Raw genomic sequence first — 72,089 nt, 5'->3', positions numbered from 1 at the left:
ACAACCTAGTGTATCGCATAACTGGCATACCAGTACGAAACTCATCTCTGGAACTGTAAACCAAAGTACAAAATGTTTAAGAAACTTGTTTCAATTACTTGAGAATCATTTACTATCTTATATAGAAACACATTTTTATTACATTATAAATGAGCGCTAAGTGCATTTCTTTTAGCATTTTTACATAAAACCAACAATTTCATTTTATAATGATACTATTTTTATTAAGAGTAATAAATATTATAATTTATGAAAATTTACTATAATATTGATTGATTTACATTTGATTTTTTTGTTGAGCTAAAAAGGCATCCCAACATAAAAAAACCTTAAACTAATACATGTGGGAGATAAATGATTTGGAATCTACATATTAACTCTCTCTCTCTCTCTGTCTCTCTCTCTCTCTCTCTCTCTCTCTCTCTCTCTATATATATATATATATATATATATATATATATATATATATATATATATATATATATATACTAGCCACTAGAATATGAGAACTACACTGTAAAATAAGTATTTCTGATTTTTTTTTGTAAATCCAACCATGTGGTTGCTTTCAACATAGCCCATATCGGGAATCAATTGTTGGATCATGCTTTTTTGATAAAAAATATGATTTTTGGTTGCTTTGATATTTTAAAAAAATATGATCGGTTGACTTTCATGTCTTGAAAAATCCTACTTATGTATGACAGTCAGATGATTCAAGAGTCTGTTCCTTTAAAACCAAGCATGTAGATCACAGCTGTATGGGCAAATTTAAGAAAAAAAACAAAAAGCCATGAAAATTAGCATCACCAAATGGATTTGAATTTGTTCGAATAACCACAATTTCTGATTGGCATCACCAAATTAATTTGAATATTTCAAATAACCACAGGTGGTCTTCAATTTCTTGGCCATCATCATCCCAACTTGCCGTTTTTTTACATTACATATAACCTATATATCATTAATTTATTGGTAATTTACTATGAAATAAAAAAAAATCAAATTCAAGTACAAAATAAATACATTTGCTACAATCTTCAACTAATTCTAAAATAAAAATTAAAATGACAAAATAATTGTACATGGAGATTCTTCAAAGCTATAACTTATCAAAAGGATCTGCCATGTGAATGCAACAGGACCTTATAAACGAGAAACAAAGATGGAAAGATGAGAGGGCAGGAAAATAAATAAAAGGAAAACAAAAATATAAGCAAATTTTGGAAGAACTTGCTATAGAAGAAATTAAAATTGATTTTGGGGTTATACTCTGTTACCTTTCTAAAGCCAATCCCCCAAAAATAAGTAGTTGTGACATTTAAAAGTCTAAGGCGCTGTTTGGTTGATGCCTAAAATGATGTTTTGTTAACCATTTTATCCTAAAACACGGTTTCCAAGGCATTTGGCTGCCAACTTTTTGAGAACGACATTTTGAAAATGTCATTTTGTCTACCAGACGAAGATGGGTGTCTTCGTTTTTAAAGTAGACCTTGTAATGGTTTTTTATTCTGTGAGTTGGGATTACATATATATTGTCATTCCTACTCAAGTTGGGATTTGAAAGTAGATGGATTTTCTGGATCAAGTGCCTATTGTCATCCTCCTCTACTACCAATTCCATGAATGGGTGCAAAGGCGTGCCCTTTCATGCTATGGCAGGGCCTGAAACAGGGGGACCCATTTTTTCCTCTACTTTTTGACAATGCTTTGCAGGGCCTTTGCTTTATGTTTGATGTCGATCATGAGAATGTGGCTTTCATTGGGGTCCCTTGCCTGGGAACCCTGATATAGCCACCTCTTTTATGTGGATGACATCTTAATTTTTAGGGAGATGAATTTGTCGTATATGTAGTCATTATGCTTGATCTTGCAGTATTTTTCTGCTATCTCTGGCTTGCAGATAAATGAGAACAAGAGCCAGATATTCCTTTTTAATGTGAAGGAGGATGTGTCTACTACTTCATTGATCATCTTTGGTTGCAACTTGGCCTCCCTGCCATCGCACTACCTTGGGGTTCCATTGCATGTGTGCGTTCTTCTGTACAAGTCCTATTTAAACCGTATTATGCATCAGTTAAATTCTGTGTCGAAGCACAGTAGGTACTGTTTGCTCGTCCAACAAATGAATGAGGTGTGGCCATCTGTACAATCTGCATGGAATAGCAATGCAAAAACCATGTGAATTTTGTTCTCAATTGCATAAAAATATGAAGACTATGATTAGGTGGGAAGGTGTGACCTGAAACCCAATCTTTTCATACAGTTGCTGAGCAGCTTTATTGTTTCTATGTACATGTATGAACACTTGCCGAAAGCCTATCACATTCGGGCAACATAAAAGCAATTCAAATTTAAACAAGTGGATAAAAAACTGAAGATGGATGCCTCCACAACTCTTCAAAAGTTAATTGGTATTTTTATTGGCAAGAATAGGACGACGTGCAAAATTTGGCAACACATACGTTTGCCACGTAACCGTATTTCTTCGTGTCTCTTCGATAGGTGTTTTGTTTTCCAGGGGTTCTTTTGTGTATTCCTTTGCAACAGGGGGACCAGTATCTCAGGTATGCAGACATAATTTGAGAAGTTTGTAATGGTAAAGACACATTATATATATAACTCACCCCTGAAAACTTTCTCCATGGAGTAGATGCCGAAAACTTATATCAAGAGTTCCAACTACACTATTCAATATTGTACGCTTCACACCAGTTTCTTCTATGTAGCCTACGTTTACAGTTAGTTCACGAGTACTCCCTTACCACCGATTTTTTTAAATCTTTGTACATCTCTCATTTCATAGGGAAGCAAGAAGCAACAAAGGATGCCACAACCTATTGCTGAGATTGAGTATCATGCTATGGCATACACCACTGCAAAGATTGTATGGTTATGTTGGCCGCTTAAAGACCGTTGTGTGGAGATATCTTAACCTACATCATTACATTGTGATAATTAAAGTGTCATTCATTTTTGTCAAAATCCAAATTTCCATCAGCATATTGATAATAATAATTTTTGTCGTCAATATGCTGATCATTTAGAATCTATTGACAGCATATTGGCGATGATAATTATGCATATTGGCGATGATAATTATTGCCGTCAATAGATTACAAATACTTAGGATATTGATGATGATAATTATTATCGTCAAGTTGATCATTTGTAATATATTGACAATATATTGATGATGATAATTATTGTCGTTAATAGATTTAAATAATTAACATATTGATAATGATAATTATTATCATCAATATATCGATTATTTATAATCTATTAACGATGATAAGTATCATCGTAATAGATTAAAAAAATTAGAATATTGATGACGATACTTATCATCACTATATTCAAATAATTAGCATGATGACGTTGATAATTATCATCGTTAATAGATTGTAAATAATCGGTATATTGATGATGATAATTATCATCATCAATATATCGATTATTTACAATCTATTAACGATGCCAATTATCGTTGCTAATAGATTTAAATAATCAACATAATGATGACCATAATTATCCTCGTCAATAATTATTATCGTCAAGAGATTACAAATAATCAGCAAATTGATGATGATAATTATCGTTGGAAATAAGAATTATATGTGACGATAATTATCATTGTCTATACTACAAAAGTATAAAAGATAATAGGCAATGATTAATTATCATCATATTTAAAAGGCGACGATAGTCTTGACCATCTTTTGCATGTTTCTATTCATATTATCGACAGGATAGAAGCGACGATATTATATTGTTAGCTATAGTAATTTTTACTATAATTTTTTTTATCGTCAAGATCAATTTTTTATTGACGACGATAATTTATCATTGCTATTTTTATTATCGATAATAACGTATTTTCTTATAGTGCTACCAAAACCCCACGATGGGTATAGAAAGCATTGCCCACCTTTACCTAAACCTCTCTCTCTCTCTTTATATATATATATACAGTCACTCGATTATGAGAACTGGAAATATGGGCATTTTCAACATTTTTTGCTTATCCAACCATGTAGATGTATTCGACAATGTGAATTTGTTAGGAATCAACCGTTGGATAGTGTATTTTCCATAAAAATATACAAATTTTGAATACTTGATATTATATATCACTAAAATACGAGAACTGAAAATATAAGAACTATCGTGTGAACTGTGATTTTCATAGTTTTTTAGTTTTTTTCTCTTAAATATAACCATAAGGATGTGATTTATATGTTTGGTTTCATAAGGACCAGCTCTTGAATCATCCAATTATGATGCATAAACAATATTTTTTAAGCACAAAAAAATCATATTTTATCATTGAAAGAACATGATCTATCAATCGATTCCTAGCAAGTTTAACATGTTGAATGCATCTACATGGTTGGATTTACAAAAAAATAGTGTTTGAAAATGCCCTATTTACACGATAATTGTCATATTCTAGTGATTATATATATATATATATATAGGAAAACCTATATCTTCGAATGGGTTTTCTTTCAAACAAGTTCGAACGCGCGGTGTAATGCTGCACTTTCTTTTTTTGAAAAAAAGACATTTAGAGGTGGTCAAGACCGTCGCTAAATCTTTAGAGTGCACAAAAAAAATGAGAAATCATCATTGTTTGATCATGCATGATCAACGATGATAGTATATGCGTTAATATATATGGAAAGAGAGAGAATGTGGTGTAACATCAAACTCACAAAATTGTTCAACATTAAGTATGTCGGATGTGCGTATAATCAGCATCATGCATGCAACAGAAGGACCAAGAGAGGAAAACTTTGATCGATGTAAGGATCAGTGCCGACAATGCAGTATGGAGAAGAGCTTGAATGAGTACAAGGACAAGATTCCTGCAGAAGTTGCATCTAAGATCTGAGATAGAGTATGCAGTAGCTGATCTAAGGACATCCATGGCTGGCGAGAATATTGATGAGATAAAGGCAATAAACAAAGAAAAGGAAGAGACATAGTGGGTCGCCCCTCCGTAGTGGGTCTCACCTAAATTAAAAGTGAACACACATTTTGTGGGAGAATTAATGAGGGGAAGGGGAACAACTGAATCGAAAAGGGTAGTGTGTGTTCTCCCTGAAACATAAATTCACGTGTTCCTGTGTGTACGGAGGAATATCTTGGGACCCACGATAATTCATATGCCAATGTTGCCCACGATGACTTTATAATAAAATAACATATAAAAAAGGTAGATATGCTTTTGACGGAAATGTCCTCCCATAAGATAGATATGCGTTGGATGAAAATGTCCTCCCACTCCTCGTAAATAGATTTGCATGTTTTGCCTTTGTTTTTAGCTTGTGTTAAAACACATGGCCGCCTTCTCGTTCCTGCCTGATGATTTGTAGAGCCTGATTCATAGTTTTTTTCCTTACCGAAAGGGAGTCCGAGGGTTCCCCCCAGCGCGGGTCCGGCTGCACGGTTAGCGTGTAGGGGTTCAGGGGAGGTTGTGAGGGGCAGCGCCCCCCCAGAAGAATTTTTTTTGGGCTTATGTTTGAGACTCAGTTTCTTATGGACCAAACCCAACTTGTTTAGGTTTAGGGTTGTCGCATTTGCCTTGTATAAATTCTTTCTTTTCTTTCTCTCTTGTAATTGTTGAAAAGAGCAATAAGATTTCTCTTTGAGCGGTCGTGGGTTTTTTTTATACTCTCTGTTGAAAAGAGTGATTTACAGTAGAAATCAAATTAGAGAGTAGCGATTTACAGTAGAAATCAAATCAGAGAGTAGCAATTTACAGTAAAAATCATATCAGAGAGTAGCAATTTATAGTAGAAATCAAATCAGAGAGTAGCGATTTACAATAGAAATCATATCGGAGAGTAGCGATTTACAGTGGAAATCAGATCAGAAAGTAGCGATTTACAATAGAAATCAGATCAAAGAGTAGCGATTTATAGTAGAAATTAGATCAGAGAGTAGCGATTTACAGTAGAAATCATATCAGAGAGTAGTGATTTACAATATAAATCAAATCAAAGAGTAGTGATTTACAATAAAAATCATATCGTCATTCGATTTGCAACATCCTTCAGCAAATCATTGTTCGATTTGTAGTGTCCTTCAGCAAATCGTCATTCAACTTGCTACTTTCTTTAGCAAATCACTATTTTGATTTGTGGTATTCTTCGATAAATCAACAATATAATTTGTAGTCCTATTTAGCAAATCGTCATTCGATTTATGACATTCTTCAATAAATCGCAATTGCGATTTATAATTTTCTTTTGTAAATCGCAATTGTGATTTACAATGTCTCTTAGTAAATCGTAGTGTGATTTACAATTGTCTTTAGTAAATCATTATTGTGATTTACAGTGTCTTCGGTAAATTGGTATTGTGATTTACAGTATCTTCAATAAATCGCTATTGCAATTTACAGTGTCTTCAGCAAATCGCTATTGCAATTTATGATGTTATTCAGCAAATCACTATTCAAATCAGGGCCAACTTGCCAAAGGCGTATCTCCCTAACCAAAGATCGTATTTCTGATCTGTAAAAAGTGGTGTCTTTGTGACTGAATTTAATTTATTTTTGCCTATTTGCAGAGATTTCTATGGTCATTTTATGCCCCATTTTGATTAAAAACCAGACCCCTATCATTCTGCATTATTTATATTGCACAGATTTTAGTCTATTTTTTCAGAGTCATGTCTCCCCAACGGGAGATCATTTTTCAAATCTGTAAAAAGGGTTGTCTTCTTTTTTGTGTCTAGTTTATTATTGCAAATTTTTATTAATTTTTATATCTATTTGTTATTTTAATTTTGTTAAAAATCAGAACTGGTTACAAAACTTCAGGTTCTGTAATAGGTTCATTTCCTGAAACAAAACGATGACTTTCCGAAGTCACCATTTCTAAACTAGAACTAATTTTCCCATTCTGTAACTTGAGAAAGTTTTCTAATCATGTTAGGAAACTTCTCCCATAAATTTGGTATAATTTGAATTCGTATGACTTCTGAAACATCTAAATTACAGAAGTTTGTTCACTTTTTCTCAAATTCCTGTTTTTGACAAAAGGCCTTCAATTTCGATTTTTCCTTCCACGATTTCTCAAAAATCTTCAATCTTAAATGGTTTTAAGATAAGTCTAGAGTCTTCATAATGATTATGAGCATTTTGATACATCATTTATTTCATTTTTCATAATTTTCCTTATTTTGGAGCTTGAAAGGCCTATTTTGGATGATTTTCTTTAATTTTCCAATATTGAAGGAAAATTCGACTAAGCCTATATTTATTACTAATATGTTTGCTCAATTTTGCAGGTATTTTATTTTCTTTGTAATTTATTTTTTCAGTTGTTGTATTCAATTCGAGGGTTGTAATTAAATACTAAATAAATTTTTTTACTTTATGCTTAGTTTAGGAATGAATGAACATTTAGTTTAAGCTTAATTTCATGATTACCTTGTTCCATTTTTTTATTTTATTTCAAATACACAATAGAAAAACATTGTGTATTCATCAATTAAGATAAAATTGCATTATTATTTTTCATCTTTTTCAAATCATTTCAAGTTATTTTCAAATTTTCAAGTGATTTTCGAAATAAGTTTTCAAAAACAATTTTCATTTCTAAATTCAAAGTCATTTTTTATTTCCAATTATAAATTAAAATTTATTTTTTTATTTCATTTTTCAATGTCATTTTCAATTTCATTCAATTTTAAGTATTGTCTCTCAATTTAGGACTTAGAATAATCACTTAGATAAATTTAGGCAAAGCAAAGGCATGAATTTGATCTTTGGTTCAATTACCTGTCGTCCTCGTTTTCAGCAACATAAAACTCTGAGGCTAGGACCCATGCCCCCCCCAGCTCACTACAAGAAAAATGCTAATTAGCGACGGATTTTTTCCGTCGCAAATTTGCGATGGATTAGCAAGCAAAAACTATTTGTCGCTAACATTTGAAATATTTGCAAAATTAGCGACGGAAATATCTTCGTCGCTAATTAGCGATGAATTAGCGACAACATTTTTCTGTCGCCAAAACACTACAAAAAATGCTAATTAGCGACAGATTTTTTCTGTCCCTAATCTGTCGCTAATTAGCGATAGAAAATTTTCCTCGCTAATTCCGTCGCTAATTTTTTATTTAAATCGTCCCATCTGAGGCGCGAAATTTTCCCTCCCCCGTTCAAAATTTTTCCTCCTTCTGTTTTTCCCTCCCCCCGTTCGATTTAAATCATTCCCACCTGAGGCGCTTCTCAGGACGCCAAAAGCTCCGCCCTTCCTCTGACGATGCACAACGACCTCTCGCACCACGGAGGGCAATTGGAAGAGGGCGTTGAGCCGGCTGAACCACGGCGTGGGCAGGAGCAGGGTGGGCCGCTACTTCAAGCTCGAGGAGCGCAGGTCCAGCTTCACCACCGAGATCAGGGCGGGGACGACCACGTTCCTCACCATGGCCTACATCATCGTCGTTAATGCCAACATCCTTACCGACTTCGACGGGTCCTGCTCTGTCTCAGATTGTGTGCTGCTCTGCAGCGATCCCTCCGTCCCCGTCTCCTCCTGCTCGGGCACCAACGGCACCTCCATCCTCCACGTTGTCGTCCAACCCGATGCCTCATGCAAGTTCTTCCCCGTCAACCCTGGCTACATCGCCTGCCTTGACCGCTCCTCCCGACGGTGCCCCTCGCCAGTCTCCACCGCCCGTCCCGCCTCTCCCTTGCCGGATCCCGTCTCCACTATGACCCCTTCTCCTGCCGTGACTGGCTCACTGCGGAAGAGCGTCCCGATGCTGGAACACGTTGGTTCTGTGCAAAAAAATTGCTCCCTGCCGGAGAACGTGCCGGCAGCGAGCAATTTTTTTTTAATTTTTTTTAAATTTAACGATGGATTAGCGACGAATATTATCCATCGCTAATTTAAAATAGTGAAGGACTCACGATGGATCATATCTGTCACAAATTAGCGACGAAATTAGCGGTGGATAAGTTCTGGCACTACTTAGCGTCGAAAAATTCACAATGAAAGTTATTCATCGCTAATTCGACGTTAATCCATCGCTAAACAATTTAGCGACGGATTAGCGTCGGATTAGCGACGAATTTAGGTCGTCGCTAATCCACAGGTTTCTTGTAGTGGCTCCGCCTATGGTGGCAGATGGATGACGATCATTGTGGCCATGCAGAGGATAGAAGAGAGAGAACATAGTGGCCAAGAAAAGGAGGGGAGCTCGATAAGAAAACTCTTTTAAAAAAGCAAGTTATGAAAAAATGGCTCCACATCAAAAGATGACATTTTATGAGAAAAAGATAGTGTATTATATAGTGGCGGAGCCAGGGGTGGCAATGGGTGGGCTGTCGTCCACCCCAAAAAAAAATTTGTATCGGACACGGGTCGGGTTCGGATCCAAAAACCCAATAAGGTTAAGTGAGTAGGGTCGCGGGGAAGGGCTCGCAACGCCTTTCCTTGCGCCGCCGTCCCCCTTCCTCCTCACCTCCTGTCTTCTCTATTTCATCAGAGGGAACTCAGGGAAGGGGCAGAGCTCTGCACCTGCTCCCTCTTCCCTCCCCTCTCGTTCCCTTTCCTCGCAACTCTCGTCTCTCTCTGTCTCGTTGCGGATTCTAACAGTCCCAACGCCGTCGGCTCCCTCTCGTCCTCTATGTTTTCCCCTCTGGCATCTGCGATTTTCAGTGAGCCGATCGGCCTGATCCCTTTGGTGTCATTGCTGTTGTTGTTGCATGGAATAGTCTATGGCAAGGTAAGCTGTCAGAGCTTCCTGGAAAGCACCAGAAGGATGCATTTCTTACACTGATCAATGGTGAGTCCTCTTTTATTTATGTTTTTATCAGCATTTTTTTTTGTGGGACTGGACTTAAAGTTGTTTTCATGGCCTTGAATAGGTTTTAAATTTTGGATTCCAGCCAGCGTGCTAAATTTTGGGTACCAATTCTTTTGCCCATGTTATCATGTTTTATTTGCCCTCTTTTAACAATATGATATTGGATTTTGGAAATGCAAGTAATTTCCATGATTATTGTATGTGAGCAGTAGACTTTTGATATTCAAAATTCTTTATGTTAGCTTCTCTTAGGCTGCATTTGGATTTGGGTATCTGATTGAATACAAACACCTATGAATTAGTAGTTTCAATTCCTTTTATGGGAGAAATCTGGATTTCCACCTAGGAATTGAGGGGTGCCATGCCTGATGTATGATGTGGTTCAGTGAAGTAATGATGGTCATAATGTGATGACATGAAATTGGGTGGGGGAACTGAAAATGGAGGGCCCCGTTGTAGAATTTCCAATTAGATGGGGAAGGAAATTGGGAGCACCCAATAGCCAACTCATTTTGTTTCACTGTTGCACGTTGAATCCAAACACAACCTTGGAGGAAGCAAAAAAAAAAATTCAAGAATAAGACAATAGTAAAGCTATGGAGATGCATTCATATTGGTTGGTAACAGTAAAAATTTTTGTTAGCAATTGATATTTCCACAAACTAATTTTGTTCTTGTTATCCTTTTCTACTCTTCATTATTCTTTTGTGCCAAAAAAAACAAAAATTGTGTTCCTGTCCATTCATGCCACAATAATTCCAATTGATGATAAGATGTCAAATTTCATACAATCTCTTAGTGGAAGAACTAGCCAATGGACCAAGGATTATCCTGCACAGAGTAATTGATCATCCCTGAAAATGAATGCTAAACCTAAGTCCATGATTATGCAAAGCCCATATAGAGGTAAACTTATTCTACAGTATACTCAGCAGAGTTGATATTGTTGGAATAAACTTACAACGCAACCACCAATTACGTCTTAAATCAGTTTTGATGGCCCATCAACAAATCAACATCCATGAATGAACTGGGAAATACATTAAATTGGTTATCCTTATCAGATGCTTTTTGTTCTAAAATTAATTTTTCTCCTGGATTTTGGACTAGATCTGAAGAATGTTGAGTTGGCAGATTTTTGACATTCTCAAGGAGAAACAGTAGTTCATATGCACATGAGATAAAAAAAAGGCTGGCTTCCTCTATAAGGTTCCAGAAATTATTCTCGTATTGGAACTCCGTATATTTGTTTTAGCTTTGAAATTTTAGTATTCTCATTTGCTCCTAAGGTTTCGGAGACTATTTTCTTATTGAAACACCATATATTTGTTTTAGCTTTGAAATTTTAGTGTTCTCATCTGCTCCTTGAGAATGAGGTTTTTGAAGAATCAAATGTATTATATGTTATGTTTAATTCTGAAAGTTCAAGTTAATTCACATTAAATACATTTGCATGATAGTTTGTACTGTCGGAGCCTTCCCCTTCCCCTGTGACCGTTGGAGGTCCGGTGGCTTACTTGAAATTTGGTATGAAGATAGAAGAGGTTTCTTACTTAAAATTTCTTTATGTAGGCTTTGACATTGGGACAAGACGCTGACCATTCTTCTTGATAGAGGTAAATTGATTATTTCATGTAAGAGGAAGATTCAGAGATCACATTGGGTTTGGACTTTGGAGAATTTTACGGTACTTGCTGCCACCTTCTCTAGAGTTTTATTTTCACTTGATGATTATGAGCTTTAGATTCAGTTCATATCATGTTGTTGATACTCATTGCTTAGTTACAAAACATAGTTTGATACCTAGCTGCATAGAAGATTATCATTTTCATTTCACTCGATTCTTTTTTGAAATGATATTTTGCTCATAGAACATTGTCTTATTTTTTTCGTTGCATAGGAATGAATAAGTTTATAATGAAAAGACCAATCTTTGATAAATCTTCTGTAACTCGAGGAGAACCAAGTCAAAAAATAAGCAAAACGAAAATTGATGAATCAGAGTTACCTACAGACCTTGCACTTTGTCCTTCTATTTCTAGTTATCATCCTAATATCCAAGATAATGTTTGTAGAGCATATATGATCTAAGGTCCTTGTCAACCTCGAGATTGTATGTTTCAACTAAACCACTAAAAATACAGGTTCATTCCAGCTTGGTATGATGAGTATAAGGATTGGTTGGAGTATAGTATAAGTAAGCATAAAGCATATTGTTTTCAGTGTTATCTTTTCAGGCCAAAAAGCACAGAGAAGATTAGTGCAGAAGCATTCGTATCTGAAAGATTTGATAACTGGAAAGACAAGAAGAGGTTTGATAAACATGTTGGAAGCTCTAGCAGTTTTCATAATTCAACACGAATGAAGTGTCAAAATTTGATGCAACAAAAACAACATATTGATGCTATACCTTATAAACAAAGTGTTCGACAGAAAGATGAATATAGACTTTACCTTTGGGCAACTGTTAATGCAATCATATACTTGTTAAGTCAAGGATTGACATTTTGCGGGCATGATGAAGCTGAAGAATCTCTTAATAGAGGAAATTTTATTGATTTGTTGAAGATATTTGCAAAGATCAATGATGACATAAATAAAGTTGTATTAAAAAGTGCTCCAAAAAATAACAAATTGATATCTTCTGATATACAAAGGATATTATTAAGGCTGCTTCTATACAAACCACAAATGCTATTATTATGAAACTTGGAGATACTTTTTTTTCTATTTTACTTGATGATTATCGTGATGTATCAACTAAAGAACAAATGGCTATTGTTTTATGGTTTGTTAATGAAAAAGGTCGAGTGGTTGAGTGATTTCTTACTCTTGTGCATGTTCTTGAAACAAGTTCTATGTCACTCAAACAAGCAATTGAAGAAGCATTTTGTAAGAATAAATTAAGCATATCAAGTTTGCATGGACAGGGTTATGATGGAGCAAGTAATATGAGAGGGGAGTTTAATGGATTGAAAAGTCTTACATTACATGAAAATGCATCTGCATATTATATTCATTGTTGTGCACATCAACTTCAATTGGCATTAGTTGGTGTTGCTAAAAAAAATTCATTGCTTGATGTGTTTTTCAATATCTTAGGCAGGTTGTCAACTTTTTTCTCCACTTCATGCAAGAGATCTAAGCTTATTCGAGAAGCAGAATTTATGCGAATTGCTGAAACACTTGCATTGGGTGAACTTGAAACAGGACAAGGATTAAATCAAGAAATTAGTTTCAAACAACTTGGTGATACTTGGTGGGGTTCTCATTATGATGTTTTGGTTAATTTACTCAGTATGTATTCTTTTGTTATTCAAGTGTTAGATTTCATTGCAGAAGATACATATTCAGGAAAAGTTCAGATGCAATTATTTTATATCATCAGTTGCAAGATTTTGAATTCATTTTTTGCTTACATTTGATGTGTAAAGTTTTAGGAATAACTGATGACCTTTCACAAGCACTTTAATAAAAAGATCAAGACATTGTGAATGCTTTGAGTTTAGTCACTACATCAAAACAGTGCCTTCAAGGTCTAAGAGACAATGGATGAAACTCTCTCATAAACAAAGTATCCATATTTTGTAAGAGATTTGATATTCTGATTCCTGATCTAGGGGACTCATATACACCTCAAGGACGACCAAGACATAAGGTTGAAAAGATCACCACATTGCATCATTATCGTATTGATGTGTTTTATGCTATTATTGATTTGCAGCTTTAAGAGTTGAATGATGGTTTCACTAAAGCAAATACAGAGCTCCTCCTTTCAATGGCATGCTTGAGTCCAAAGAATTCTTTTTCTGCTTTTGATAAAGATAAGTTGTTTCGTCTTGCTGAGCTTTACCCTAAGGACTTTTCTAGAGTAAACATAATTAGACTTGAAAATCAATTGGATATATATATTACAGAAATGCGAAACAGTGATCAGTTTTCAAGTTTAAAATCTTTAGCAGAGCTTGCAAAGATGATGTTAGCAACTCAAAAGCACATTGTATTTTCTCATGTGTATCTATTGATTAAGTTGGCATTAACTTTGCCAATTGCAACAAGTGTTGAAAGAGCATTTTCAGCTATAAACAATATCAAAAGTCGTCTACGTAATAGAATGAGAGATGAATGGATCAATGATGCTTTGGTTACTTACATAGAGAAGGAGACATTTGATACCATCAGTGATGATGCAATTATGAATTGTTTTCAAAATATGAAAATAAAAGATGCCCGTTGTAAAATTTTCATGAATTTAGTTGTTTGTATTTCTTAAGTGAATAATCTTTATTTTAGTTTAAAAGTACAATTTAAGGTGTTATCTTATTATGTTCATAAATTTAGTTGTTTGTGTTTGTAACAATTGTTATTTTAATTCAAAGGCTTATTTAAGTTTTATCTTGCCACGAACGACTGTTCCTCCAGCAATTTTTTTTTGGCTCCGCCACTAGTCCAAATAAATGGATCGTCCTTCAAGACCATAGCATTGTCCCCGAGACCCGAAGTTTGCCCACCCAACGAAAAACTTTTGGCTCTGCCACTAGTATTATATTAAAGGAACCGAATTTTCAGATAACATCATGGAAGAGTCTGGAAAAGCATAAACATAACAAAAACTAAAAATTAACTGCAATGATACTCCAACATCGAACCAATTTGGCGGTCCCCAACCCAACAAACATCTAAACCAGGCCACTTAAGCAATATACGTTCACGTAATGAGGATCCGATGGATTGTAACATGCAGTTTGAGAGATGTAAGAACCATAAAATATTTGTCTTTCCTTTCCACCCAAACAATCTGCCACATTAGAAGGATCCAGCAGCTTCAGACGAACAACCATTTGGATCCCAATAAGCAAATTGCCCTGGAAACAATAAGAAAATGCAGTGGTGTGCTAGGTCCTCAAGAAAGGTTCTTGTCTTTCCATGAGCTTTTGAACAGGAACTATACCTAAGGGCAGCCACAAAACAAGTGGGTTGTATCTTCTTATCCAACAAGATAAAGGGAGCAGCGAGTGAAAAGGTGAAAACCCCACCTTTTCAAGTTTTCATCAGTAATGATTTTGTCCAATAACACTAACCAACCTGTGAAGGACGCCCTCAATGTCAATCCCTTGCCGCACATTTCATTTGAAGGCATCCACTGCACTGTGGGATCAGAAATAAACTCGTAAGCGTGTCGCATGGCAACTTAGGCTCTCTCATTGCATTCCAACAAAGGCGATCAGCATCCGCATTGGGCACTATTAGAAACAATTCCATGAGCTGCAACCATTTTCAAAGGTTGTTTGAGGTGAAGGGCTTGAACATAGAACCACGTCCCATCCTGCATTTAAAAGACCAACAGCTCTCCAGCGAGCAACCCTTATGCCTAGCTACACGATAAAGAGAGAGAAAAGCAATCATGAGCGATGAGTCTATGAGCCAAGAATCTTTCCAAAATAAAGTGGTGGAACTATTGCCAATCTTAACGAAAGACAACTCTGCAACAAGATCTATCACCTTGCACCAAGCCTTTTAAATACCAGACCCTGATTTTCATTTGCCACAAGATGCTCACCACGAAGGTCAACCATGCCACTCATACTTGGCCCTCATGACAATACATAAGGATTAAACCCATTTAATCTTAAAGCCAAACTCAACTTCCACAAATTCTTTAAAGTCAAGCCACCATGATCAAGAGAAAGAAGCATAGGTGTTGAGAAAAAGAAGCGCAAACTGAATGCAACCACTTTTCAAACGGAGGCGATGACAACAAAGTACCTAGAAAACGAACACTTCTATGTCTTGCACATAACACATAGAATAACTCCTTCCACCCAAGCTCCAAAATAAAACCCTTACCATCCAAGGGATACCACAAAATATATATACTTTGATTCACAAGAGCAAGAGCTAATAAAGAAAATAAAGAACACAATAAGAGAGAGAGCTACACACCAATTTTAACATCGAAAACCCTCTCAAAATAAGAGGTAAAAACCATGGGGTTGAGAGCAACCCAACAACAACTCTACTATGTGATATAAAGAATGGATACAAAGGGTCATACACAATGCCTACCTACAATAAGCCCACAAATCACCATAATAGAGAAACATCAAAGCAAATAAAGAGGTGAAAGTGGAAGAATATCACCTAATCAATATTGATAACCTTCCCATAACAAAAGCCTTCTTTCTCTTGCCCTAATCTTTACAAAACAAGAAGTGAATAAAAAGAAGATAAGAACACCAACCAAAGCTTTTCTTCTTACTTTCTCCTTCTCTCCCACTCTCTTTCTCACAATCTTATGGAAGCCCCACACAAAACAAAAGGAAGAAACCCTCTTCCCTCTCTTTCTTTCTCTCTTTTCTTCAAAGAGCAAAAAACCCAAAGGGACTTCCCAAGCATACCATCATGCCCTCTTTTCACCTTTTTCTTTCTTTTTCACTTTTTCAATTTTAGTCCCACTTCTTGCTATTTTCCTCCTTTTTCAAGCCTTAAAAAAAACACGCATGGTGAAGTGTCTCTTCACCTTCCTTGGACCGGGTCTTCCACATGGAGGGAACCCAAATCCAACAATAGGATCCCATGGAACCAAATGGGGTGATTTTCTAGCGTTGGCCCACACATTTCTTTTTTCAACGCTCGCCGGCATATTAAATATTTGCATAAGGTGAGAGGGAATAAAAAAAACCCATGCATGAGCAAGATGAGCCTCCTAGGGAATGACCAAACCAACTATCAATCCTCTTTGAGACCAATCCTCCACTCTAGCCTAGTGTGTGTCCCTAATAACATACACGTGCAATGGAACCCCCAGGTAGTGCAATGGCAGGGAGACCAGTGCAGTATTAGACACATCCTTCTTCACATTAAAAAGGAATATCTGACTCTTGTTCTCATTTATCTGTAAGCCAGAGATAGCTGAAAAACATTGCAAAACCAAGCATAATGACCACATACACGACAAATTCGTCTCTCCAAAAATTAAGATGTCATCCCCATAAAGGAGGTGGCTATATCAGGGTTCTCAGGTAAGGGACACCAATGAAAGCCACATTCTCATGAGCGACATCAAACATAAAGGAGGCCCTGCAAAGCATTGTCAAAAAGTAGAGGAAAAATTGGGCCCCCCTATTTGAGGCCATGCCATAGCGTGAAAAGCACACCTTTGCACCCATTCATGGAAATAGTAGTAGTGGAGGATGCCAATAGGCACTTGATCTTGAAAATCCATCTACTTTCAAATCCCATCTTGCGTAGTAGCTCACAGAATAAAAAACCATTACAAGGTCTACTTTAATAACGAAGGCACTCATCTTCGTCTGGTGGACAAAATGACATTTTTAAAATGCCGTTCTCAAAAAGTTGGCAGCCAAATGCCTTGGAAACCATGTTTTAGGATAAAATGGTTAACAAAACATCATTTTAGGCATCAACCAAACAGCCCCTTAGACTTTTAAATGTCACAACTACTTATTTTTTGGGGATTGGCTTTAGAAAGGTAAAAGAGTATAACCCCAAAATCAATTTTAATTTCTTATATAGCAAGTTCTTCCAAAATTTGCTTATATTTCTGTTTTCCATTTATTTATTTTCCTGCTCTCTCATCTTTCCATCTTTGTTTCTCGTTTATAAGGTCTTGTTGCATTCACATGGCAGATCCTCTGGATAAGTTATAGCTTTGAAGAATCCCCATGTATAATTATTTTGTCATTTTAAATTTTATTTTTAGAATTAGTTGAAGATTATAGCTACTGTATTTATTTTGTACTTGAATTTGATTTTTTTATTTCATAGTAAATTACCAATAAATTAATGATATATAGGTTATATATAGCCGATATGTAATGTAAACAAATGGCAAGTTGGGATGAAGGTGGCCAACAAATTGAAGGTGCAGACCACCTGTGGTTATTTGAAAGATTTAAATCTATTTGGTGATGCCAATCAGAAATTGTGGTTATTCGAACAAATTCAAATTCATTTGGTGATGCTAATTTTCATAGATTTTTGTTTTTTTTTCTTAAATTTTCCCATACAACTGTGATCTACATGCTTGATTTTAAATTGACAGACTCTTGAATAATTTGACTGTCATATATAAGTAGGATTTTTTAAGACATGAAAATGAACAGATCAATTTTTTTTAAATATTAAAGCATCCAAAAATCATATTTTTTTTATCAGAAAAACATGATCCAACAGTTGATTCCCGATATGGGTCATGTTGAACGCATCCGCATGGTTGGATTTACAAAAAAAAGTCAGAAATACTTATTTTACAGTGTAGTTCTCATATTCTAGTGGCTCGTGTGTATATATATATATATATATATATATATATATATATATATATATACATATATATATATATAGAGAGAGAGAGAGAGAGAGTAATATGTAGATTACAAACCATTTATCTCCTACATGTATTAGTTTAAGTATTTTTTATGTTCAGATGCATTTTTAGCTTAACAATAAATCAAATGTAAATCAATCAATATTATAGTAAATTTTCATAAATTATAATATTTATTACTCTTAATAAAAATGAAATTGTTGTTTTTATGCAAAAATGCTAATAGAATGAACTTAATGCTCATTTATAAGGTAATAAAAATGTGTTTCTCTATAAGATAGTACACGATTCTCAAGTAATTGAAACGTGTTTCTTAAACATTTGGTACTTTGGTTTATAGTTTCAAAGATGAGTTTCGTACTAGTATCTAGTACTGGTATGCCAGTTATGCGATACACTAGAGTGTATTTAGTATCAATGCCTGTTCGACGATTGGGCGTTCAAACATACGAGTTTTTCTATATATATATATATATATATATATATATATATATATATATATATTAAATGCAATGACATGATCTTATGATCCAGTCATTAGCCAATTCTCATAGAGAGTTTTCAAATATTTGCCTAATCATTGTCTCATCAAGTGCAATCAAATTGCATAAAAAATGTGAGCAGGGGGCCAACTCACATCTCCATCAAGTGAGATGTGCAGTGGGGATCCACTTTCTCCCTTTCTTTTTATATTGGCAATGAAAGTTCTTGGTTATCTCTTGAAGTAGGCCCGTATGAGTGAAAGGTATCGGGTGTGGAACCTTCAAGTATGACTCTTTTTCGCTTTTTTTTGTAGACGATGTCCTTGTTTTTTATGAAATAAGTGAAGATAATATGATATGTTTAGGAAACATTTTCAAGATCTTTTTTGGAATCTCTAGATTGTGAGTGATTTCTGCCAAAAGTAGCTTTGTATTGTTTAATGATGACAATAGGAGCTTAGAAATCACTAAATAGTGCTTTCAATATGCAAAGCAAAACTTACCCATGAATTACTTGAGGATCCCGCTGCACAAGGGGATCACGAGAGCCAATCTTTGGGCGTTAGTGGAGGACAAGATAAGAAGCAAGGCTATTGCATGGAAGGCCAAAGTACTTTCGAAAGCAAGAAGATTCACCTTAGACGAATATACCCTTGCCATGGTTGCTCAACACTTTATGGGGATCTTTTCTATCCCGAAATCAGTATTAAAGAAGATTAAAAAGCTATTGAGCAACTTCCTTTGAGGTGGAGATGGGAAAAAGAAGGTTGTTGGACCCATTAGTTAGAAGGTTGTTACCCAGCCGTTATCTCAAGGGGCTTTGGAGATTAAGGATCTAAGGTGATATAATAACACACTATTGGCAAAGTTAAGTGGTGGTGGTGGTTGATAGTAAACAAGGAGGAGGAGGTAGAGGGTTATCAGAAAAAAAGTATGGCCTTGAAGAATAGCTATGGAACTGGGTTGAGAACACAAAGTGGTAGCTTTTGGAAGGGGATCTTGAAGGTGTTGGGCCTTTTTATATCAAGTGTTAAGGCAATGATAGGTGATGAAAAAAAACATCATTTTAGAGAGATGTTTGTGCAACAGAAGAACCACTTAGGCTTAGATATTTGAACCTTTTTCGTATTAGCAGAGACACGGGAAGGAGGGTCAACGATAGTTGGTCGGTTCAGGGCCTCCAGTAGATTAATGTAGCTAGACAACATAGTCTAGTTACCACAATCATTGGCAAGGGTGAGGCTCTTAAACAATCATGACAAATTAAGGTGAAAACATGGGGACGATGGAGAGTATGACCTCTTGTTACCGAGTGCAAGGCACCCTTTTCGTGACCTGGCTGCCTGATCACTGCCTTTGGGGGGATGACCTACCTCTAAGGGCGAGTTTGTTTGGTTGGCTCGTTCCTCAGGCCATTGCAAGAATGGATGACATTCTTCAAATGATGGGGTTTCAACTAGTTAGTTGGTGCCGATTATATGAGCATGTCCCGGAAATCAATGAGCATATATTCATTAAATGCACATGGTTTAGGAAGTTGCAGGAGTTGTTTTGGAACAAGATTCTGCCTGATAGCTCTTGCAGTCTGTGCGATGTGTTCCTCTCTCGTCAGCAACAAAGTGCACCGCGTAAAGGAGACTACAAGTGGAAAAGCTGGGTTTTGATCTCATGAAGGTTGATATGGTTGCACAGGAATGAGATTGTTTTTTAGGGGGCAGCCCCAAGTATGAAGTTATTACAGGTCATAATCACCCGAGAGTAGAGAGAATAAAAGATGTTGAAGATAGCAAATAGCGAGGGTCAGCATCACACTTTCGGGCATGTCGGCTAAGCATACTAACATTCGACGGTTTGTTCTTCGAGGGTATTCTAATGACAGTCCATCGTTCAACATCAGCTGCCTTAAATAGCCGCATTGTAATTGTTCCCTTGCGACTTACATTGTATAGTTGCACTTAGAATCTGTTTTGCCTGCCCGGTTCAGGTGAATCAATACCCCGAAGAGGCAGCCCGTATACTTGAACTGTAATTGCCTGCGGGCAAAATTATGAATGAAGTAAATGCGTTGAGCTTTCTTTTGTTCACCCTCATTGTGATTGCTTCTTGTGATTGCAATTTCTCTCCCTCTATTCTCTCTTGCTCGCTTGCACTCTGATTACAAGCTTTCGCGACCGGCAAGCGAGCTGACAAGTGGGCTTGCGGCGGTGAGAAGGGATTGTCGCATCGCGCTGGCCCATTGAAGGAAATAGACCCATAAAAAGTGGTACCAGAACCCGTTCTCGTGCTAGGGAAAGGACTTCGGAGTCGGTGTCGACAGACACGCCAACAAACTGCGATTTGTGAGCAAGACATCGTGGTGCCTTATCAAAACTTCCGCAACACCAAAGGCAAGGCAGTTGTCAAAGCTGAGAAGATGGGTTCACCTCGGGGCCAAGAAGAATTGGCTGCAACTGTTAACAAGCTGGTGGAAGATGTGACTTCGCATGAGGAAGCGATTTCACGCGCATGTGAATCGTTCAATGGACTGAATGACGTGGTGGCAAACCTGCAAGAGCAGATAAACTTACTAATAGGGCAGGTCACTTCGTTGACGACTACAGTGGCCGACTTGCAGACTAAAGTAGGGGAGCTTCAGTTGAAGAACCGTACGTTACAGCGGACGGTGACCCTAAATGGCAGAAATAGTGAGAGGCCATCAAGGATTGATGTGCCAAGACCAGTGAAATTCAATGGTTCTTGTGATAGCAAGGCCATTGAGAACTTCTTGTTCAAAGTAGAAGACTACTTGGATATCCAGAATGTGATCATTGAGGATCTGAGGATTAAGGCCGCAGTAGCCTTACTTGATGGAGATGCTATCGCTTGGCGGAGACAAAAGTGCACTGACATGAAGAGGGTTCAATGCATGATAGACACCTTTGACGACTTCAAAATAGAGTTGCACAACTATTTTATGCCAAGAAACGCGCAAAGGCAGGAGTACCTGATGGTTTGTGAGCTCAAACACTCTGGTTCGCTGCAAGACTATGTCAGAACGCTCCAGAAGCTTATGCTGGAGATACCTAATATGCTAGAAGATGACAAGCTCAACTGGTTCATTATGTGACTTCAGCCATGGGCATAATCTGAAGTGGAAAGAAGTAACCCCTGTATTTTGGAAGATGTATATGTGGTGGCCGAGCATTTAGTTGACACTCAACGCAAGTCTTTCACTCCATCAACCAAAGTCGGAAAGAAGCTTGACCACGGAGGCAAGAAAGATGAGCGACGCGATGATAAAGGTGAGGCATCGACATGCCATCAATCCAAAAAGAAATTGAACTTCACAAAGCATAACAACAACAACAAGAGTGCGGTTGTGACTTGCTGGTTCTGTGGCGATAGACATATTGCTAGGCAGTGCCCAAAGCGCCTCGTGAAGGACGACGGGCAAGCCAATGCTGCACAGAAAAAATACAATGATACTGAATATAGTGACACTGAAATAATGCAACCAAGGATGGTGGTCATGCGATCGATTAATACAGCTAGAAGTTGCACAGCTAAGAACATGCAGGTCAGTAAGAAACTTATGTACTTGAAAGTCATTATGAATGAAAAGTCTACTTCAGCAATGATAGACTCTAGGATCACACACAACTTTGTCTCGCGGGAAGAGGCAGAGCGGTTGGGCTTTAAGTCTGGGCCAAAGCAGAGGACCATCAAAATGGTAAACTCTGAAGCCAAACCCATCCTTGGTGAAGCAAGAGATGTGGCTATTCAAGTGGGGAGTTGCGTAGGTAAAGCCAACATCTCTGTAGTGCCCCTGGACAATTTTAAGGTGATTTTGGGTATGGAGTTTCTGCGAAGTCAGAATATTTTGATGTTGCCAAAGTTTAACACGTTGACTATCATGGGGTCAGACCTGTCCCACACAGTGCAGTGCTTTATGCAGAAAGGCAAGTCTTCAGTGTTATCGGCAATGCAGCTGAAGAAGGGTGTCAAGCATGGAGAGCAAACATTCTTAGTTGCACTGCGTGCAGAAGAAGGGAAGGTAGAAGCAATAGTGCCACTGACCCTAGCCCCACTATTGGAGGAGTTTTGGGGGGTGATGCCTCCGAAATTGCTGAAGCGTCTTCTGCCAAGACATGAGGTCGACCACAAGATTGAGTTGACCTCGGAAGCGAAGCCTCCTGCAATGGTTTCATACCGTATGGGGCCAACTGAGCTGAAGGAACTACGTAGGTAGCTAGACGAGATGTTGGACGCAGGCATTGTTCGTCCATCGAAAGCCCCATTTGACACCTCAGTCCTTTTTCAGATGAAACATGATGGATTCAAACGGTTATGTGTGGATTATCGTGCTTTGAACAAGGTCATGGTAAAGAACAAGTGCCCATTGCCTCTAATAGCAGACTTGTTCGATCAGTTGGGCAGTGCTCGAGTCTTTTCAAAGCTAGACTTGAGATCGGGTTATTGGCATGTGAGGATTGGAGATGACGATGAGTCGAAGACAATTTGTGTCACCTGTTATGGTGCATACGAGTTCTTAGTAATGCCATTCGGGTTGACGAATGCTTTAGCTACATTCACGACCCTAATGAATCAGATTTTTTACCCGTACTTAGACAAGTTCCTGGTAGTCTACTTGGATGACATCGTGATCTACAGCAGCAACATGGATGAACATGTCGGGCACTTGCGAACAGTGTTTTAGGTGCTGAAGGAGAATGACCTCTATGTTAAGAGAGAGAAGTGTCTCTTCGGGCAGGAGGAGATCAGTTTCCTTGGCCACGTTGTGGGGCGTGGTGTGCACATGGATGGGCAAAAGATAAGAGCCATTCAGAAATGGGTCCTGCCTTGCAAAGTGTCAGAGTTGCGGTCATTTCTTACTATCGGCCTTTCATCTAAGGCTAATTCTTCATTATTGCGCCCCTCACCGATTTGTTAAAGAAGAATCATATATGACTCTCGACAATAGCGTGCCAAGATGCTTTCGATGGCTTGAAGAAAGCCTTAGTGAGGGAGCCAATGTTGCGACTGCCTGATCATTCGAGACCCTTCAAAGTCCACAAGGATGCCTCAGACTTTGCCATTTGCGGAGTTATTATGCAAGATGGCCATCTGATTGCATATGAGAGTCATAAGCTAAAGGATGCAGAGAGGCGTTACATGGTGCATGAACGTGAGATTATAGACATCGTGTATTGCCTCAGGACTTGGCAGCACTATCTTTTGGGTGCCGAGTTCGTCGTCAAGACGGACAATGTGGTCATGAGCTATTTTCAGATATAAAAGAAGTTGACACTTAAACAAGCTTGGTGGCAGATGTTTTTGGCTGAGTTCGACTTTGCCCTAGAGTACAAGGTTGGAAAGATCAATGTTGTGGCGAATGCCTTAAGCCGCAAGGCTGAATTGACAGTTGCACGTGCGGAGCCTTCTGAAGTGCATTTAGAGGATGCATTGTTGAGTCACATACACGAAGGTATGCAGCAGGATCCGACAGCACAACACCTTGTTTATCTGGCGCAAGCAGGGAAGACTCGACGATTTTGGCTACAGGATGGCCTCCTCGTGACAAAATGAGAACGCATCTTCGTGCCATGGTGGGGAAGCCTCTGCCAAGAATTGCTTAAGGAGTGCCATGATACACTATGGGTTGGCTATTCTGGTCAGGAGCGGACCTTAGTACTCCTTGAGCACGGTTACCATTGGCCGCAGATGAGGGACGACGTGAAGGGGTATGTGCGAACATGCCTCATCTGTCAACAAGATAAGGCTAGGGACAAACCAGCAGGCTGCAGGTCTCCTTGAGCCTCTACCAATTCTAGAATTTCCTTGGGATAGCATCTCCATGGACTTTATTATTAGTCTTCCAAAGGTAGAGGGCCTCAGTTCCATCCTAGTTGTGGTGGATCGTTTTTCAAAATATGTCACCTTCATTCCAGCTTCAAAGGAGTGCCCTATAGAGAAGACTGCAGAGTTTTTCGTAAAGCATATGGTGAAGTACTAGGGCATACCAAAGAGCATTATGAGCGATCGTGATCCTCGCTTCACGGGCAAGTTTTGACATGAAGTATTTTGGTTGCTTGACTCTAATTTGCTATTTTCAACAAGCTTTCATCCACAGACAGATGGGTAGACAGAGCGCATCAACGGGCTACTTGAGCAGTACCTTAGGAACTTTGTTAGTGCCAATCAGAAAAATTGGGTGAAGCTCCTTGACGTGATACAATTTTGTTATAATCTGCAGAAGAGTGAGTCTTCAGGCCACAATCCGTTTGAGATAGCCACGGGGTAACAGTCACTGACTCCACACACTTTTGCAATACAAGAAAAGGGAAGGCCATCTTTCGCCTATCAGTTTGTTTGCAACTGGCACAAGCATAATGAGTTGGTGAAGGCATTCTTACACAAGGCGGAAAAGAGAATGAAGAAGTGGGCAGACAAGCATCGTCGGCCCGCAGGGTTCCAAGTTGGGGACCAAGTGTTGGTGAAGCTATATCCTGGTCACACAGGAATCTTCTGCGGGCAGCACCGCGGACTGCTCAGAAAGTATGAAGGACTCTTCACCATCACAAAAAAGGTGGGAAAACTGACATACAAGCTGGAGTTGCCCCCAGACTTCAAGGTGCACCCAGTGTTTCACGTGTGCAACCTCAAGCAGTTTCATCCAGATGATGGAGACCCAGAACGCAGTGTGCCACAGCGCGCTTCTATCATGCGGAAGGCCCTGGCAGCACAACGGGCCGAAAAGCACTTCAGCCAGAACCTTCGCCACAAGGTCAACTACTTGGGTGAAGCGAAGAAATACTTGGTGCAGTGGGAGGAAACAACGAAACCAACATGGGAGCCTGCATTCCGAATGAACAGCCGCTACCCAACTGAAGTCAGGGCTTACCATGAAACAGATGGCGTCGAGGACAGTGCATGATTTGAAGGGGGGAGCATGTTTCCTTGTGACTTACATTGTACAATTGCACTTAGAGTCTGATTTGTTTTTGTTGAGTCTGATATAAGTTGCCCGATTCAGGTGAATCAATACCCTGAAGGGGCAACCCGTATACTTGAACTGTAATCGCCTTGTGGGCAAAATTGTGAATGAAGTAAATGTGTTGAGCTTTCTTTTGTTCACCCTCGTGGTGATTGCTTCTTGTGATTGCAATTTCTCTCCCTCAATTCTCTCTTGCTCTCTTGCACTCTAATTACAAGCTTTCGCGACCGGCGAGCGAGCTGACAAGTAGGCTTGCGGCGGTGAGGAGGGACCGTCGCGTCATGCTGGCCCATTGAAGGAAATAGGCCCGTGACAATAACTATTATTTGTATATGTCATGGAAAATTTTTATAAAATGAAAATGAGAATGCCTTCTCAAAAAAGAAAAAGAGATGTGCGGTGGGGACCGAATATAAGTGAAGAATCGTTCATCCATGACACCCATTTCTGACCAGCACTCACTAGGCACCACCTGCCACCTCTCTCTCTCTCTCTCTCTCACGCACGTGCTTTGTGTGTGTGCACGTGTATGTTCATTTGTGCTTGCATACTACAATGATATTAGTATATTACAGATAGCACAAATTTACAAGAGGTGGTTTTTCAAGTATACAAAGGTAGCCAATCAATCGTTTTTCAAGAAGAAAACAATTTCATGACTTATTTAAGGTAGTGCTGAAATACATCACTGAACACCGTGTCCGACTCCAAGGAAGCCTTGAGAATATCTATCCCCTGCAAATCACAGATCCAAACATTTAAACAAACTTATAGAAATATGTGCATACTCTCAAGGGGGGTCATGAACAAATCGCATACCGGATCCTAATAGACTGGAAATTGAAAATGTGAAATAATTATTCTCGTACATGACTCATGCTAATGTAATAGTAAGAGTACTAAGCCCTTTAAGTTATCCCTATGGTCCACCAACCATTCACATGGCAGCATTCCATGGCCCCGCAGCAACAGAATGTGGGCTCCATTCAAAATACTGCCATGTGATTGGAGCCTTGGGGGGTCTACCATAGGATGAGCTATAGCTGATAAGTTTTATGATCAAACTTAATGAGCATAAATTGTGTGTGTGTAGGGGGAGCAGATCCAGTGATCTGGCGCCCAGTACTTTACAAAATACTCGAGCCACACAAAACACCGAAAATGGTTGTGTTGTAGCGATTTTGTGTTTTGTGTGTCCTGACTACTTTGTAAAATACTTAGATCCCAATCACCTAACCACGCTGAGAGAGAGAGAGAGAGCATACCTCCTTCATTCCCACATTAATTTCCTTCTGTTGGAAGTTGCTTGCATCAGCTGCCTCCAACTTCTTGGCAAGAGACAGAGTAGTTACAGGCAAGACAAAGAGATCATCGGTTATCAAGTAACGGACGAAATCTTTAATGGTCCTCCCGGTCCCACTTGCCATCTTTGGACCACGAAGATTTAAATCGATGTACATGCGATTCCCGCAACCTTGACAAGTATTGGTTGGATCGACGGTGATGGTGTTGCGGCAATGGTACCAAGAGTAGCCACTGCTACATCTGTAGTACCTGACAGGAGTTGGTGACGCTACTGAAGGAAGGATGGTGAGCAATTGCTTGCGCAGCAGAGGATTAATTTCAGGGGAGAGCAATACGTCCTTAGTCACGGGTTGTTCCATGTAAATGTCATCTAGACGCTCTATGCTTCCATACAGATTGGCCATGCATCCAGGCATGGCCTCTTTTGCTAAGAGTTTGGTTATTGTTTTCAGGGGCAGAGCGAGCAAGCTAAACAGGAACTCTACAAAGTCCTTGTCTGCTTCTGCATATAAAATCTTATTCTCCCTGGTATTGATGACAAGTTTAATAGAGAGAGTATTCTTTGCAGTGGTGGACATTGCTACTTGGGACAACGCTCTTGATGGAAGAATGTCTGTGTATGTATGTGCATTTAGGATTTAGGGGGGTGGGTTTATATAGACCCAGAGAGAGAGAGAGAGAGAGAGAGAGAGAGAGAGAGAGAGAGGCATGCCCATCTTCAAAGTAATAGATACTTTGGAAGGGATCAAGTCCTAGATTCCTTGGACAAAGTGCCTTGCAAGGAATGAAATGAATTATATTCTTCTGGAAACAGTAAGCTGTAGCACGAACATGGTTGGAATTGCCTGAGATTAGGAGTTGCATCTTCTTGGTTCATGCGTTTTCTGTGAGGATCTTGGGTTCAGCTTAGTTAACGCTCTTCTCTAGCTCATTTATTTAGTAAATGAACCAAGCTTGTGCCACTGTAAGCGCCTTTTACTTAAACGGGCTCTAGCTCAAACATAAAGTTTGAGTTTGTTAAAGGTTCATTTAAGCTCAAATAAATAGTTTACAGATATGTACAATATGAGTTATGATATAAAACGGAGAACACGAATAGCAGTTCTTGGTTGTGGGCATCATTGGAAGGATAAGCCGCCTGACTGACACCCCAAGCAAAGTAAAATGATGCAAATATGAAGCCAATTTGAATGCGTTATTTTCAAGATCTGCATCTGAAAAAAAGGAAAGAGCTTCACGTTTGAATCAAATGTCAGACAGAACCCAGTCCAAGTGTTTATGATGAATTTCTTCATTGTTGGTCCCAAAAGGCCGTTATATGAATTGTCTATTATGACGGTCTAGTGTGGGTTTTGATCACTTCAGATCAAGTCATTGGTTCGAGCATACTCAACAACCTGACTGCCAATTAGAGCAGTGGCCAAATACTCTGTTTGCGGCCCACAAACTGTGAGCATGCGTGTGTTTCCCACTTTCCCTATTGTATCAACTCACAAGTGTTGAAACGTGCTCGCACCCATCATCCAATCCCACTTTCCCCTTTGATTGTGCCCAATTAGTTTTGAAGAGACAAATGCTGCCCAAATGTTGGGATGCACACGAGTAGGGCTCGATCCTGATCTGTTTGAGTTCGGCTCGGTACAGTAAGCACAGGCTCGTGCTCAAGCATGCTGCTTAGCTGAGTTGGGCTCTAGCCCCAAGCCTCTATAATAGAAATTTTTCATATTTTCATTAAACTTAAGAAAAAAATATATAGGGGATGAAAGGATTTGATCATGTCGCCTTTTTTTTCAAAGAAAACCCAATAACCATTGCACGGTAAATGTTTGGCACTAATGAAGCTAGAGAACTGTTGATTAGAAATTACCTTGATCCTTTTCATTGCTTTTGATTTTTTTTGTAAATTGGGGCCTCCCGATGCAACAACCTAGCTACACAGTTTATTTAGTAGAAAATAGGTTTTGAATCATGTTATCACATGTATTGGGTTTTTCAAGGGCTTCAAAAATTATTGGCTCATAATGTGCCAAAACTTCACAGCTCAAAACATCATATTCTTATGCTGGGAAAACACGTTCAAAGCTTGGCTCATTTGATCCTTATTAATCCACACCGTAGAGCAGATCTCGAGGAACTCATCTAGATGATGATAGGGGTCTTCATTGTTCAGGCCATAGAAAGATGGTAGCATTTGTATAATGTTGGCCTTTATCTCGAACTACGGTGCTTCTACAACGGGTCTCGCGATGCAGGAGGCAAGAGTGTAAGCATTGAGAGTAAAGTACTTCTGAAGAGGATGGGTCAACTGTTGATCATGAGCCATGGGTTTGGATCGATGGGCTTTCCTAATAAGGGAATCGGGGTCCTCGACTATCTTCGCAAGCTCATGGTCAAGTGAGCGTCGCCCTTGCATGCACCTCAGAGTAGACCGGTGTAACAACCATCCTAAGTAAAAGGTTTTCTACCTACCTAACGTGTAGTGCAACCAAACCACAATAAACCACAAAGTAGGTAAAAGAAAAATAACTAAAAAATAGGAAATAAACAAGCACCACACACTTGCACCCATAGATATTTTAATGAAAAGTAAGCTATGAACACAATACCAATCATGCACAGTCATCGCTAAGGGTATCCAAATAGGTGGGTCGTGCAAGAAAGGTAAGCTGGTATATAAGGTGTGCAAACGCGTGGTTCTAAACATAAGTACAGAAAAGAAACTAAACAATCCTAAATAATTAATAGGGAAAGTAAACTAAGCAATCCTAAGTAAAGAATAGAAAGTAAACTAACAACCTAAGTAAAACGAGAACAAACAATGACAATAAAGTGAATACTCGTATTAATCGCTGTTCTCTGGCAACAGTGCCAAAATTTGGTGTGAGTTTTGGAAAACCCTTTTTAAAATAATATTTTTAAATAAAATCAAGTGAAAGTCAGACACCAAAAATATAAAAACCGGCTCGCACGAGCGGTGGAGTCTAGGTCAAACTGAGGGAACGAGAAATACTTTGTATTCAAGCACATAATCTAAACTATGTTTTATTGCCTTAACAAATAAAATATTAATTAACTAAAAAAATAAGAGAGTGTTGCCCCTGCAGAGGGCTTAAACAAATAATTAAAGAAAACCCAATAACCATTGCACGGTAAATGTTTGGCACTAATGAAGCTAGAGAACTGTTGATTAGAAATTACCTTGATCCTTTTTATTGCTTTTGATTTTTTTTGTAAATTGGGGCCTCCCGATGCAACAACCTAGCTACACAGTTTATTTAGTAGAAAATAGGTTTTGAATCATGTTATCACATGTATTGGGTTTTTCAAGGGCTTCAAAAATTATTGGCCCATAATGTGCCAAAACTTCGCAGCTCAAAACATCATATTCTTACGCTGGGAAAACACGTTCAAAGCTTGGCTCATTTGATCCTTATCAAACTATCTTGAAAACGTCTATGTGATCAATTTGAGTTGATACAGCTTACACACATGTATGCATTCCAACTCAATAGCTACATACCTTCATTAGTATCAAATATTTACCCCATTTTTTTATAACTATGAACTCATTTTTTAGAAAGGCCTTTTTTTTTCCAAAGGCAACTATGAACTCATTTTGTATATGCATATGGAGTGTAATTATGTGTGTTTAAATGAGCCTTTAACAAGCTCAAGAGTTTGAGCTCGCTTAAATTGATGGGCTCGTACAGTGAAGCTCAAGCTTGGCTCATTTACTAAGCAAATATCTCGAGCAGAGCTTTAACCTAGCTGAGTCCAAGATCCTAAAGGCATCAGATCAAGCGAGAAAATGCAATTTGTAATAGGATTTTTTGCAAAATGATCCTTGCCTTATTTAAATTTGCAAATCGGTCCCTGCCTTTTCATTAACCCTTGCAAATAATTAGTCCCTGAGGTTAACATCCATTATATTTGCTGACAGTAACTGTTAATGATAGTCAAATTAATGGTTTTGCCCTTGCAGAAGGATCATTTCACAAAATACAAATAAGGTAGGGACTGATATGCAAAATATAAGAAAAATGGTTCTTGTACACTCATCCAAGGAACAGTTTCTAAGGAACAGTTACAATGGATATTCCACACTTCCCACTGTGACTATCTCCGATCGACTCTTAGATTCCAAACAGGGCCTAAATGGGATTTTGAGATGGTATGAAAATAGAACCCGAATTGCATGTCCTAGACAAAATGCAAGTTTCCTCATGAAATTATGTTTACTCAGGCTACCAAACCCAGAGATTCGCCCAATGGGTATACCAAACCTGAACAAATGGACCAAGGCCAAGCACACCCTTACCGCGTTTGTGGTACACCTGACTGTTCCATCCGAATAATTCGTTTCTTTTGATGTAAGATACTTGTCTGTCCAAAGTCAAAGTCTCTCTCTCTCTCTCTCTCTCTCTCTCTCTCTCTCTCTCTCTCTCTCTCTCTCTCTCGGGTCTATATATACCCACTCACCAATCACCCCAAATTCACACACATTCTTTCATCAATAGCGTTGTTTCAATAGGAGCAATGTCCACCACTACGGAGAACAAGCTCTCTATCAAAGTTGTCATCGACGTTAGGGAGAAGTGTAGAGAAATTAAGATAACAAAAAATATGCGGAAGCAATATAGGATCTAACAAAAGCACAATCAAATCACAACAGAAGGGTTTACGTGGTTCGGTCAACACGACCTACATCCACGGGGCACAGAGAGAATAATCCACTATAATGAAAGTAGAGAGTACAATGTAGAGAGTACAACGTCCAATAGTTTGCCCAATGTTAAAGATAATAACAACAAAGAAATCACAAGAAGAAATGGATACAAGATTACCTCTCGGGTGCACAACCCGAGTCAAAGCCTACACCACAACCAACACCTCTCTCTGAGGATCAATGCGTGGTGACGAACCTTCTTCCTTCATTTTCTTCTTTCTACTCCCTCTCTCTTACTTCTTCGCTCTTTGCACACTGCACACTGTCACTCTACCCTTCTCCTTCCAGCACACAGCCTCTGCACCCCTATTTATAGATGGCATAGAGTCTTCTAGATATGAACCTTCTAGAAGTGAGCCTTCTAGACTCATTCCAGAAATCGAAGGGCTTTTAACCCTTCAACTTCCTGCATTAATGGGAGTTAGGTGGCTATTCCACTTTCCCACATCATTAATGAGGGGATAGAGCTGACCCTTCAACTTCTCCTGCATTAATGAGAAGTGGGTGGCTATTTCACTTCCCCACACCATTAATTAGGGATTTTTTTTTTATGATAAGTTACCCTCTCCAAGAACCAGGTCATTTATAGGGTTCATCCCACCTGAAAGGGTCAACACCCAAGCCTTTATGGGGCCATCAGTTAAAGGCACTCACACTCACGGTGAGAATAAAACCTGGGACGAAGGGATCAGCACCTTCATTCCAGGCTACCCAGGCAGGTGTGACCGTCACTACAATTAAGTACATGGTCAAATTGGTGATTAATTTGGCTCATGAGGCCATGCATAGAAACCCAATTATAGTGTTTGGTTGGGATAACTCATGGAGGTTGGAAAACAATGGAATCAGTACACAAATAACTCGGTACTGAAGTCCCAAAACACAATTGATAAAATAACTTTTTAGACCTTTTAAAGAAGGCGCAATATTTGGTCATGGAGACCTACAGAAAAAATACTAGTGCAACTTCACATATGACAACAAAAAAATCATAGGAATGTTTTTATCTTTCCCTTTTGAGCCTGGCTTCAATGTGGTACTTTTTTTCTTTTTTGAATGCTTTAAATACTTGGAGGGAGCCATGCATGGGGCAGGGGCGGAGCCACGTTGGGGCCAGGGTGGGCCATGATCCGAAATTTTCTGCAATACAGGGATTCGGATCAGAGTGGGCAGTGCCCACCCTGACCCATCTAGGTTGCTAGCTAGTGCTCTCCCTGACTCTATGTACGGTCACCAACCCACGTCCTGTCATGTCCCCTCCACATCCCCAACCCCTTCTCTCTCTTCCTCTCTCACCTTATTCTTACGGCGCCAGAAGCGGTGCAAACACTCCCTTGAGGCTTTCTCTCTCTCAACTTTGTCAGAATAGATCCGGCCGGTGACCTTTATGGCATATGGCCCTAGCCCTGGTGCTTGAGACGATGCATCTCCTTTTTTTTTCCAAACTTTTCTTTTTCAAAAGGCTTGATAGGGTTTTGATTTCTTAGTTCTTTTTTTCAATTAGCGTGATGTATAGGTTTAAGTTTTTTTATATACTATGAATGTTTAATTAGGGTTTTAAGGTTTTTTGTGTTTTATTTTTCAATTAGCATTAGGCATTAGTAATAAATACTTGTGATTTTGGTTAGAATATTTGGGATTTTTTCGACTAGCTTAAATCTATGATTTTTTTTAAGACTTTGGGTATTGATTTGGGTTTTTTCAAATTGTATGAATATGTATGTAATTAAGGATTTAGGGTCTTTTGTATTATTTTATTTGCAATTATCATTAACTATGATTCCATTAATGAATGCTTGATTTTGGTTATCAAACCCCTAATTCTTTGATTTTTGTTAGAATTTAAATTTTTTATTTTGGTTTATCGAATGGTTTAAATATTTAATTTGGAGTTTTTCTTTTCTTTTTAATTAGCATATCTATGAATGATATTTGTTAGGATTTAGGGTTTTGATTTTGTGTTTTTATAATGACATAAATGGTTAGTTTATGGGTACTAGGTTTTTTTGTGTGTTTTCTAATTACCATTAAGAATGAATCACTGAATATTGTGTGATTTGATATTGGTTAGGATATTAGGTTTTTTATTAATTAACATAAGTGCATAATTTTTTATGTTTGATGGAATTGGGGTTTTGATTTGGTTCTTTTAGAATGGCATAATATTTGGTTATAGTTTTAAGGGTTTTCTATGCCTTTTTTTTTAATTACCATTAGGCATGAAGCATGAATATTTCTCAATTTGATTTTATTAGAATATTAGGGTTTTCCTAGAAATTAGAAAAAATATGTATAATTTATGATGTTTGTAGTTATTAGCATTTTTTTTGTTTTTTTAGAATGACATAAATGTTTAGTTTATGGATTTAGGGCTTTTTTGTATTTTTTAAATCATCATTAGGCATCAATTCATAAATATTATGTGAATTTATTTTGATAAAAATATTAGGAGCTTTTTTGTATTAACTATCATAAATGCATAATTATGATGTTTATGGGAATTCGGGTTTTGATTTGATTTTTCTAGAATAACATAAATGTTTACTTATGGTTTTAGAGGTTTTTTTTAATTACTATTAATCATGAATTCATGAATATTGCATGATTTGATTTTGGTTAAAATAGTAGTATTTTTTATCAATTAACATAAATGCATAATCTATGATGCTTGTAGGAATTAGGATTTTGATTTGGTTTTTTTTAGAATGACATAAATGTTTAGTTATGGTTTTAGGTTTTTTGTGTTTTTTCTAATTACCAGAGTTGTGAAAATCATGCCCTCCCCTCAAGGTGCAACCATATGTCATAGCGAAGTTCACCTCAGGGTGAGGCACATGCTTCATTTTCTAATTATAAAAAAATATGGAAAGTCACCCCCCATCCCTTTCATCTCTTCCCTTTTGCTCCCCAACCCTTACCCTCTTCACCACTGGTGACAATCTCTCTCTCTCTCTCTCTCTCTCTCTCTCTCTCTCTCTCTCTCTCTCTCTCTCTCTGTGTGTGTGTACCTGGGAAACATCCAACCCCAATTGAACTGTTTAGCTGGCATCTGCACTGTCGAGTGGGGTACAAGTAGGGGTGTCAACAGGTAGAACCAGACATGTACCAGATTTTTGGGTATGGTATCGGATCTGAACCCAGGTCTAATCGGGTCTACTATAAGAGAAACCATACCAGACCCGATACAAACTACATGAACCAAACCCGGACCATACTCAGTAAAATAATATTTTTTTATCATTTTTACATTGAAAAATTGTGAGTCTTAATCGAGTTTGGTATAAAATTTCACAAACTATATCTGAGTCCATGTATTAATCAGACCTTTGTGTCTGAAACCAGGTCTTTTTATTTGTCACATTCCCAGACCCTATAGGGTTTAAGTCTGGGCCTGGTCCAAGTAAAATCGAGTCGTTGACACCCCTAACATGAGTGTAGAATGTGTTTGCCCTATTGCACAGGGAGGGTTCTTTCTGGTTTTTCACGTACAAAACGCCATTGTCTTAGGGTGGGATATATCATTCATCACCAACCCAATCAAAATAGTTGACATTTTCATGGAAGTCAGATTAGGTATATGTCAAGACACAAAAAAACGCGTTCTGAAATCACCACCGTGAGTGGCCTTCATCGGTGCCATTCACTGTATAAATAGTGTGGGCCCACCAAAAGTGTTGATGGCACGGATGGTGATGATTTCAAAATACAAAAATTGTGTTTTGACATATCACCTGATTTGACCTCTTCATGTGGCTCTATAAATCATAGTGACAAATATCGCGAGATATATTAAAATCTATTTTTGCAAAAAATACTTTAGAAGTTAAAAACGGCTTTTTCCCGAGATTTACAAAATCTTGCAAGAATATCGTTTATGACTAAATCTCGTGAAAATATTGCAAGATTTAGTAATTATTGATATATATCGCCACATATTTTGCCTCATTTTTTTCGGTTTTTAGTTTGCCTCGGTTTCTGGTTTTTGTTTGCCCCTTTTTTCCTTTTCTCGTATCGAATTGCAGGCTGCAAAAGAAGACGACGAAAGAAGCAGGGTTTCGGCCACCAGCTCTCTCTCTCTCTCGTCTTCTCGCACAGTTGCAACCAGCCTGCAGCCAAATCAAGATCGTTTTCCATTGTGCTGCTTCTTGCTTTTTGATCATCTACATATCACCCCTAAGCCCTTTCTTCTCAGAATCGCAACCTGCAAAAGGGCATCACTTTAGAGAAAGGGGTTTCTACCGGTTCTCTCTCTCTCTCTCATCTTATCCATATGCACAACCCTCCTTTTCATTTGCATGTTTTCTTCTTCTTCTTTCTCCTCTGATGCGGAGCATCCTGAAGATTCGAGCTTTGAAGACGAATTGGATCTAAATTCAATTCCAAAGATCCAATCCATGATGTGATTCAGGGCAGATCCAATCGTGTAGGACTATCAGGGTCCAATTGGATCTATGTCAACCCAAACCCATTTTGATTATCATGTGTCAATTTCTGAGATGTTTTGCATCTTTTTCAGAGATTGTATCTTTATCGTTTCAATTCCATTTTGGCATATGAGGAATCGCATTAAACTTGTTTTTTATTTTTAATTTTTATTTTATTTTTTTATTTTTTTAGGAGCTGGATTCTACGGATCCAAATAGTTCTGGTACCTTGTTGTGGTACTAGAGGGTGTATGGGGTCCAAAGGTAGGTTTTTATTTTTCGTATTATCGCTTCTCTAATGTGTTGGTACAGGATCCATTTAACTGCTTGATCCGAATCTGGATCGAGATCCGCTTTCAAGGAGGGGTTCTAGTTGGTGCCACAAGGGTGTGGTTCATCTTGAACCTCATTCAAATCTTGTTGATCAGTCCAAAGTCAAGATATGGTTGTTGCACCATTTAATATTCATTAGCTGATTATAGCCTATTCAAGCTCATTTTTGGCGCAAGGCTTGGGAAGGCCCATTGCCTCTTTAATGTGGCTCTTCCCAAGCACCAAGGTCCTTAATTAGGGAAGGTCAACCAAGGCAATGAGGGGCTTCTTCTTCATATTTAAAAAATTGTGAGTTTTGGTGTGGCTCGAATTTTTCTTGAGTGTGCATATTTGGTGGAAGATTGCTTGGAGAAGAAGGTGAAACCGTGTATCACCTTGTGAGGAGGAGAGTGAGCTTTTGAGAAGTCATTCTCGTGGTAGTTGTGATAACTTGTTCGTGGTGGCTGAAATCCATTCCTAAGATTCATGGTTCATTTGTGGCATCGGTTGCTTCCCAACGACGGCCATTATCATCTATTCGGATACTATCCTTGGTTTGTTCGTTCTAGTCCTTTGCTACTCTTATCCGCATTTGTTTTGCCGTTGTTCTAGATTTATCGTTGCTAAACTGTATTGAATCATTAGAGAGTTGTGAATACATGCTTAGAAGAGTTTCATGTTAGAAGTTGTCTCATTTGATCTTAAGTTATTTCAAATTATTGATATATGTGAATGAACTCGGATTCTTTCAAAAAGACCAAAATGTTGTTACGTGATAATAGAAATGTCTCTAATAAAACATCCATGTCAGACTCATTTCTGAATAGATTTTTACGTTCTTTATCTTCCTAGAAAGCTAAGATGATTTTCTCCAACTTTGTAGTTGAAACCTTTTTGAGATTCGTTCATTTAAACCTCTGAAATTGACTATCAAGATGTCGTACTCACATAAGTCCACTATCATTTTTCTGTTACAGAACCGTTGTAGTTATGTTCGGTATTTTCTTGTTATCGGAAGATTCCCTGCATGAAATTTAGATTTTTTTTATTCTGTAAAAAGCTAAGATCTAAACCTACATCTTTCATGTTTGAAGATTTCGTTGATTCATTGTCTTTGTTCTCTAAAAATATCATTTTATGCTACTATTGTTTCGCTTGGAGATTTTGTTTCATGCTCGTTAGATATTAACATTTTAAAACTTTAAAAAATCATAGCAGGTTGTAGGAATATCAGAAAATTACGATCTTTAGTGTTCTGAAAAGGTATGGATTTGAACTTCATTTTGTCAGTTGTGAATTTTTGCAAAATTCAAAGTTTGTGGGGTCAAAAATCCTTTCGAACAGTCTGTCTATAGAATCTGATAGTCTGTGTTAGACTTGTTTAGCAGTCTCGGATTCGAGTCCATGGAACAAACATTCCTTCTCTGAATCTAGTGTTTCTGGATTCATTAGAAATTTGTGCAAGTCATGCACAACTTTTATTTAGATCATTTCTGTCGAAGTAAAGTGCTCAGGTCCCAAAAATCTGTTTCTCAGAGTTCTGTCGAGATTCTCTATCATTTAAGCTTTCGCGTGCATTTGGATCCTGGATCGTGGATCGGTCTGTACCGAGTCCATACCATACCATTGCTTCATTTTGGTATCAGAGTGAGGATTGCTAGATTTTTCAATCCAATACAATTCTCGGTGTTGTGGGAAGTCCAAAAAAAAAAATTAGGTACCATTCACCATGGCGGGTCAAATGGGCAGGCGAGGTCAAAATAATTTTAATAGGGGAAACGATGAACGTGGTCATCGATATGAGGTGCGGGATTTGCAAAGATAATTCACCGAGGCTAATCGCCTAGTTAAAGATTTAACTCGTCAAATGGCCAAAAATGCTAGAGTTAACGATCGGTGAGATGAGCGAAGTTTGCACAGTTCTCGAGGAACTCATGAAACTCATTCATATGATTCTGATGATGACTTCGAGTCACACCGACAAAGTCCAGAGAATAGAGATAACCTACAGCCTAGGAGATCCCATTGGGGTTCTGGCTTGCGATTTGATATCTCATAATTCAAGGGGACTGGAACTCTTAAAGAATTTCTGGATTGGATTAGCGAAGTTCGCAAAATCCTTGAGTTTAAGAAGGTTCCTGAAGATCGTCGTGTGAGATTGATATCCCTCAAATTAAAGGGTCGAGCAACAGTCAGGTGGCGACAACTCAAGCAAACGCGTAAACATCAGGGTCATGCCCCGATTGAGCGTTGGGAGCACATGGAGCAGAAACTCCGTGCTCAATTCCTTTCGTTAAACTATCATCGTGAACTATATCAAAAATATCAAAGTCTTAAACAAGGAACCCGTTCGGTGGACCAATACACCAAAAAATTTCATGATCTCGTTGCACGGAATGACATCCGTGAGAGTGAAAAACAATTAGTTTCAAAGTATATTGGAGGATTGAACTTCCAATTACAAGATATGCTAAATTTTGTAGAGTGTTGGACTGAGTCAGAGGCACGCCAAAAAGCACGTCAATGGGAGAGGTCCACCCAGAGAAAGACCTTAGCTAGGCCTAGTCCTGTGACTAAACCCTCAGTGCGGGCCTCAGTAGTCCCAAGTGGAAAAGTTGATCCACCCTACTGACACCCCAATGTGAATAACCCGTCTAGGGTTACAAGTCAGAATGCTCAGGTAGGAACCCAAGCTCGAACTTCTAGTTCCAATAACCCCATCAAGTGCTATACATGTGGGAAACCCGGTCATAAATCCACAGAGTGTCGTGGCAAGGCCCTCTTCATCGAAGGATCACCAATTGAGGATGATTCGAGATTCGATCTAGAGTTCAATCCTATTTATGATCAAGAACAAAAAGATTTTGAGGAAGATCTTGAAGAAGAGTATGTTGAAGAAGTGTTACTATCTGATAGAGGTGAAGCACTCATTTCTAGGCGGATTTGTTTAGCCCCGCAGCAAGAAACAAATGACCGATGGCCTAGAACTCACATCTTTGAGTCTACTTGTACCATCAATGGAAAAGTATGCAGATTCATTATAGATTCTGGTTGTTGTGAAAACATGATTTCGATCGAAGCCATGACCAAGTTAGGTTTGAGTTGTAAGACTCATCCCCATCCGTATCAGATGTCTTGGTTCCAAAAGAGCATCGATGTTTGTGTCCACCGACAATGCTTGGTCAAGTTTTCTATTAAAAATACCTACTTCGATCAAGTCTGGTGCGATGTGCTCCCTATGGATGCGGTCCATCTTATTCTCGGAAGACCTTGGCAATATGACCGAAATGTCATACATCATGGTAAGTCCAATGTCTATTCCTTCACTTTTGAGAGTAGAAAGATCAAGTTGCTTCCTTCAAAAGATTTGTCTCCTTTGTCTTTCACTTCATCATCTGTAGTCCAATCCACCATTCCTGTTATGGTTCCTCCATCTCATGTTGTTACCCCCATTTTGCCTCATGAGTCCCTTAAGAATGTTGTATCTCAAATCAAGGGACCCAGTGTGTTCATCGTCAGGCATGAACCTCAAAATTTATTGAAATCTCATGTTGTCGCAAAGGATTCTCTAGCGGATCCTTCTCCCAAAGTTGGTAGTGATCCTATCGTTGAAGTTAATGAGGAATCCATGAATGAACCCTCACCTATATTTGAGGAAGTTTCGAAGAGTGCGTTCATTTCTAATTTAGTTTGTGAAAAGATGAATGAAGGACCCATCCTTGTTAGAGAGTCTGAAGAATTGTCTAACCTTTCTTCACTTTCTGACATAAAAGAACATGAAGAGTTGTCTCACATCATTTTTTATAACCCTTTATTCATGGAGAATACTGAAGGTTGTCCAAGATGGTTCGGGGACAACTTCATCTTTGATAATCCACTCTATGGCGATACTGAAGAAGACATCAAAGATGAAGAAGTGTTTGCGTGTGAGGATGTCATCTATGACTTCACACTTGTCATTAATAATTCCATTTGTGAGGCTGATGTCGAAATTGAAAAGCTCAATCCAAGCCTTGATTAGTTTATAGACATCCTTGTCAATGGACCCAACATTTTTTAAAACTCTCGTGGTGAACCAATGGATGTCACAGTTTACCCCCATGTTGCATCTGACATGATTGTCGACATTGTTCCGACAAGTATCATTAGTATATCCATTGTCGAGTCAACTGTCAAAAAGGTGGATTTTATTGATAAGAATCAACACGAAATGGGTGTCAATGAGCGCTTAGATGTTGAAACTTCTTCTGCGGAGTTGAATTTAGAGTCTCATTTTAGTCATGACACAATAGGTCTAGTTGGCATTAAAACCCCAAATCTTGTTTATGACCACCAGGGTTTAGTAGATAATGTTGATTTTGTCTCTTTGACAAATCTCGATAGTAAATTTGGTCTTTTGTTACATTGTATTGCTTGCGACTTCTCTTGTGATTATCAAAAGCTTAGTGAAAAAATTGACATTTTGAATTGCATAATAAATAGTCAATTGTTATCCATTGTTGACCCAAATTTTGTAATTATCTGCAGCACGTTGATGCAAGGTAAGATTATTAAATATAATGTCTTAAATGCTTTTGAGATTCAATTCCATTGTTCTGCTTTGAATTCATCTAAATTGCATTTTATAAAGCATATTGCATTGCATTGCATTGCATCAAATATTTTTGTCATTCCAATATTGAATCTCTTGCCATGTTTACTTCTCTTCTATTTGCCTTGAACAGTGTCTACGTTGATTATATTTTGAGCTTGTGCAGGGATTATGGAGTGGCATTTGAGCAAAATCAGGCTCTGAGGATGAAGCCTTTCGACCCAAGAGGGAATGATGCAGAGCATCCTGAAGATCCAAGCTTTGAAGACGAATTGAATCCAAATCCAATTCCAAAGATCCAATCCAGGATGCGATCCAGGGCAGATCCAATCGTGTAGGACTATCAAGGTCCAATTGGATCTATGCCAACCCAGACCCATTTTGATTATCATGTGTCAATTTTTGAGATATTTTACATCTTCCTTAAAGATTGTATCTTTATTGTTTCTATTCCATTTTGGCATATGAGGAATATTATTAAACATGTTTTTTATTTTTTATTTTTATTTTATTTTTTTAGGAGCCGGATTCTACGGATCCGGATAGTTCTGGTACCCTGTAGGATTTTTTTTGTGGTACTAGAGGGTGTATGGGATCCAAGGGTAGTTTTTTGTTTTTTGCATTATAGTTTCTCTAATGTGTTGGTGCAGGATTCATTTAACTGCTCAATCCGGATCTAGATCGAGATCCGCTTTCAAGGAGGGGTCCTAGTTGGCGCCACATGGGTGTGGTCCATCTTGGACCTTATTCAAATCTTGTTGACCAGTCCAAAGTCAAGATATGGTTGTTGGACCATTTAATATTGATTGGCTAATTATAGACTATTCAAGCTCATTTTTGGCGCAAGGCTTGGGAAGGCTCATTGCCTCTTTAATGTGGCTCTTCCCAAGCACCAAGGTCCTTAATTAGGGGAGGTCGACCAAGGCAATGAGGGGCTTCTTCTTCATTTTAAAAAAATTATGAGTTTTGGTGTGGCTGGAATTTTTCTTGGGTGTGGATATTTGGTAGAAGATTGCTTAGAGAAGAAGGTGAATCCGTGTATCACCTTGTGAGGAGGAGAGTGAGCTTTTGAGAAGTCATTCTCGTGGTGGTTGTGATAACTTGTTCGTGGTGGCTGAAATCCATTTCTACGGTTCGTGGTTCATTTGTGGCGTCGGTTACTTCTCAACGACGGTCATTATCATCTCCAATCCGGATATTATCCTTGGTTTCTTCGTTCTAGTCCTTTGCTACTCTTATCCACATTTGTTTTGCGATTGTTCTAGATTTATCGTTGTTAAACTGTATTGAATCATTAGAGAGTTGCGAATACATGCTTAGAAGAGTTTTATGTTAGAAGTTGTCTCATTTGATCTTAAGTTATTTTGGGTTATTGATGTGTGTGAATGAACTCGGATTCTTTCAAAAAGACCAAAATGTTGTTACGTGATAATAGAGACATCTCTGATAAAACATCTGTGTTGGACTCATTTCTGAACAGATGTTTATGTTCTTTATCTTCCCAAAAAGCTAAGACGATTTTCTCCAACTTTGTAGTTGAGGCCTTTTTGAGATTCATCTGTTTGAACCTCTGAAATTGACTGTCAAGACGTCGGACTGACAGAAGTCCACTCATTTTTCTGTTATAGAACCGTTGTAGTTGTGTTCAGTATTTTCTCGTTATCGGAAGATTCCCTGCATAAAATTTAGATTTTTTTTATTCTGTAAAAATCTAAGATCTAAACCTACATCTTTCATGTTTGAAGATTTCGTTGAATCATTGTCTTTGTTCTCTAAAAATATTGTTTTCTGCTACTGTTGTTTCGTTTGGAGATTTTGTTTCATGCTCGTTAGATATTAACATTTTATAACTTCAAAAAAATCATAGCGGGTTGTAGAAATATCAAAAAATTGTGATCTTTAGTGTTTTGGAAAGGTCTGAATTTGACCTTCATTTCGTCAGTTGTGAGTTTTCACAAACTTCAACATTTGCAGGGTCAAAAATCCTTTCGAACAGTCTGTTTGTAGAATCTGATAGTCTGTGTTGGACTTGTTTAGCAGTCCCGGTTCGGAGTCTGTGGAACGGACATTCCTTCTCTGAATCTGGTGTTTCTGGATTCGTTGAAAAGTTGTGCGAGTCGCGCACAACTTTCATTTGGATCATTTCTGTCGAAGTACAGTGTTCGGGTCTCAAAAACTCATTTCTCAGAGTTCTGTCCAGATTCTCTATCATTTAAGCTTCAGCGTGCGTCTGGATACGTTTGGATCGTGGATCGGTGTGTACCGAGTCCACACTGTACCATTGCATCATCCTCCTTCTCCTCTTCTTCGTTTTCTTCTTCCTCCTCCTCCGCTTCTTCGTTTTCTTCTTCCTGCAGGGGATTAGGATATCTTGTTATGCTGAAATCTCGACTACGCAATAAATTGTTTTTTTCAAAATTCACTCTTTTGCTTAGGTTTGTTCCTATTCAAAGACAGTTCAGTAGTAATGAAATGGATGGTGTTTTTGGTTTTTGGGGATCAATTAAACGAGAGGACGTTTTTTACTTAAACAAATTGGTTTGCTTGATTTTGTAAAAATGCTCGCATCAGATTAACCTCAATATATCTCGTCGGTAGTCATCAAGAAATATGAGGAATATGAGAACATAATTTTATTGCTTCTGCAAGAGGAACAAGGAGAAGTTTTTATATGAATAATGCTAAAAATGAAAATAGTTTCAGTTAAGGATTGTTGGTATATAATAGAATTGTTAAACCTGTGATAGCAATGAGTGCACGACATAAAATAGATATAGTTAGTGGGATTGAAAATATTATATATATATATATATATTGCATGTAAAAATAATTGTGTAATTAGTTTGTTTTTATTTGAATTTTTTTAAAAAAAAATAGATTTTTTGAGAATTTATTTGATTTTTTAATATTTTCCTGAGAATTTGCCGACGAAAAATATTTAGGAAGTTGAAAATCTCCCGAGAAATTCACAACCGAAAATTTGCCGTTTTAAGTCTTTTGTCACTATGAGAACGGATCAAGTGCAATCACAGTGCACGCTTTGAGTGTGCTGCTGCACGTGATCGCCCTCCATTTTTGTTGACAGCCTATCAGTTGTGAGGCCCAACAGCAGATAAAGGGCATCCAAGCACGGCCGTACACTCAAAGTGTGCAATGAGATTGCACCTGATCTGCCGTCCTTATTATAGAGAGTGTCCAAAGTAAGGTTTGTCCGAGTGCAGTAGTGGGTTCCAGGTTTGAGTGGTTAAATCTAGACAAGGCTAAACCAGGTAAAATCTTCTGTTCTTAGTTGGATCTAATGCTGGAATCAGGCCTCGGGCTGTAAAGACCAAAACCAGATCTAGATCCAATTACTACATATGCCCAAACCTAATTTGCCAATAGGAACTACTTTAGTTGGTTTCAGACCCAATTATTATTGCCTCTGCCTCGGTCTGGGTTGGACAAGGACCGAGACCTTGAGGCTGTTTGTGATAGGTAAATTAATGGACCCGGACCACCACTAAAACCAAGTGTTCTAGTGGGGTCCAGCTGAAGATTTTTTTCAGGCGAGGAATCGGGTTTCACTATCCACCCCGCGATTTTATGTGGACCTTATCCAGCTAAGCTTTTGGATGAAGCTTGGCGGGCATTCCAACCAGCCCGACCTTCTGCCCCGACACCACCACCAGACTCATAATTAATAACCCCCCCCCCCCCCATTCTCTCTCTTCTTCTTCTTCTTCTTCTTCTTCTTCTTCTTCTTGATCGTCTTCTTGTTTTTGCATGGACTGAATCTCTTTGGCAACAACGGTTTTATTATCTCAACGATGCCGACGATCAGACTTCACGGATCGGATTTTGTCCATGGTGGACCTAAATTTTACCAAGCTGGGGGCTCTAATATGGACAGAAGAGTTAGCCGTAGTAGCGTCATTCATGTCTTCTCTGTCTCTGCTAAAACGTAAGTTTTCTTTTAGCGTTATTTTCTTTCATGGTGTTCTTTTTTTCTTTTGGCCTCATGCCCTCATTTGCATGTCACGAAAAAAAAAAAAGATATTTCTGCATTGTGGTGCGAAACCGGGTCCAATGCCACATTCCAACAAGGCACCCAGTTTTCACGAAGAAACCGGACGGCAAAATCAATACAAACCTCCCTTTACAGCAGTAACTTTTTTCGTCCGAGGGAGGGGGCGATTCATTTACCGTGGAAGGACATTGCAACGCACCCTTTGTTCTTCCGTGATCTTTTTACTTATCATTTTATACCTTCTTTTGGTAATATCCCCCTCCCCCTCATTTCTTTTTTTTTTAGAGTCGAAGGAGATTAGATTAGGATGTAATAAGATTCTGTGAGGAGTATGAATGAGAAAAAGAGAGTTGGTTCGATCCGATCAACTAAACCTGTGGCCATGAGACTAAGAAAAAGAGAGGACATTGCAACGCACCCTACCTTCTCTTTTTAGCGTTATTTTTCTTTCATGGTGTTCAACTAAACCTGTCGCCATTTGATAAGAATTGATGCAATCTTTAGAAGGTTTCTTGTCGGTGGAATTCAATAAGGCCCGCAGACAGACACCCTTTTCTTTTTTTTTATGACAAAGAATCTTCATCGAGAACCCGGTCACTGGGCACGCCTCCCTCCAAGGTAAACTGTGGGTAAGGTCACTGTCACCCAAACCCTTAAGACGCCCACCAGTTGAAGGCCACCCCCGCACACTAGCCGGACGAAGGGTCAGCAATTTCTCCCCAGGCCTGCTGCTACTACATAAACCATGTTTTTTATCCACAGGAGAGCCCCAAATGCACTTCCTACAGTAGAAAAGTCCTTTCCTAGTGAACAGATATCCAGCAACTGAGACATTCTTGGCATCCAGAAGCCAAGAAATTGACAATCTTGGATTGAATTAAATCCATCAAAGAATGGTAACAAACAGCAAAATCACACAGTTTTGCTTGGTTTAACCCTCCCAACTGTTGCTGTAAACAACAAGATTTAATTATCTTATGGCTTCCATTAATATACTCTGTGGGGTTTCTTACCAAACTCACACATTTGCAGGCAAAATGGGTCATCTTCTCACCAAACGCAGAGGAAGGCCAATGCTGAAATCGAAGATAGTCCTAAGCATTTCCACATTCCATCAGGTCCTGAAATCACCATTGAGAGATCCACAGAGCTTCAATTCGACAAGCTACAGGAAGCAGATCAGCAACATGACAGCAGGCTTAAGAGGGTGTTTGGCCAGTTTGTCGCTCTCGAGGCCATCCTCGACGAAGAGTATTGGGTGAGCAAAAGCAGAAAATTGGCAACTAATGAAATTTTTCATTACTGTAACTATCACCTATGTGTTTGGTTAAAATTGTTTTCTTTGGATCCTTTATCCACGCTAGACGGCTGCTTGGTTGAGGGCAGAAAGCCAGTATGAAGGCCAATCACATGTTCGGTTAGACCACACTCACATTACCTATCCGTTTTAGTGTCTATCCTTCTTGTTTTGCTTGATGTAGTTGTTAAACCTCTAACTATACAATTCATCTGCTCTCTGTCTATCAGCTATGTTGATAGTTACAAACGGAAATTCGCTGAGCAGGTATCTCTCCAAGCTTCTTTTTTACCTAGGCACCTTCATTTTCTGATGTCAATTACGTTTCTAATTGTTCATGAAGAAGAACCGATAGTTGTAATTTTCCGTGAAGGAGTTCAATGACTTGAAGCGGCGATGTGCTCCACAACTTACGCAAAAATGTACATGCATTGTCGCGGTATGCCACAATTCATGTTCCTTAGTTCCCTATGTATTTCTTGATCCTGTTCCATCTTAACGATATCTCGATGATTTAATTCTGAATGCAGCACTGCTGTTTGCAGCAGCTGTGGGAAAAACTTTCATCTCATGATAGCATGGTCGAAAAAATGACCAACTGCCACGCCCATGCATATTGAGATGGATGGTTACTACCATGTGAGCCAGTAAACATCTTTGCTGCTTACAAAATGGCCCAATGAAACACAATCTAGACTATCTACAACATTTGAACTTAGCAAATGTTCATCCACAACTTATCACAAGTCGGTTTGCATTTCAGCAATATCTTGCACTCACCATTTCTTACACTAGAACCTCAGCACTGCATACATTTCAGAATAGCAAAAGGGCTCTGGTATCTTGCTAAAGATTGCACGCAACTTCAAGTCACACTCTATTTTACAATTTCAATTTCAGGTAAAGGAAGAAACTGGTGTGAAGCGTACAATATTGAATAGTGTAGTTGGAACTCTTGATATAAGTTTTCGGCATCTGCTCCATGGAGAAAGTTTTCCAGGGGTGAGTTATACAATGTGTCTTTACCATCACAAGCTTCTCAAATTATGTCTGCATACCTGAGATATTGGTCCCTTGTTGCAAAGGAATACACAAAGAACCCTGGAATCCAACACACCTATCGAAGACACACGAAGAAATATGGATACGTGGCAAATGTATGTGTTGCCAAATTTGCACGTCGTCAGGGAATAGCAAGTAATATGTTATACTTGGCAATAGAAGCAGCCAAGGCATCAGGTCTGTTCTTGCTGATAAAAATACCAATTAGCCTTTGAAGAGTTGTGGAGGCATCCATCTTCATTGTTTGATCCACTTTCCTTGTTTAAATTTGAATTGCTTTTATGTTGCCCGCATGTGATAGGCGTTCAGCAAGTGTTCATACATGTACATAGAAACAATAAAGCTGCTCAGCAACTGTATGAAAAGATTGGTTTTCAGGTCACACCTTTCCAACTAATCATACTCTTCATATTTTTAGCCAACTGAGAACAAAATTCACATGATTTTTGCATTGCAATTCCATGCAGATTGTACAGATGGCCACACCTCATTTGTTGGACGAGAAACAGTACCTACTGTGCTTCGACACAGAGAATTTACAAGATGCATAATACGGTTTAAACAAGGCTTGTACAGAAGAACGAGGTTATTTTTTGAGCTGCTCATCATCAAGCAGTGTTTTTTTTTTTTTTTGAAAGAATGCTCATCATCAAGCAGTCAAATTTTGCAGAACTGCTTCATGTAGCCACTAGCTTGTTTCTGATTAATTTCATTCTTTACAGTGATTGTCATGCTCTATTTCTCAGAGTTTCTTTATTTTTTCTTTTCCAAGTTTCTATGCTTCTAAAATGGAAGCATTTATAAAAAACATAGTTCTGCAACCCACCTTTAGAAGAGGGGAAGCAGAAAAATTTGAAGCCCCACTTAATTTATGCTAGAGAATTCTTTTCTTTGGAACATGTGGATTGTGTAAGTAACCGTGGTCATGTTTCACGGAGTTGTTTCAACCGTTAAAGAGAGAGGAGGGCCCACTCTTTCTCTAACGATTGAGACTCTGGCCTTATCCTGGATAAGCTCCAGGTGAAACAGGAAGTAGTTGCTGGGGTAAACGGCTACCCAAAGAGAGGTAAAATTCTCAGCAACCCTTCTCTATTTTAAGGAGAAGGGATTACTCACTGAGGCATGCGATGTTTGAGTAGAAACCCCCTTTGAAGCAGGCCGTTTACGATAACCAATCTCAAATCCTCTGATCTCTTCTTCACTTCGATCCTTCAGTGGTATCAAAGTCAGGTTCGGCGGTGTGTCAGCTTCGGTGGTGTACTAGCTTCAGTGGTGTGCCATCCTCAGTGGTGTGCACGCGATCGACTCCAAACGTCATCGGAATAAAAAAAACAGATCGAAAGACAAAAAGGTCAGGTCTATTATTTGTTTTGTTTTGATATCGGGCAAATCTCTCAGGAGCGATCTGTGTTTTTTTTCTTCAAAATATAAAAAAAAAAAACACAAATCTCATCTAGGATCTGCATCAGGTTTTAGAGGGTCTCGGGCGATCTCTATAAAAAAATAGGTGGGGGGAAGAGTCTCCATTTTTTTTAAACAAAAAGGTCGTCGACATCCGGCAACCTCAGTAGATAAATAAATAAATATTTTTAAGTAAAGTTTGATTCCTCGACCTTTGTATCAAAACAGAAGAGATCGGGGTTATTTTTTTTTTTTTTAAATACAAAAGGATCGCCTGCAATAGGCAACCTCAACAATAAAAACAGCAACCTCAAAAGAGGGGGAAGCAACACAAGTGAGTCGCCCCACCACATTTTTTTTGTGGCATCCCTGTCATCTGGCAACTGTGAAAACATAAAAAAAATGGAGGAAAACGAGGATTAAGGTTAATTATCTCCATTTTTGGTGACCTTAGAATACAAAAAATAAAAATAAAATAAAAAATAAAGGGGAACAGAAGAAATTTTCCTTTTTTTTTTGTCAGAGGGTTGCCAGTCACTGGCGACCTCTGTTTTCGTTTAAAAGATCACCTACATCGAGCGATCTGAGAAAAAAAAAAGAGTACCCTTTTTTTTATGATCTACTTGTGGGTTTTCTTTTTATCGAAAAAAAAACAGCAGAGGAAAGGGCATTACCTTTATTGGTTTTGTTTTCGGCGAACCAGCCGAAGGCGATCGGCGTCTTCTCAGCGACTATCACAACATAAAAAAAACACTGATCTACCCTTTTTTGGCGTATGACCGGAGGTTTTCTCTCCGTCCGCCACTACTGCCTGTTTCCGGTGAAAGACCGGCAATGGTTCATTTCTTTTATGCACCGCTGCAACAACAGGCAAGGCTGCTTCGACGACCTCTGGGCAGATCTGATGCCATCGCCATTTTTTTTCTCTCTGATGATCGGTCTGACAACGTTCTCCCCTGCTGAAAAACCGAAAAAAAAAAACAAAAGCTTCATCATAAAGCTTCTGTCGGTTTTCGAAAAACGGTCAGCTTATATACTGATTATCAGGGAAAATTACTTTTTTGTCCCCAGTCTTTTTCCAAAATTCTGGTAATATCCCTTTTCAGGTAATTTACATATATACCCCTACTTTTAGTTTAATTGTCGGGTATATCCTTCTACTATAAATACAGTAGTCTTATAGACTTTGTTATTTATTACTTTTGTATCCCTTAATTACAGCAGAAGCATTTAGTTTTGCTAGTATTCCCAAAAAAGGACCCAGTTTTGAAAAAAAATCAAAATAGGGTTAGTTTTTTGTTTGTTTTTGCAGAAAAAACATGTTCTTGTTTAGTTCCTTTTTTTTAGGATTATTTTTGCAAATCTTTCATTTGACTTTTTTAAAATTATAGAAAAGTGGTCAGAGTGTGCAAATTAGCTCAATTTCAATTAAAATCATGTGCATGATTGACATACATTTTATTTTGATGCATGAACTTGAGCTATTGATCATGAATTTTCCTTTGATTATGAACATGTTCTTTTATGCATTCATGACTGATATTTTCTTATTATTCTGCTTGTTGATTGTTGGACTTAAAACTTATCATGTTATGCCATATTTAAAAAATCAACAACAGAAAAATGACAAGTAGAGTTTGTGCTACTGAATTAGCTAAAACTGATAAACTCAATGGTATAAATTTTCATATTTGGAAGAGGATGATTCCTCTTTTTCTGACCCTGGAGGGCATCGAAAATGCCCTTACTACTGAAATGAGTGACCCTGGCCTTATTGATTCTGACGAGGTTAAAACCTCATACACCAAATACAAAAGGGACAACATGTTGGCCAGAACCATCATGTTAACATATATGGATGACAATCTCATTAGGGTTTTTAAGGATTACCCTACAGCAAAATCTATGTTTGACGCTATCTCCAAGAAATATGACACAACCTCATAAACACACGTTCAACTTTTCTTGGAACAATGCAATTCATGCTGTATGCAAGAGAATGACAATGTTGTTGACCATGTCAACAAAATGCTAGTTATGGCCAAGACCTGGCAATTATTGGAAATGTGATTCCTAACCGGATGAAGATATCCACAATTCTGCATAGTTTACCATCCTCTTGGAAAATGGTACAAACTGCTCTTAGGTTGAATTCAAAACATCTAACCTTGGAAGAACTTTTTGCTCAACTAAAAATTGAGTAACAACACATACAACAAGACCGAAAGAGCAAATTACACTTCGCTAAAGATGGGCCTTCTTGAAGTTATAGCCCTTCGAGACGCTCACAATTCAAGAAGAAATACTTTAAAGGCAATGGCAAATTTGATATGAGAAATGGTCCAACATTCTGTAAGCCGCAATCAGCTGCCTCACAGGTGAAGTGCTTCAAGTGTGGAAAACCTGGACACTTCAAGAGAGATTGCAGGAGCCAGACAAATAATCACACTGGCAGAAACAATGGAAGCAATTAGCAAAAAGAGAGGCGAGATATTATCTGTGTGATATCGGAATGCTCTTATGCGGACCAAGCTCTTTCCGGTTGGTGGGTGGACTCTGGGGCAACGCAACATATTGCTATGACAAAGGAGGGGATGGTGGACATGATCGATTACAAACCTGGTGAACATCGAGTAGCGTACATGGGCAACAACACCTACTCTGATGTTATGGGTGTTAGGACATATCGGATTGAAACCGCAAAAAATAATGTTTTATTGTCCAATGTCTTGTTTGTACCGTCAATGAGACGTAATCTAGTGTTTGTCCCGACCTTGGTTGCCAAGAGTTTTGAAGTTCATTTTTTACCAGGGAAAGTCACTATAGGAAAACATGGTCGAGTCCTGTTTGATAGGGTCTTTGATAAAAAACAAAGATTGTTTAAAATTTGTGACTCAGACATGAATAAAATTACTTTGACTTCTGCTTATATTGATATTGTCTTTAATGTGGATGTAAATGTATGGCATCAAAGACTTAGTTACATTAACTTAAAAAAGATGAAAAAACTTGTTGAACTACAATTAATACCAGACTTTGATGAATCGTCATTCCATAGATGTGAACCTTATATTTATGAAAAAATGACAAGAAAACCATTTCCCCAAAATGTCACTAGAGTATCTCAATTATTAGAAATCATACACAAACATATTTGGTTCCTTCAAGACTCCAACGCATGAAGGAATGCAATATTTTATCTCTTTTATTGACGATTTCTCTCGGTACAATTATGTTTATCTTATAACCTATAAATCTGAAGCATTAGATAAATTTAAAAAATATCGTCAAGAAGTTGAAAATCAACTTAGTAGGAGGATTAGAGTTTTACAGTCTGACCAGGGGGGAGAATATACCTCAATTGAATTTGTTGAATATTACAAAGCCAATGAAATCAGACTACAAACTACTACTCCGGGCACACCTCAACAAAATGGTGTGGCTGAAAGGTTTAATAGGACTCTTCTTGATATGGTTACATGTATGTTATCTAACGCTTCTTTACCTAAAGTATTTTGGGGAGAAGCCTTACATACAGTAACATATGTCTTAAATAGAGTTTCATGTAAAGTTATTGTCACAACCCCTTATGAATCATGGACAGGAAGAAAACCTACTCTCTGTCACCTTCGCAGATGGGGTTCTGTAGCTCATATAAAAGTTATAGAACGATCAAGGGATAAACTAGATACCAGATCTAAAAGATGTATTTTTATTGGATATCCCAAAGGATCCAAAGGTTATAGATTCTATCACCCAGATAAGGGTTTAATCAAAAGTATAGATGTTATCTTCTTGGAAGATCAAAACATGGAAGAAGTTATTTCAGAAATAAATAAAGATGATATTCTTGATCTACAATATGATTCAGATGACATACAAGAACCTATAAGTAATAGCAAACTTGTTGAAATCAATCATTCTTCTTCTTTGCAACAGTCTTAGGTTGGACACAAAAGGTCTAGAGCTCCTTTGTCTTACTTGGATGACTATTATGTCTATCTATTGGAGGAATTATGTTATGCTTTAGACATGGATGACATGGAAGATAATCTGTCATATGGTGAGGCAATTAACTCATGTGAGTCAACAGACTGGGTAAAAGTCATAGATGAGGAAATTGAGTCCGTTGAGAAAAACCAAGTCTAGGAATTAATTGATTTACCTAAGGAAAGAAAAGTCATTGGTTGTAAATGGGTATTAAAGAAGAAATTCAAATCTGATGGCAGCATTGACAAATTTAAAGCAAGATTAGTTGTTAAGGGTTTCTCTCAGAAAGAAGGATTAGATCGTGTTGATACATACTCGCAGGTTGCAAAGTTTGCCTCGATAAGGATAATTCTTGTAATAGTAGCTCACTACGAGCTAGATCTACATCAAATGGATGTTAAAATCGCGTTTCTTAATGGTGAGCTTAAGGAAACCATTTTTATGAAGTAACTTGAAGGCTATACAATAAAAGGCAAAGAAAATAAAGTATATAGGTTGAAAAATTCCTATACGGACTCAAGCAATCACCACGTCAGTGGTACTTAAAGTTTCATAAGGCTATTATATTATTAGGATTTGTGGGAAATAAGTTTGACCATTGTGTTTATGTCTGGAAAAGTGGGAGTAAATTTGTTATTCTCTCATTATATGTGGATGACATTCTTCTGACAGAAAACGACAATGATATGATTGTTAAAACTAAGTCATGGTTAAATTCACAATTCGAAATGAAAGACATAGGAGAAGCATCCTATGTTCTTAGAATTAAAATCACTCAAGAAAGATGCGCCAAACTTTTAAGCTTGAGTCAAGAAAGATATTTAAATCATATACTCAAAAAATTCAAAATGAGTGATTGTAAGCTAGTTAGAACACCTGTAGTAAAAGGTGTTAAGTTGAGTAAAAATGATAGTCCATGTGATGGACAGGAAAGACTAAATGTCCATTATGCTCAAGTTGTCGGAAGCTTGATGTATGTTATGCTTTGCATTAGGTCGGATATCAGTTTTGTTGTTGGCCTCGTTAGTCGCTACCAGAGTAATCCTGGTTGACCACATTGACAAGCAGTAAAAAGAATATTTTGATATTTGAAAGGGACTATAAACTTGAAATTATGTTTTCAATGCGATACTTTAGAATTAACTAGATATTCTGATGTTGACTTTGCAGGCAGTAGGGATGATAGTAAATCCACCTCTGGATATGTTTTCCTCTTGTGAGGAGGTGCAGTTTCCTGGTCTTGTAAAAAACAAGGTTGTGTAGCACAGTACACTTAGGAAGTAGAATATATTGCATGTAATGCAGCTGCCATATTTGCCTTTTGGATAAGCCGTTTCATTAGTGATTTGAAGCAGGAAATAACCAACGGGCCAGTCCAGATTTATTATGATAATCAGGTTGCGATCTCTCTGATGAAGAGTGGAACTGATAATTCAAAAAGTAAACATATAATGGTAAAATACCATTATATTCATGATATGATTGAAAGAAATGAAATCAAAGTCAGCTACTTGCCTACATCTGATATGATTGTTGATCATTTAACCAAGGGTATATCATAGAAAATATTTTCAAAACATATATTCAGTATGGAATTAAGATATGTCTAATATAGACATGTGTTTTGATGAGAAACTCAAATATATAACTCATTACAGGATATTGATGCAAGGAAAATACTCCAATAGTGGGAGGCCAAAACCTGCATCTAGTTTTGTTTCACATGACCAAGTGGGAGATGTAAGTAACTGTGGCCATGTTTCACGAAGTTGTTTCAACTGTTAAAGAGAGAGGAGGGCCCACTCTTTCTCTAACGATTGAGACTGTGGCCTTATTCGGAATGATCATCTCATTCTGGATAAGCTTCAAGTGAAACAGGAAGTAGTTGCTGGGGTAAACGGCTACTCAAAGGAAGGTAAAATTCCCAGCAATCCTTCTTTATTTTAAGGAGAAGGGATTACTCACTGAGGCATGCGATGTGTGAGTAGAAACCCTCTTTGAAGCAAGCCGTTTACGATAACCAATCTCAAATCCTCTGATCTCTTCTTCACTTTGATCCTTCATATTGCAACTCTAACATATTGTTGGTTGTGGCTTACAAATTCTGGCACTATCAACATAGAGAGCTCATTTAATTTACCACAGGATATCAATCAACTTTAAATGAAGGAAAAAAGGTATCAGAAGATCTCAAAAGTCTAAATATCAGTCTGGTGATATTTTTGACAGCATCCAGACCAAAACTGTGATGAGACTAAGCAAAGGTACTTACCCAAACATTTGAATTTGTTCATCTAATAACTGGTGAAAGTACAGTCCAAGTACAATAATTCTTCTTCTAGCAACACATTTTACTTCCAAAATATGTGACATAAGAACCCCCAAAAAATGTAAAAATCAAACCCTGTATATAACTTTTTTTCTATTTTGCCACATCGCTTCTTAACTTCTATTAACTTGGTCTTCCATCAATACTTAAAATAGCACAGTCTCAAATCCTGTAGCAAACCAAAAAAATGGAGCTGGTCTCTATTTCCGTATCACTCACACAAACGCCCACATCTATGAGAGTATATATAGTCTTTTGAGAAATTTTGAAAACTAGCATGTAACATATCAGCAATAATCAGTGTTTTCAAAGGTTGTATACTATATTAAACAGCTACGCTTGTCTCATTTGTAAACTTCTATGTCATCAACTTTTTAATGCTAAAAGGAGCAAAAAAGAAAGGACCTTTTCACCATAATTTTATTATTGAATAAATTGTTTGTTGTTTATATTTTTATTTTATATATTTCGATAAAATATTTTCTTTGTTCAATTTACTTCAGGTATTGCGTTTCTTGAACATTTGTTTATTGATTGACTTTTGTTGTTGCATTTGTTTGTGCTTGTATAAATGTTGGACAAACAAATTGAAAATATATAATTACTGTATTTATTCTTATTTTAATTCTTATGTATTTTGAATAAATATTTTCTTTTTTTACTTATTCATGTAATTATTAATGTCATTTTGCTGAATTTCTTCTTAGACTGTTGAATAAAGATATGGCTTAATCACAAAATATAAATTCTGCCAGATTTGTTTCAACCTTACAGATATATATATCACCATCTTGAATTATTTGTAATGATTTTTATTTTATAATTAATGAATAAAATCATAAATATTTTATTTTATTAGTTGTAGATTTTTAGTATTTTTCTGTTTAAACTTTGAGAAATAATGAGGCTTATGCCTCTTTCACATTTTTGGAAAACGCCTCAATACGCCGCACACCTTTAAAAACCTTTGCAATAATCAACAAACACACCTAAAGTTTTCCTTTTGTAAAAAACGAACCTAAACTTTTATCCGTTAATCAAAAACGCATTTTCTATCCAATTAACTGGGGTTTTCATTAACCCAACTTGTGGTAAAACTTGAATATACATTTTTAAATCTCTCTCTCTCTCTCTCTCTCTCTCTCTCTCTCTCTCTCTCTCTCTCTCTAGAGATTCTCAGGCTGGGCCAACAGCAGCAATTCAACTGACATCACCATCGGAAGAGACAGAAATGTGGTGGTGGCGTTGATGGCAGAAATTCTTGGAAGGAAAAAAATAAAAGGTTGTGGCTGGAGAAAGAAGGGAAACGAATGAGATGGCGGTCATGAGAGAGATTGGTCAAAAAATGTTTCTTTTTTTAATTTCTAATGCAATGGTAAAAGAAGAAAATTGCTGAGGTAAATTTAGCTGTTGTTTTTAGTTTTTAAGGGCAAGCTGGGGTTAGGCAGACCCTACCAGTTATACAACTATACCATTGGGTTTTGAACCTGCAACGTGCCAACACAAGGTGACGTGCACTAGCTACTCCTGCCGGACACCCAGTTTTAATTAAGGGTGTCAATAGGTCAGGTTTACCGGGACCCAATCCGAACCAAACCTATAAGGTGATGATAAGTAAGAAGAACTGGGCCGGACCCAATAATACATGAACCCAGGTACAGTTTGTAAAATTTTATACCACACTAGGGCCTGACCCGAGTTCCGATTAACACCCACAAGTTTTCAATGTAAAAATGATAAAAAAATATTGTTTTACCAGGCATGACCTGGGTCTGGTTCATGTAGTTACTATCAGGTTCGGGTATGGTTTCTCTTATGGTGAGTCCGATTAGACTCAGATCCGGACCTGATACCATACCCAAAAATCAGGACCAGGTTTGGTTTCACTTGGGTATGAACCAAACCCCACCAGTTGACACCCCTAGCTTTAATACAGTGAAAATTTCATTTAAGCGCCAATCTTCTACCCTTAATTCCAAAGATTAGCCTCACTGTTCTGAAATTTCAAATATGGGCCAAACTTTTCATGAAAATAGTCCTAGAGACCTCAAGTCAATATATATCATCTTGAAAAACATGATTCCTTTTTGGTATCCAATAATGCCCCTTGAAATTTGGAAAATATCCATTCATTCTCGTACAAAAGAAAAGTAAACAGTTTGAATTTTTAATGATAAAGATTACTATTGTAATTTCACTTGTGAGTTAACCAGCTAAAAGACACTAATAAATGTAGGTCATTATTTGACAGTTTCCAAGAAAAATAAGCCCATATTTGGAATTTCAAAAACATGAAGCCCATATTTGGAATTAGGGGCAAAATAAGCCCGTAAATTGAAATTTCCCTTTAATGTATTTAAGGGCTATTTTAATATATATAAAGCCCATATTTGAAAACCATGTTTAATATTTAACATGTTTGGCTGTGATTTTGAACCAGAAAAAGGTTTCACAGTGTTTATAAAGCTCAAAACAACTTCCTGGAAAATGAACGGTGGTCAGTCACTATCGTGTACTCATCACTTTTTGGCCATTCATGGCCAGAAATGCACCAGAAAATGAGAGAAAATAGGAGGATTTTGTTTGCCTACTTTCAGGTGGCCTTGGGTCACCCAAAAAAGATAGGACCAGCGCCTTAACAGTATAATATTCCATACATTTTTCACCTTATCCATGATAGACTGGTTGCTGCAAATGAGAGTGGTTTGTTTTGGCTTGGGCAAGGGAGATGACGATGATGGTGGCGGCGATGCCTATGATAGTAAAAAGGCAAATTACTGCACACAATTAACAGCAATCTCGAAGGAAGTTAGTGATGAAATTTTAAAATTAATCATGAAAATGTTTAGGTGAGCTATTAACAATTTCTAAACCTTGTGTATTTTTTATCAATGATAAAAACTGGGGGATTTTCAAAAATTTCCCTAGTTTTTTTATATGCTGAACATGCAAAGTTTCAAACTAAAAATATGGAGGTTTAACAGAATTTCATAAAGAGAGGATTTTGTTTGCCAACTCCAACTGATGCAATTCCTGTTCCTATATGAAGAATTCCAAATTTTCAAATTTCATAACATGCCATGGATGATATCATCAATGATACACAGTAATTACCACGACATAAACGTATTATGTAGTACGAGGAAATCCTGATCCACATGCAGTTCCATGCAATAAATTACCATTGTTCGCAAATTCCTGACAACCTCAACAAGCTCTGTACGAGAATTGTTCAGCACAATCCCTACCTGCTATGCCCTTCTTATCTGTCAAATAATGTTCTGCTTCAACTCGTTCTGTAATCCAAACAATAGTAGGCTCCATAAAGCCAGATGAAATGCCTTGCAACAAACAAAAATAACTGCAAGCAGTATAGTGTAGAAACATCCACAACAGAATTTCCACTTACTCTTTTGTGCAATTTGAAAGCGTAAGAAAAATCGACATGAAGATATGTGAAAATGCAATGTTTTTATTGAAACTAAAAAGGCCTGGTAAGTTTGCGATGTTTTTATTGTTAGTTTAAAAAAGCAAAGGGGTTGTGTTATTATTAATGTTTTTTTATTTTTTATTAATTTACTTGAATGCAGTTGATTGGTTGAGTCCATTTGGGCACGAAAACCCTAAGTTGATGAATTTTCTAAGTTTGATGTATAGTGCATCGGGCTGTCAGAGAAATTATATTACATTCTCATTGATATGTGTCACTATGCGACTTTGTATTTTGTTTTTTAAATACATTTTTATAGGTTCAATTATTTTATAATTGATTATCAATAATTTAAAATTATAGGTGCATTCAAAATGGAGGAATAGACCTGAACAAGAGAATATGAATGCACTGGTTTTTGTTATATATAATATCAAGTTAAGAGAGATAAATATGATGAGGAGGGCTACCAAAGACCCTATATGTCTAGATCATATAGACTTAGATGATGATTGGAATGTTGAGCAAGAAGATCGAGTATTGCCTAACGATTCCAATTGGTTGGAGGATTCATGGTTGGACCCACACTACAACATAAAAACCATTGAGCATGTGCTTATTGCATAAATCACTTCACATCATGATTTCATCAAGAGCTCTAGGTAAAATTATATTCCTTTTACTTGCTATGAATGTAAGTGTATTTTTAAATTATATGCAATAAGTAATATATTTTTTTATTGAAAAAAAAAAAAGCAATGATTGAGGACGTGGAGGAAGAAAGTGCAGATAATGAAGATAAAGGATAATCTGTATATATGGATTCCTCAGATGATGATATTGAAAGCTTGGATATAGATGATGACGAGACACAAGAGCCTAAACCCTAACTTATATCATGGGATTATATTTTTGGGGTCTTTCATTTGCACTTGTGAATGTTATAAACTTGTAATATTCTCATTTTGGAGAGTTTTAAACAAATACACTAACATTTAGTTGTTAATGCTAATTTGCATTTTCTAATGATGATATGATGTTGAAAATTTTGATTGCTAGTGATTTTGTTACTTAATTTTTTATCGAATGCTCATATTTTATTTTTTTAGATATTTACATAGATCAAGTTGCATTAATGTTACTTTTACATGTTAATCTCATATTTTTCGGTATTTAATTAAGATTTTTTATTTCTGATTGGTTGTTGCTTCATTAATAAAGCATTTCTTTTATTTGTTTGCATTTGTAGATATTTTTAAATGTTTTCTTTTAAGTTAAAAAAATTTGAGGCTTACGCTTTATGTCTCGCTTTAGTTTTTGGTAGAGCATTATGCTACACCTCAACGCTTTTCACAACATTGATATATATATATATATACATACATATATATATATATACATATTGGTATGTATACACGTGTGTGTGTATATACATAGTAGAAGATAACTAGTATAAAATTCCAATAACCCTTCTATGCTTTTGTGAATGTGAAATAAGTTTTCGTTAGATATTCAATAGATGTTTATTTGATATAATTGGTGTCTAAATGGGTTTACAATCAATTTTACCTGAATTCTGAAATTTATTTCATGCAAATAATGGAAACACATAATATTCTTTTGAACAGAAATAAAGATTTAATCAACTTAACCATGATAAAACCAAATTAATGAACATCCAACTCATAAATGAAAAGCTTCCTTAGATCATATATTGTTTTCTTCAATTTATAAACCTTAAGGATCTCTCCCATTAGACTCAACTAATTCGAAACAAATTTCGTCATGAAGGACCCCATACAAAAAGTATTCCTCACATCAATTTAGTCTTACCCCAACCATAGTTAATGGTTAGCAAAAGTATTATTCAACACCTGTCCATTTTACCATAAGACTAAAAGTATCATCATAGACCAAACTGTACTCCAATGTATATTCGTCCGCCATCACCCTCAGTTTAGACTTTTCAATACTACCATTAGATTTGTACTGATTCTTATATACCCACTTGAATCCTACATCACTCTTGTCAATAAACCTGTCAATTATCTCTTATATACTACATTTATGCAAGACAACAATCTATTAATCACGTCAATACATTTTGAATGATCTTTAACTTCACTATAATACTGCAGTCTGCAAGTATTCACTAACAAAACCATAGAACTCTAGAACTCAACTAAAAAGTGTTTTATGACCACAAAAATTCATAGGATGTTTAACTCTAGTACAATGGCATACCTGATCTTCAGATTTTGTAAACCTGATTCAACCTTATTATGTTCAACAAGCTACTTTGAAACATTTACATCTCAAGACACTTTTTCATGCTGCTCATACTAAATAATGTTATTGGTGCCTTCCCTTCTCTTATACACTTTAAGTGGTGTTATCCAATGCTGTATTAGGAGCAACTAAATGATTATTTGCATTAGACATAACAAGAGGGGTGAATCAATCTCGAGAATGAGGAATCATGTGAGACTATGCTCCTCTCAATAGACGCTATGTCACATAGGTGCGGGTGCGGATGCGGATGAGGATGAGGCACTTTAAAAAAACTTGGGTGCGGGGTGCGGGGAGGATATATATATAGATATATATATAATTTTTAACAGTTTTAAGTTAACACTACATGTATTTGTGTGCATTTATGTATTTATATATATAATATAGATAAAAATGGACTTGATTAGGGCTAACTGAATCTACTTTTGGATAGAAATGAACTTCAGTGTCGTTGACTTCACCTAACACAAAGGAAGTTGTGTCTAAGTGTCGCACCTGCCTAGGTGCGGGTGCGACGCGGGTGCGGTGCCGTGTTAGAAGAGTCCGTTTGACATAGAATAGACGATATGCAATATGTAAGGCTAGGCTGATCATTTGCATCAAATGTAAAATAGGGGTGAATCAACACTTGGGAATGGGAAATCATGTAGTTATGCTCCTCCCAATACCACATCTAGAAGAACTGGCACTAGCTGTAGCAACACTTGTCAAAGAAACATTTGTAATTCAAATGTATGCCTCATTATTGTCATTATTGTTAATGTCATGAAATGCATGAGCTTTAAATTTGCTTGGGAATTTTAAGTTTAACAGCCTAACCTATGTCAAAATTACATTTAACTGCGTATGTTTCAAAACTTTTCGAACAGGCGCCTGAGTTTTCAGCATATTGCTCATATGACCGCTTTAGGCTACTCTTTTATCATTTGACACCAATTGACTTTACCGAAATGACACTTTAATCATTTCTTTTTTTTATAAATGACTGAATGTCACTTTTTGTAGTTGTATAATAGTTAAGGCTAAATAAGTAACTTTCGCAAGTCCAGCTGACTCTTTAAAATGGCACTTTAACCATTTCTTTTTGCTCAAATGACTGAATGAAACTTTTTGTGGTTGTAGTACAGTTAAGGTTAAATCAGTAACTTTAGCAAGAAAAGTGATACAGGCAGTCATATGAGCAATATGCCAAAAACACAGGCGCCTATTCAAAAAGTTTTGAAACACATGCGGTTAAATGTAATTTTGCCATAGGTTAAGCAGTTAAACATAAATTCCCAATTTGCTTTCATCAAACATTATAGGTAAGGGGATTAACACTTTCCAAGTTCAAGGGCAATGATAACAATACCTTTTATAATGATCATCATGTCATACAAATATGCATGTTACAGTGTGAGGTGAGGTTTTATCACAAATGGAGCTGTTCGCTTGCACCAAATTGTTTCTCACTTGAGCCTTTAAATTCTTAAAACAAAGAATATATCATATTTCTTCTTTAAAAAAAAAATCCAAGTGTATTCGGAGTACTCATAAATAAAGGTCACATAATACCTAGAATTGGATAAAGGACTACAAGGTGCAAATCCCTAAACATCTAAATGCACAATTAACATGGAAAAGAGACTCTCTCCTTGATCCTTCAAATCTTAAAGGATAACTTACAAAACCAACCAAAATCATTATCAACAATAAAAGATAATAGATCATTCCAATAAAGACATTCAATGACTCAGCATAACATGTGACCAATATGATTAGGACATAAACTATAAATGTTTCTCTTTACTATGAGTTTATACATACAGGACAAGAAGAAAAAACACATTCAGCACATTGCTTGGTGGAACATGTTTCATAATATATAAGTTTCCATGCCTATCACCCTTAGGAAATATTTTATTCATACCCATGTCACAGGGATTCGGCTAGCAGGGTGCCGCACCCGAGACACGACGTGACACGGGTGCGGCACCAGGTGCGGTCAACCTGACCCTGGGTGCGGTCAACGCACTCAGGGTCATTTTGGTCCAATTTTCGGACTTAAAAAAAAATTGCCAAGAAAATTTTTTTTGCCCAATATGTCACAGGGATTCTCCAACTAGGTGCCACACTCGTGTCGCACCCGCACCAGCACCCGATGCGGTCAACCTGACCCTGGGTGCAGTCAACGCACCTAGGGTCATTTATGTCCAACTTTTGAACTTTATATATATATATATATATATATATATATATAATTTTTTATATTTTTGTCGCACCCCTGCACCCAGATTTTTTGAAAGTGCCGCACCCCCACAACCGCACCCATGTGACATAGATTCATACATATATCCTTCACAATAATACAAGCATGAGCATGTTGGGAAAATTGAGTGGGTGTGGCAACTGAACTCAATCAAAGATAGGCTCGGAGGCACGCGTTGGCCACATTGCCTTTAAAGCAATAATTGCCCCAGATGCAATGGGTATTCATGCAATATCATTCCCAAGATACAATCAATCTTTCGCCTACTAGCAAAGGTCGGCCCACACCTTGCACTAAGTGAGACCAAACAACTCGACACAGACTATATTGAATAGCTTCTTGACTCAACTAGGCTAGACGTAGACTATGTCTAAGCTAGAGAGAGATAGTACTCACAAGAGAGCAAGAGAGGCATGGGGGAGAGACGTAAAGAAGAGAGGAGACGAGTGGAGAAAAGAGAGACCTTGAATGCTTGATTATGAAAATGAGGGAAGGGCTTGGTTTTATATAGGCCAAGTCTAACTGCTAGTAATAAATCTCTAATGGTTAGTAATAAGTCACAATAGCTAGCAATAAATGGCCACAAATGGGCTCAACAGCTAAGAATAGATGGCCTTTAGTGAGCCAAACGGCTAGTCAAAAGGAGTAAATAGACTGGGTGCAGTCAATAGACCAAAGGGGTAGTCATAGGGTCCAAAATGACCTTGAAAAGATTAAAACAGTTCATCAAAAGGGCTGGTCAACGGCCAACTACAAGGTCAAACACTAGTACAAATTCTAGACCATTAAAGGGTGCATGCAAAGGTGTTGAATAGGTTATGACCAGGTCAAACAGTCAAAGTTGACTAAGGGTCTAAAATTGTCCATTAAGGACATGAATCAAAATCATCCCAAGCCAACTAAGACTAGGTCCCTGTAATTTTGAGACAATTACCCAACAGAGCAAACATGATATGAGGTCCTATGTGTCACCATATATATGATTTCCAAATTCTAAATGTAGGCACATGAACAGATCCTATGTTTGAAATCAGGTACATGTATTTTCCAAAGTACATACTAAAATCACCTACAAGAATATTTTATTTTTCTACATAGGGAAACAACTTAGAAGTTTACCTGTTACTGTATATATGATCTCCAGCCCCTGAACCCATACACCATGCACCATCTTCCTTTCTATGCTTGCTTAAACCTGAAAAAAGAATGTGCTAGGGCAATATTATCCAAGTTCGCACTGAGAATAATTCGGCTTCACAGTAGACAAAGAAGCATTACTAACAGGCCCTCTTCTAACTCTAGCATTGCACGTGCATTGTTAATACAATAGTATATTAGAACTTAAAATTGTGGCCACGAATCTTATCATATGTACAATAAGAAATATTATTCACAGAAAACATAAATAAAATTTGACCACTCGAATTCATAAAAGAATCAAAACCACCACCTTGATTAGTTCCTCCACAATCATGACCTCTACTGTTTCTATCACAATGTAACCACAAGTAGGAAAGCTCGAAATAATCAAAACTTCATGGATCCTTTGATGGTAGTTCCTTTATGGTATAATTAACATGTTCTGCTTCATATTGCATAAGGCTGGCAATGACTGGTTAAAAGTGGGGAAAGAATCTCTAGCCAATAGCCATCAAGGATGCAACCATGCTTTGGCATTCACCCCTAAGGCCATTAAAAACTATATAAACCAGATCATCTGAAACAAGAATGGTTTAATGAGCACCAATTGATTTGAGATGACTCAAGATCTATGAGCATGCATGCAAGAGAGAGAGAGAGAGAGAGAGTTTGACTGTTTTTGGGACATCAAATCATCCTAGGAGAATGGTCCAAACCATGTCAGTTGCAGATATGATGTCACATTATTTGTTACCAACTCCCTAAAAGAAAGAAAAGATAACCAAGTTTAAGTCAAGTTTCCATTTGTAGTAGTATGCTGTAAGAATTATATCAGGAGTACTGAAGAGCAAAACTAAAACAGGTGAACACATTATAAATCGCATAGAGAGAAAGATGGGTACATTAGTTCCCTAAAACCAACATCTATGTAACACGGCCTCTTCTAACAGGGAACCACACCCGCGTCATACCCGCATGGGTGCGGGTGCGACACTTGGACACAGCTTCCTTTGTCAGGTGAAGTCAACCACACTGAGGTCCATTTCTGTCTAAAAATAGATTCAGTTAACCCTAACCAAGTCCAGTTTTATCTACATTATATAAATAAATACATAAATACATAAATGCACATACATACATGTAGTGTTAACTTAAAACTGTTTATATATATATATATATATATATATATATATACTGCACCCCCACACCCAAGTTTTTTTTAAAGTGCCGCATCGCCCCGTATCCACACCCGCACCTATGTGACATAGACCAATATCTAAGACATCTATAATCAATTCATATGCATGCATCTTGGAAGGAAATATGAGGAAAAAAGAAAAATGTGGTTAATGCAAAAAAAAAGGAAACAGAAAACAAATGCAGAAGACATCATTAAAATCTGAACAAAGTCTCAACTAATTTTACTTTCTGCAGACTATCCATTCTTTATCACAACAAGGGCACTAGCATGTCAGTCTATGAGTCTACCATTCTAAGTTTATAATTTACTTTCTTAGTCAATCATCCCTTCCAAGAGACGGTTGGGAATGGCTGCAGGGTCAAGCTCCCAGCAAGCTTCAGGCAAATCAGGAACATCTTCTGCAATCTCTCTAGCAGGAATTTGGTGTGAAAATTTATGCAGATCTTTCTTTGATAAAGGCCAAACAGAAGCAAAAGTATCCAAACCAGCTTGCACCTTTTGATACACAGACTTGAATCCACAAACCTTAACAAGAGAATTAAGTGAGATATCGTGTTCTTCTGTGTATTCACGGACAATTTCAACAATCTGGTATCCGGATGGATCATCACTGTCAATGGAACTCCTCTTATCATGGACTGCCCATACCTCATTCTTCTTCGGATAGATTCTTATATCACCAGTAGATGGGGAAGTATCCCAGATCATCTTATGCGAGAAAAGGTTTAACACATTGCTGGTTGTACGCTTTCCAATCTTGAATAGCCAACATGAATGCTTTGTACAGGTTACAGTTTGCAGCCAAGTTAACTGCACAAAAAATGGGTCAAGTGAGATAACTTTATGGATTCGAGCATAGATGTGAGGCATCTCATCTTCTTCATCATATATTGCCCATATATCACCTTCTTCAAAGCTGTTCTCTGTTCGGTCATCATCGAAATTGTGGAAGTCAGAGTCAGGCACATCAATAGCCAAACAAGTAGCCAGTGGCTCTTCAGGTTCTTCCAGGAGGACAATGTCTTTACATACTTCCTGTACCATTTCATAAACTTCATCTTCCCCAGGGTCATTAGCGACTATCTCATAATTTGCTGCTTCTTTTTTCTCATCCGCAGGACTGTGGGTCCTTTTTTTTTATCCCTTACTAGTCTTCCTGGACTTTGAAGAGTTTAAACTTCTCACTCTTGGCTCCACTTTGCCATTTCTCTGATTCTGAGATCCAGTAGTGATGGGTGCTGGAGTAGTAGTGGTTGCAGAATTACCATCCACATTAGGACTGGAAAGTGAGATATTCTTTGTTTCAGAATGCTCAGAAAGATTCTTAAAGATTTCCATCTTAGCCTTCCTCACCAGCAAGTTCCTTGCATTTCCGGACAGATTTCCTTGAATTGGTGATGCTTTAGTTTCACTCGAGAGTTTTCCAGCATGTTGGTCCACATGTTCACTTTCCATTTCGCTGCACCTTGATCTTGTAACTGGCAATGGGGTATGGGGTTGTTGAATAGGTGCAAAGGATCTTTCTTGATGCTCAGATAGATGGGCAGATTTTGGCACCTCGGAAGGTGTCATGTTGAGGTACGGAGGAGAAAAGAAAGGCCTCCAAGGGAAGCCCACATTTTGATTGATAGTAGCAGTGTGGTAGTCACCACATCCAAAAGGCCAATAGTAATAAGATTCAGTACCAGGAACGATGGTGGCGTAGATGCCATTGGTATGGCACGAAACGGTCTGCGACAAGTTGGGCACCAGAGATCAAGATTATCATACTTCCTTAGGTACTCATGAACATAATGACACATGGGGCAAATGGTCCAGAATGATAGAGAATCCTTATCAGGTGGAGGAAGAGCATGGGTGGAGAAACAGAACTCATTAGAACATGCCATGAGCCTACTGCTACAGCTACTGCTGGAAATATAGTGATTCTCAGAGTTCTTTTTATGGGGTTTCTCTGTTCTATCCCTAAGGGCTAAAACAGGATAGAGGTCATGTGTCTTTTTATTACATATCCAGCTGCACAAGCAAGAAATGCAATCACCTTTTGCAAGGAAACATTTTCATCATCAGGGTATACCCGAAAACAAAATGGTACATACAAGCAAGATTTCGCATTTTTAAACCAACAGAATCAGAGATGAGCTACTGAAAAATGTACCACAGTCTCTATGATAAGCACCATCATCAAATGGGCATGCTCTTTTAGCGGTGGTTGCACATTTCTGGCTGCCCCATGATCACTGCCATTCTCTGCGGATGGTTTCTGTTGGTTATTTACAAGAATCTGGATGAGGCACTCACAGAAAACCTTATGAAGCTCTAAAATGGAGATTTGGGTATTCCCAATGTCAGAAAATTTCTGCAGATTGGGGTGGAACTAGCCGCTACACATGAAGAGGATAAGGGTAAAAAAGAAATTTTTTGTTGGATTTCCCTCTTTCTGAGAAGCTAGAACATGAGTAGGGGTTTTAGCATTCAACTTGGTGAAAGTGGGGATAAAGCAGAAGCCTTGTGCATATGAAAAGAAAGCTTTCTCTGTTACAGCAGAGTTGCAGGTGAGTCAACTAGGTTCCAGAGAGAGAGAGAGAGAGAGTTAGCACGCGACGCCAAGTTAAGATCTTTGCTTTCCCCTCTGCTTTTGTCCGAACATTCAAACGCAAGGCCTTCGGGCCCGAGCCTACGGGCGCCAATGAGGACGGCAACTAAATTCTCGCGAAAAAGGAAAGGAGAGAATTTGGTACCCTTCGTGAGTAAAGAACTTTTAGTTGGAACTCATAAGAGGTGGTTGTTTGGACTATGTAACCTCAAGGTTCAATTGAATTTGTTGCATTATAGGTTGTTGATTGTTCAGCTGTTGCAAAATCTTGCATATAGGTTGGAATAGCATGATTCAAGCATTAATTTCTACTAATCCTAAAAAAAATAAAAATATTACAGTTTAACAAACACCCAAAAAGAAACTGAAAATTCTCATTTTTATCATGTTTTATATAATTATATCCACAAAATATCAGCAATATAAATAAGCAAATAGCGAATTTGCAAGGAAAAATAAAGTGTCTAACGCAATGTGGTTAAAATCAATTGGGTAAGTGAACCGGTTTCTCAAAATATCCTCTGAACCTAATGGAATCATTTGTGAAACCTACACGGGCTGGCTTCTTTGAGATTTGAGGCCACCACCTAGGGCCTCCTATTTTATAGGGGCCTCAAATCTTTTAATAGCATGCATTAATATTAGCTAAGAATACACACGTTGCATAAAATTTTTTGCAAACCTACAATGTGTCAGGCTACTTAGTCTAATGGCTAAAGGGCGTGCATTAATATTTGTTCATATGTTGAATCATTTCATTGGCCCTACGTACCACCTTGTGTGCAGCTGACTAGCAAAAGTTGATCAAGCACATCTCCAAATATGTATTTTATCTAGTCAATGTTATTTCATGCATAGTCGTTTCATACCAGTTATCACTTTTGAAAAGAGCACAAATCTATCTTAGCCTTGCATGTCATGGAGTGTATTGCGACTACATATGCACGCTATAACAAAACCTCACCACTGAAAGAACAAGTCGTTATGTGCCCTCAATCCAAAATCTAGTTTATAATTGAATAGTATAACGAAAAGCACCATCCAAACTCATTTGTCGGTGTCTAGGAATTCACTTGCCTAACCCGAGTCACTATACTCAGTTAGAATCATCTAACCCACATGCACCCCCGTGTGTCCAAACGCTACAATACATAAGAAACTTCTGCAAGCAAGAGGTCCTTAACCAAATCTCCAAAAGCAACATCCTCTAATCCGCTATCACTAAACCAAACAATGTTTCACGTATGTGCCGCCACACAGCACTGCACTAACGATGATATTATTTTTTATCGTGTATCATGCTATCATCGCACATCATCGATCAAGCTAATACATGTTGTGTGTTCCTACACTCGATGCATTTTCCACTCAGTAGAGTTCTGCACTTCACATGCCCCATTCTGAAGGCTCAGTTTGGGACATTCTCTCTCACTCAAACAATTGTCGTTATCAACAATGTTGGTGTAGGTAAGAACACAATCTTAAATGATATATCAGTTTTTTTTGCATTTATCTTTGGTTTACTTCTTTTTTTCACCCTACTCAACTTATTCTGGTTTCTATCCGCCATCGTCACAACCTTTAACATGTCCAGTCGTATTCCTTAATGCGCTTTCAATCACTTAGACACACTACAACAGAGCAGTAGATTAGCGACGACCACCTTCCGTCGCTAATCCGTCGCTAACATGGTTAGCGACGGATTAGCGACAACGCGGCGACAGTATGCTTACGTCGCGAATATTTCGACGCTAACTGGCGACGGAATAATTCCGTCGCCAAGTCCGTCGCTAATTGCGACGGAATAACGAGCGCTATATTCCGTCGCCAATCCGCCGGTACTAAACGGCGACCACGGCGTGGCGACGGATTTAATTCCGTCGCTAGATTAATATGAATAGCGACAGAATCATCCGTCGCAAAAACGAAAAAAAATCAAAAAAAATTTATTTAAAAATTAATTACGGAGAACTGTACAATTTATATTTCCTGTACAATTTATATTTCCTGTAAATAAAAAACAAACCACACAAAAAAATTCATATAACAAGTATCTATAATAATTAATCGTTCCACCTTAAAACTAAGAAGTTTAATTATTTACAATTCAACAATTACAATTAGGAAAAATAAAAAAAATAGAACTTCTTCAACACAGTCCTCTAATCATCGCCAAGATTTTGTGCGTCTTCTTGTTCATTGTCTTTATCTGTCCCTTCAGCTCCACTACCCTGATTATCGCTAGCAGCCTACACAAGAAAAGAACAGTCAGTATTGATAAACAAAATATAATGAAATAAATTACACACTATATGTGATTCTATCATGTGCTCATGTGTGATCTAAGGCAATAAAAAAACTCTATATGTGATTCTATCATGCTCATATGTGTGCTAAGGCAGTCAAAAAATTGAATATGTGATTATAGCATGTTCATATGTGTTCTAAGGCATATAAAAAAACTCTATATGTGATTCTACCATGCTCAGATGTGCTTTAAGGCAAGCAAAAAACTATATATGTGATTCGATCATGCTCGTATGTGTGCTAAGGCAGTAAAAAAATTGAATATGTGAATATAGCATGCTCATATGTGCTCTAAGGCAGGCAAAGCCAAAAATTTTATATGTGATTCTATCATAAATGATATATAACATGTTCATATGTGTTCTAAGGCAGTTAAAAAACTCTATATGTTATTATAGCATGTTCATATGTGTGCTAAGGCAATCAAAAAACAGAATATGTGATTATAATATGCTCATATGTGTTCTTAGGCAGTAAAAAAACTGAATATGTGATTATAGCATGCTTATGTGTTCTAATGCAATAAAAAAAACTTTATATGTGATTCTATCATGCTCATATGTGCTCTAAGACAGACAAAAAGTTAAATATATATATGTGTGATTCTATCATGCTCATATGTGTGCTAAGGCAGTAAAAAAATTGAATATGTGATTATAGCATGTTCATATGTGTTCTAAGGCATCTAGAAAAACTCTATATGTGATTCTACCATGCTCAGATGTGCTTTAAGATAGTCAAAAAAACTATATATGTGATTATACCTGAGAGGGACCTGGAATCGAAGATCCCCTATCCTGAACAGCGGCCTTGATCTCATTTCGGAGAAAGGGGGCGACGGTGTATTGGAAGTAGTTATTCAGTGATTCATTAATGATCTCGCGTACATCATCACCGGAAAGAATAGTCGGCTGCTTGGAGCTTATGTCGGCGCAAGAAGTTGGTGAGCCGTAACTGGAAGAACCAATAACTGGTGAAGTGTTCATATTACTCCCAAACCCGAACACGCGACCTTTTTTGGGTTCACCTGCTGCAGTCACCCATGCTGTAGGATCAAATGATGGATGCTGAGTAGCGTCTTCACCATATCGCTCTACCATTTGTTGCTCATATGCCTCCTACAAAATAATGTTTAAAGTATTCATTAATAATTAATGATAACATTATGATGACTTGCATATATATTGCAATGATTATTAATAGAATTAATACATACCGTTGTCGTTCTCGCCTTCTCTGATACGAAGACTCCCGTGGTCTTCCATTTATGTGTTTCTACAAACACATCCTTATATGGTACACTGCCTCCTTTTTCTGCTTCCTGCGAAGTTAAATGACAAAAGATTTAGTACACAAATTTGCAACTATACTTATAAAATTAATATTATATATTGATGAGTTACCATTTTCTTTAGGTGGCTCCCAAATGTCTTAGATCCACCTGTGTGTAGATGGGCTTCGGGCATCTTCGATCGATTTTGTGAAGCCTTCGCAGAGCGATTTTTAAATGCATCTCCCGCCCACATATCGCACATTTCATCCCAGTAATCTCTCCTGATAGTAATAGGACCATGGCCCTTCCACAGTAATGGATCATCTACTACGCCAGATGCTTTTTTTGCTGCAGTCTTCATAGTGTGCAGCATGTCTGCAAATCGATTGGCAGCCACCTTCTGCCACACCTTCCTTGCATCATTTTCTTCCACCGTAGTTGCAAAGCGATTCGAAGCCTACAAATATTTTCAGAAAGTTAGTAGACATTGCTTAAATAAATTAAATATGAAACACATTAACTA

The 72,089-nt window shown here is 37.7% G+C and overlaps 4 protein-coding genes across 5 annotated transcripts; 1 reads left to right on the top strand and 3 right to left on the bottom strand.

The window, feature by feature from the left end:
• Positions 1-26,293: 26,293 nt before the first annotated feature.
• LOC149841145 (uncharacterized) lies at positions 26,294-27,516 on the bottom strand. The gene is made up of 2 exons (XM_090005199.1): positions 26,899-27,516; positions 26,294-26,368 (listed from the first exon to the last, which is right to left on the bottom strand). Exons 1-2 carry the CDS (start codon positions 27,514-27,516, stop codon positions 26,294-26,296), a joined length of 693 nt encoding a protein of 230 aa, XP_089861325.1.
• A 17,250-nt stretch (positions 27,517-44,766) lies between these two features.
• LOC149841144 (Acyl-CoA N-acyltransferases (NAT) superfamily protein) lies at positions 44,767-48,629 on the top strand. Its single transcript, XM_090004678.1, has 9 exons — positions 44,767-44,934; positions 46,033-46,258; positions 46,365-46,417; positions 46,528-46,564; positions 46,671-46,736; positions 47,198-47,299; positions 47,383-47,536; positions 47,661-47,737; positions 47,827-48,629. The coding sequence occupies exons 1-9, from the start codon at positions 44,801-44,803 to the stop codon at positions 47,908-47,910; spliced, it is 933 nt and encodes a 310-aa protein (XP_089860804.1). The 5' UTR covers positions 44,767-44,800; the 3' UTR covers positions 47,911-48,629.
• A 15,451-nt stretch (positions 48,630-64,080) lies between these two features.
• On the bottom strand, positions 64,081-68,138 carry LOC149841143 (uncharacterized). Of its 2 annotated transcripts, none has more exons than XR_016431635.1 (2): positions 67,549-67,805; positions 64,081-64,244 (listed from the first exon to the last, which is right to left on the bottom strand). XR_016431635.1 is itself a non-coding variant. In XM_090004676.1 (2 exons), the coding sequence occupies exon 2, from the start codon at positions 66,432-66,434 to the stop codon at positions 65,703-65,705; it is 732 nt and encodes a 243-aa protein (XP_089860802.1). In that variant the 5' UTR covers positions 66,435-67,406; positions 67,549-68,138; the 3' UTR covers positions 65,553-65,702. The 2 variants fall into 2 exon arrangements, 1 of the variants encoding a protein (XP_089860802.1); XM_090004676.1 differs by lacking the exon at positions 64,081-64,244 and adding an exon at positions 65,553-67,406 and having other exon boundaries at positions 67,549-68,138.
• Positions 68,139-69,931: 1,793 nt separating this feature from the next.
• Positions 69,932-71,279, bottom strand: LOC149841142 (uncharacterized). Its single transcript, XM_090005198.1, has 2 exons — positions 71,058-71,279; positions 69,932-70,235 (listed from the first exon to the last, which is right to left on the bottom strand). Exons 1-2 carry the CDS (start codon positions 71,277-71,279, stop codon positions 70,149-70,151), a joined length of 309 nt encoding a protein of 102 aa, XP_089861324.1. The 3' UTR covers positions 69,932-70,148.
• Positions 71,280-72,089: the final 810 nt, after the last annotated feature.

Source organism: Nuphar pumila, chromosome 4 (genome assembly GCF_984573655.1).
Source record: "Nuphar pumila chromosome 4, dmNupPumi1.hap1.1, whole genome shotgun sequence".
Classification (NCBI taxonomy): Eukaryota; Viridiplantae; Streptophyta; class Magnoliopsida; order Nymphaeales; family Nymphaeaceae; genus Nuphar; species Nuphar pumila.
This window is presented reverse-complemented; position numbering and strand designations above follow the sequence as displayed.

What these genes read in the sequence shown, in the direction of transcription:
- LOC149841143 (XM_090004676.1), bottom strand. Translation starts at nt 66,434, where the DNA reads ATGGTACAGGAAGTATGTAAAGACATTGTCCTCCTGGAAGAACCTGAA.
- LOC149841144 (XM_090004678.1), top strand. Translation starts at nt 44,801, where the DNA reads ATGCCGACGATCAGACTTCACGGATCGGATTTTGTCCATGGTGGACCT. An exon ending in GAAGGCCAATCACATGTTCG is followed by an intron (nt 46,418 to 46,527) that starts GTTAGACCACAC and finishes TCTGTCTATCAG; the next exon opens with CTATGTTGATAGTTACAAAC. An exon ending in AACGGAAATTCGCTGAGCAG is followed by an intron (nt 46,565 to 46,670) that starts GTATCTCTCCAA and finishes TTTTCCGTGAAG; the next exon opens with GAGTTCAATGACTTGAAGCG.
- LOC149841145 (XM_090005199.1), bottom strand. Translation starts at nt 27,516, where the DNA reads ATGTCCACCACTGCAAAGAATACTCTCTCTATTAAACTTGTCATCAAT. An exon ending in TTAATGTGGGAATGAAGGAG is followed by an intron (nt 26,369 to 26,898) that starts GTATGCTCTCTC and finishes TGTGATTTGCAG; the next exon opens with GGGATAGATATTCTCAAGGC.
- LOC149841142 (XM_090005198.1), bottom strand. Translation starts at nt 71,279, where the DNA reads ATGAACACTTCACCAGTTATTGGTTCTTCCAGTTACGGCTCACCAACT. An exon ending in CGATTCCAGGTCCCTCTCAG is followed by an intron (nt 70,236 to 71,057) that starts GTATAATCACAT and finishes TTTCTTGTGTAG; the next exon opens with GCTGCTAGCGATAATCAGGG.